The 72,089-nt window shown below is 35.8% G+C and overlaps 3 protein-coding genes and 1 pseudogene across 3 annotated transcripts in view; 2 read left to right on the forward strand and 2 right to left on the reverse strand.

Annotated features, from left to right (window-relative positions):
- Positions 1–18,498: 18,498 nt before the first annotated feature.
- Positions 18,499–20,484, reverse strand: LOC109167340. The gene is made up of 4 exons (XM_019316363.1): positions 20,421–20,484; positions 19,234–19,985; positions 18,889–19,140; positions 18,499–18,621 (listed from the first exon to the last, which is right to left on the reverse strand). The coding sequence occupies exons 1-4, from the start codon at positions 20,482–20,484 to the stop codon at positions 18,499–18,501; spliced, it is 1,191 nt and encodes a 396-aa protein (XP_019171908.1).
- A 12,663-nt stretch (positions 20,485–33,147) lies between these two features.
- Positions 33,148–35,700, reverse strand: LOC109167341 (protein FAR1-RELATED SEQUENCE 5-like). The gene is made up of 4 exons (XM_019316364.1): positions 34,973–35,700; positions 34,644–34,653; positions 33,951–34,526; positions 33,148–33,897 (listed from the first exon to the last, which is right to left on the reverse strand). The coding sequence occupies exons 1-4, from the start codon at positions 35,698–35,700 to the stop codon at positions 33,148–33,150; spliced, it is 2,064 nt and encodes a 687-aa protein (XP_019171909.1).
- Positions 35,701–58,417: 22,717 nt separating this feature from the next.
- On the forward strand, positions 58,418–60,276 carry LOC109167342 (annotated as a pseudogene).
- An 11,307-nt stretch (positions 60,277–71,583) lies between these two features.
- LOC109167343 (zinc finger BED domain-containing protein RICESLEEPER 1-like) overlaps positions 71,584–72,089 on the forward strand; it is a 1,663-nt gene continuing 1,157 nt past the window's right edge. Inside the window, exons 1-2 of the mRNA XM_019316365.1 lie at positions 71,584–71,853; positions 71,944–72,089. The exon at positions 71,944–72,089 is cut by the window's right edge and continues 551 nt beyond it. Coding sequence (XP_019171910.1) covers positions 71,584–71,853; positions 71,944–72,089 — 416 coding nt within the window. The remainder of the gene's footprint in view (positions 71,854–71,943) is intronic.

Raw genomic sequence — 72,089 nt, forward strand, 5'->3', positions numbered from 1 at the left:
ACTTATACCAAAGACTTGGAGGAGATATGGATTCCATTGAATACCAATGAAATATACAAATTGAGAACATGCACAAAAATTCACTTTGTGTGGGACAGCTAGCCTTATATATATATATATATATATATATATATATATATATATATATATATATATATATATATATATATATATATATACGGTGCGGATCCCATGAGACGTCCATATTAAATGAGATGATGAGATGTCATCCCATTCATTTGTACATTTGTAATGGATGAATGAGATTGAATGATGAATATAATGTAAATATGAGCATATTTTAAATAGGAGGGTTTAAAGGTAATTGTATTAATGTGTTAATTTTGGTTAGAATTAGATTGGAATCTTTGCAATAATGAAAGACCACAAATATAATGGAAATGAGTAGTAATAAACTCTGGTTAATAGCTGTAGGAGTCCAACCTTGAGCACTTGGTGTGGGATCCGCATGAAATTTCAGAGGTTGAACATGGCGACTACCACAGGTATGAGAGGTGCAGACTTAAGTTTTAAATTAATTTTGTACATTGGTCTGTGCAACGAGGTCCTACGGCGTGTGCGTAGAAAAACTTTACGTTGTTGTTATTGTGTTTTGTTGGTGGCTGTATTTAAATTAATATGCAAGGGGAACACAAAGCATTTGGGGGTTTTTGTGTGTTTTTTTAGTAAAAAGAAGATTGCACAAGCATGTATGTAGTTGGTGGGCGGACGGTGTGTGCATTTTTTCAGTTGGCGTTGGCATGACGTGCATTACGAGAGTTTTGATGCGGTGTGACATTCATCGTGGAGTCGAAAATATTATTATAATGGATGTGCGTGGAATGAAAATGTGTGCTCATTTTGTATGAATTAGACTGTATAGGTGTTATTTGGTTAGTGCATGAATTCTGGTGCGTGCGTTTGTTTACGACGGAGTGTGCATCATGGGCATTAGTATTATAATGGGTTTGTTCACGCCGGCGTGTGCGTTTGTGTATTACAGTATAATGCACAAACCTCACCCTAAGAACGCACACACTAATTTCTACTCCAATATGCTACACAATATGTAATGTGGAATATACAGATGTAATTCAATATAAGCTAAGGTGGATTCGATGAATAGGATACGAATTAGAAGGTGAATACTAAGTTTATAAAAATACAATAAAATAAAATATATGAATTCAAGCATTCAAAAAAATAACAACAATTTTTCAAATATCTCATTAAAAGAATTACAGTTATCTAATCATCCGCATCTAGCCCATCATCCGAGCTATCAGAATCCGTGTCTGGTTGCGGAACAGTGGGTCTTCAACATTCTCGGACGGCATCAAATGTACAGCCTCTACCGCATCTACCGTCTCTACAGCCGTGAGACCTAGTCATACCGAAATTAATGCATAGTTACCAACAAAAGTTACCACAAAGTAGTAAAAATAATTATCATACTCCTGAGCACCCACTCCTCCCCCCCCCCCCCCCCCGCGCAGGCCAGAATCGGGATCCCACCAACCCAATATTACGCACTAGCAAATTACTTAGAATGCACCAACCAATTAGCAATTACAGGATTACGCACAAACGTCACCCCAAGAACGCACATAATAATTGCCACTACAATGTGATCTAAAATATTATAATAAATGAAAACATGAAAAACCAATGACGATTAAAGCTACCTTACATACACAAAAATAAATAAATAAATAAAAACAAAAAGAAAACAAAATATATTCCGGATACTTAAGACAAAACCAACATTATTGAACCCCAACGTTCAAATATGACCAACAAGCGCACACACTTCCCCACACCAACGCACACACGTAAATTTGGATCTTAAAAATACAACATTACGCACAAGCCTAAAACGTAGAACGCCTCAACGAATTACTAATTACAATATTACGCACAAACCTCATGCCAACAACACACACACCAATTACTACTCACATATGCTACACAATATTTAATGTGGAATATACAGATGTAAATCAATATAAGCTAAGGTGAATTTGATGAATGAGATACAAATTAGATGGGGAATATTAAGTTTATAAAAATAAAATATAATATAATATATGAATTCAAGTATTCAAAAAAAATAACACCAATTTTTCAAATATCTCTTTAAAAGAAATACAATTATCTAATCATCCATTTTTGTAATACACATGATTAGTTTAGGGACTTAACGCACAAGCCTAAAACGTAGAATGCATCAACAAATTACTAATTAGAATATTATGCACAAGCTTAAAACGTAGAACACACCAACCAATTAGTAATCAAAGTATTACGCTCCACACCCCAAAAACCAATGTAAAAGCATTTAAAAATAAATAAATAAATCTCATAGTTACAAAGATCACCGTCAAGATAGAGACCTAAGTGGAAGGACCAAAACTGAAAAGCAAAATGTTATATGTACTCCTATTTTCTACTCTCAATTTTTATTTCCACGCACAAAATTTTGATGTAGACATTTTTATTGAATTCACATAAAAAACATAACTTATCAGACTCCGTCACTTCAGAAAATAAGATTTGAGAGTACATGTAGTAAAACTCAAATCGAAAATAATATACACTAACAAATATGAGATACTGGTCATGATATGTTTTGTGGTTAAAAGAAATAGTAGGCATAGGAAAAACAAAACTAGTGATGAGGATGGCCTCATCATCATCATCTTCATTTTTCTTCTCTCTCTTGTTCATCATCATCTTTGCTATTTTCTCATCAGCAGTGGGAGAATCAAAGACAACTTATTTCCCAGTTGGAGGCTACATGCAAGCTTCATTGAAGAAACAATCCAAGATTATTGGGAGGAAGCCAAGGCTGCCATATGAAGTTCAATATTTCCCACAAGTTGTTAACCACTTCAGTTTTATACCCAGTGGCTACAAAATCTTCTACCAGAAGTACCTCATCAACAAGGACCATTGGCAGAAGGGAGGCCTAATGTTCGATCAAATTAATCTTAAGTTCAATTCTGAACGAATAAAAACCCTTAGCTTTTCACTGTACTGTATAGTACTAGCAGCAGCTGAGCTGATCGAGTTCCCATGGATGATGAGACGATGCTAATTATCAGTACTGTTCAGAAGCAGAAGAAGAGATGGTGAGACGGTGACCCATAATTTGATGATGGATGATGAGACGATCCCTATTAACCCACTGGAATCCAACAATAAACAACCCTCAACACTCCCGACACTACACCCCTCCCCCCATCGCACAAAAACAACCCAACATAATACCCAAGAAAAAAAATGAGAATCGAAATACCGAACGGGAAAAGGTCACCGGAAAAGAAGATACCTTACTGCACACCTATGGACACCGTTTTCCTTTGCCGTTTTCACCGTCAGACCTGAATCGGAGAGGAGCGCGCTCGCCAAAAACAGAAGAGCCCGCCTAAAACCTTGCGTTGCAGCGATGGAGAACACTGATAGGAGAGGAACTGAAGAGACGTTGGTGAGGTGAAGAGTCAAGGCAGTGAAATCAAAATAATATTGATATTAATTTGATCCCAAAAATAATGCCCAACCTCATACACACGCGCATCAATAATTAAGGGAAAGAAATAAATATGGAGACAAAAGACCACAATGACCCTAGCTCCTTTAAAACTCATCAGCACATGGGATCTAAATACAACAAATCTGAACCGTTAAAAACTAAAAATAAATGAACCAGATGACGTCTAACCATCTCATCAAATTATGGGTCTCATTGGATCCAATATATATATATATATATATATATATATATATATATATATATATAGTCAAGGGTTCTGGTGCGGGTGGCACTGTTAGGTGCGGTTGTGCGGTTGCGTTGATGCCGTTCGTTTTTAATGAGCGCAAATATCCTGACCGTTGATCTGAAAGTTTGAAATTCGCGTACTTTTAATTGAATTCGCGTACTGAGGGACAAATTAGTAATTTTGATTAAATTAACTTTCATCGCTGTTATATATCGTCGTTCGCATTCCCGTCGCCGTTGTTTTTGCTTTTCAAAGAATCTCCCAGTTGTCTATCGTTTCTCGATCGTTTAGCATTGCGATGTCCATTGTTTTTGCTTCCAAATCTTTTTTCAATTTTCTGTTGTTATATAGTATGTAGTTATCTGGATATAGATTTTATTTCAGAAATTTGATCTACTTTATCTGGTTATGAAAATGGAGAACGATAAGTTATATTTTTGAAGCACATTGTGTATTATATCTACGCATAGTAAGAGTTAGACGGACGGATGTTAATTAATGAGATATGAGACGCATAGTAAAGATATAAGAGATGCATTTTAAAGAAATAGTAGACGCATATTAAGGATATATGAGACGCATATTAAGGAGTTTTGCGAAATGATTTATTTTAATTGGTACTCAAACGTACGGAAATCAAGAACTGAGATCCCGCACGTTGTATTTTAATAACTCGCACATAATGGTGTTTTTAAACGCACATTAATTTATTTGAATTTATATTCTTTTTTTTTATAGCTATTTTTAATAATAATTATTTTCCATGTTATTTTAGTATGGAAACGAACGCTCATTAATATATGAACTTAAGCAATGTGTAATGTAATTTTTTATTTCAAATTTTTATTTGTCATGAAAATTAATGCACATTAAAGTTTTTTTCAAAGCACGTTAAAGGTTGAGTGGATGCATATTAAGAATATAAATTGTATGAATTAATAAGTTGATTTTTAATATGCATTTATGCAACATACAAGATGCGTGGAAATATATATTAATGTGTTTCAATTATCTTACAAAGTAGTTTACATCAAGAATGAAATAATCTATATATATATAAAAGTAAAATCCTCCTAACAAATTTTCCCCCCAAAACTTTTGTAGTAAAACTTATTTGGTAAGTAAATGTCAAATGGAAATTAAATAAATAATAATAATAATAATAATAATAATAATAATAATGTTATTACCTTAAATAAATAAATTATTATACTTTCCCTTAAATAAATAAATTATTATACTTTCCTTTTGAATTAGTATTTTCTACCTATAAATACAAGAGCTTATTCAATCAAAGAATCTCACACTCATCTTTCTGCTTTCTTTTTGTATGAATTTTTTACATTTTTATAACTATATTCTCACGTACTTCAATATGTTTTGCAGTTTGGACATCATGAATAGCTTCATCAACGATATCTTCTTGAAGCTCGCCCAAGAGGTGACTCGCTTGGCCCACTACAACAAGAAACCAATAATCACTTTCCGCGAGATCCAGGCCGGCATGAGATTGGTTCTTCCTGGCGAATTGGTAAAGCACGTTGTCTCTCTAAAAACACTAAAGCAGTCACCATATTTACAAGCTCTTAGATGAAATCATTTAAATCTATGTTTCGTTTTTATATAATATCAATTAGGGATTAATAGATGTAAAGTAACTTGGATTTGAGTTTAATTTCATATTATTCTTCCAAAAGGTTTAATTTCATATTATAAGTATTGTTATCTACCTTCAACTATCAGTGAATCGATTAGCATTCTCAAAATAAATAAATAAATAAATAAATTGAATGTCTATATCTACGTGCATTTAAGATGCAACATGTGTATGATTCATTAAGCTTTGAGGCAGGAGAACACATCTGGGTACATTGGTGGATCTGTATCTCATTGCAAAAAAATATCCATACAATTAATTAATTAATATAATTACAATTATCATTATTCTAATTCAAAAAAAAAACTAAAGAATTAATTTTAATAATAAATTTTTTTATTAATATTCTGTTACTAATTGACACAGAAATCAGACTAAAAGAAAAACGAAATTAATATTAAAAATGGACTCGAATTAAAAAAAAATGTGCTTAATAAGTAAATAACTAATTTGCTAGACAGAAAATTAAGGTAAAGGAAAAAGAAAATGATTAATAAACATTGTACCAGATTGTTTTTATGATTGAAAATGAATATTACAAACGTACCAGATTGTTTTTATGACCAGAAATAAGAATGAATTTTACACACGAGAATCTATTATTAATATTCTGTTATACTAATAGGCATGGGAATCATGCCAAATGAAAAAAGGATTTAATATTAAAAATTTATTGAAAATATAACACAGTTTTCCCTACGAAAAAATTAGTAACCACCAAATGAAATATTAGGAAAAAATTATGAAGAAAAAAAAAATGGAAACAAATATTAACTCTTTCTATGAATGAAAATAAGAATTGAATATATCCATATTTCACTTAAAATATAATCAGTAATTATATTATATTATTATAATTATATTAATTATTTATGAAGAAAAAAGGAAATGAATATGAAAGGAAAAAAATAAAATTTAGACACGAAAATCTATTATTAATATTCTATTATACTAATAGACACGGGAATTAGGCCAAATGAAAAAAAAAATTTAATATTAAAAATTTATTGAAAATATAACACCGCTTTCCCTACGAAAAAATTAGTAACCACCACGTGAAATATTAGAAAAAATTATGAGGGAAAAAGAAATGGAAATGAATATTAACTCTTTCTATGAGTAAAAAAGGAAATGAATATATTCATATTTCACTTAAAATATAATAAGCAATTATATGATTATAATTATTATAATTATATTAATTATTTATGAAGGAAAAATGAAATGAATATATTAATAGTTTACTGGAAATATAATCAGTAATTATATTTTTTATAATTATATTACTTTTTAATTATGTGGAAATGAATATTAATTCTTTTTATGAACGAGAAAGGAAATGAATATTTCACAAAGAAATCTGTTATTAATATCATGTTACTAATCGACATGGAAATCCGGCCAATTAATCGACAATTATTAGAAAAATGAATAAAAATCAATATTAATTCTTTTTATGAAGGAAAAAAAAAGAAATATATATATTCAAAAGGAAATGAAATATGAAGAAAAACGAATGAATATGTTTATATTTCACTAAAAATCAGTGTTGCAAAAATCGCGCCTAGGCGCTAGGCGGTCGGCCACCTAGGCGCCCGCCTAGGCGCTCTAGGCGCCGATTAATCGCTCTAGGCTCCCTAGGCGGTCCCCAGGCGCCTAGAGGGCGCCTAGCAATTTTTGCAACCTTGCTAAAAATATAACACAGCTTTTGGCACAGAAATCAGACCAAAAGAAAAAAGAAATTAATATTAAAAATGGACTCGAATTAAAAAAAAAATGTGCTTAATAAGTAAATAACTAATTTGCTACACAGAAAATTAGGGTAAAGGAAAAAGGAAATGATTATTAAACACGTACCAAATTGTTTTTGTGATTGAAAATGAATATTACAAACGTACCAGATTGTTTTTATGACCAGAAATAGGAATGAATTTTACACATGAAAATCTATTATTGATATTATGTTACTAATAGGCATGAGAATCATGCCAAATAAAAAAAGGATTTAATATTAAAAATTTATTGGAAATATAACACAATTTTCCCTACAAAAAAAAAAAATTAGTAACCACCAAATGAAATATTAGGAAAAAATTATGAAGGAAAAAGAAATGGAAACAAATATTAACTCTTCTATGAATGAAAAAGGAAATGAATATATCCATAATCCACTTAAAATATAATCAGTAATTATATTATTATAATTATATTAATTATTTATGAAGGAAAAAGGAAATGAATATGAACAGAAAAAAATGAATTTTACACACGAGAATCTATTATTAATATTTTGTTACTAATAGACATAGGAATCGGGCCAAATAAAAAAAAAGATTTTATATTAAAAATTTATTGAAAATATAACACCGCTTTCCCTACGAAAAAATTAATAACCACCACATGAAATATTAGGAAAAAATTATGAAGGAAAAAGAAATGGAAATGAATATTAACTTTTTCTATGAGTGAAAAAGGAAATGAATATTACTCATAATGAATAAATATATGAATTATTATACATAGTAGCATGGAATTAATTAGTAGGACAATTATATTAAGTAATCTAATTAATAATTTACTTTTTAAATTATATTCCCTTTTTAATAATGAATATTTTCTTAAAGTATATACACAGATTATGCTTATCAATATAGAATTAAAAGTGTATAGATGTATAATATTATTAGTACAAAATCAATTATACTTGCCTTAATAATTAATTATTAATATTATTGCCTAATAATTATGTGTTGTCACCTTTTTTGGGGTAATTATTATGGTAATTGATATACATATATATTTTTATACTTAATGTATAATGTTATTGGGCACAAAATAAATATACTTACCTTAATATATATAGATTATTTTTAATATAATTTCCTAATTTATTAAAAGTAATTATTCTCATAATTTTTCTTTCCTTCTTTTGTGCAATTATTATGGTAATGTATTTAAATTTTGGAAGAGAAAAAATATTATAATTAATGAAATTATTATTGTAATTGCCACAATATTTGGTAATTATAAATAATATAATTAAGAAATTTGAGAAATATAAGATTTATTTCATAGAAATATTTGTGACAATTTCATTAAATTATAATTAATAAAATATGAAATATAATTAAAGAAATGAAATTATAAAATTAACAAAACATGAATATTTATAATTTTTTTTAAATATACATACATACACTTTTTAAATTTCTAAATATAATTTTTTAAGTATAAATTTATCAATATAAATTAAAATTAATGAAATTATATTATAATTTTCGTATATACATATTAATAAATATTATGTGTATATACAATGTATTATACAATCATACAAGGATATGCGTCCGATTAGAGTTTATATTTGTTCATACAAAATTTAGAATTTTACATTTTTATTGATTTCTAAGTACAATTCTCTTAGTTATTATTATTCATATTTTTAGAATTAATAATATATATATATATATATATATATATATATATATATATATATATATATATATAATACAATTTGGAATAAATCAACTTAATTATATGAATGTTTTCTATAAATTTATCTAAATATGTACATGATTAGAGATTATATTAACCATACAAAATTTAAATTTAAATTTTGTATATTATGAAAATAGATACTTGACCAAATATATAAAAGTCCAACTATATTATTATATTGTACATTTTAAAATTTTTTTATTTTTTATTTTAATTTTAAATTCATAAAAACAAAAAAAAAACAAAAAAAAATTCCGTGCAACACAAGGGTAAAACACTACATTTAAAAAAAATACAATTTTATAAATATCATAAATTAATTAGTACAATATCATTTATATTTATAACAATTAAAGAAAAAAATAAATAATTTCAAATATATGAACCAATGATTTCAAAATGAAACTAATATACAGTTACAAATAAATATAGCATGATTAGATTTACTTTAATTAGTTTTAATTCCCTTAATGATATGATTTTTCTTTATTAGCTTTTTGTGGGAGACTAAGGGAGTGTTTGAGTTGCTGGAAATTATTATTATTTTTTGAATACTTACTAATAAAAAAAATTAAAATATTTTTTACCTCCCTCCCCCCCCCCCCCATAACATGTGTAAATCTTATATTTTTAAAAATTACAATTTGATAAATATTATAAATTAATTAGTAGAATATCATTTCTGTTTATAAATTATAATAATTAAAAAAAATTTCATATATGTGAATCAATGATTTCAAAATGAAATTAATATACAGTTACAAATAAATATAGCATGATTTGATTTACTTTAATTAATTTTAATTTCCTTAATGAAATGGCTTTTCTTTTATCAGTTTTTTATGGGAGGCTAATGGAGTGTTTGGATTGCTATAAAATATTTTAAAATAAAAATTCATACTAATAAAAAATCATTTTAAAATATTTTTTTAACCCCTCATAACATGTGTAAATCTTATATTTAAAAAAAAAATACAATTTGATAAATATCATAAATTAATTAGTACAATATCATTTCTGTTTATAATAATTAAAGAAAAAATAAATAATTGAAATATGTGAACCAATTATATCACAATAAATCTTTAAAAATTTAAAACAAAAGAACGGACATTAAAAATAGAACGAAAATATTTCAATAATAATATTCTACATCATCAAGTAAAAGTAAATTAAAAATGAAAAGATAATATTTCAATAATAATATTCTACATCATCAAAATTACTAAACAATGATAAATAAAAGCTTCAAAGTTACAACAGTGCATGCGTATATCTACACATTAGCTTGAGCAATTATTTGTTTAAATTCAAACAACGATAACATCAAAACATATAAACGATCCAAACTATATCTTCAATTGCACTATATAATATTTAATGTTCTAATTTAAATAATTATATATCAATCCAGATATTCTTAATATATTACAACAAATTCACGGGCGAAACCATATCTTTAATTGCACTATATAATATTTGAGTTATTACTGAAAAAATCAGTCTTTAATCACAGTTAATTGTATGTTACTTTTTTCCGAGTCACCCATCCTGATAGTCTGATAGTTTTAACTTTAGACGATGATGGATAAAATTCCGTTATTACTACCAATGTCGTCTAGCTATAAAGAGATTTTCAATAATGTATAATTTAAGCCATTGATATTATGTTTTTTTTTTATATACAAAAATGACAAAATTGCTATATAGCTGATCTACATAGAAAATATATCTTCCATATAAATAATTTATATAACTGAGTTGCTAGACAACGAGCTAATTAGCCCAATTAATACAAATTATAAACACTGATATATAAAATCTCTAAAGTTGCAACACCGAATGCGTATATCTACACGTTAGCTATTAATTGGGCAATTATTTATTCGAATTCAAGCATTGATAACATCAGAAAACATAATCGGTGCAACTCAATTCTTCAATTATATTATATAATATTCGATTTTATAATTTATACAATTGTATATCGATATAAATATTTTTAAAATTTTATAACAAATTCATTCCGTGCAACGCACGGGCGCAAATACTAGTGTAAATTAATAAATCATTTAACAATCAAAAATATTCATTATTTTTCATACTTAATACCAGTATTTTCCATGTTTTTTACAGACAATTCATTGATTTCAGCAGTCAAAATTGCTGTAATGTATTTGACCCTGAGGTCTGCAATATCTGTTGGTTTAATTTCACTGCTGTTAGTTTGAAAACCAATAACTCCACCCCCAACATATGTTTGCATGTGGCACATTGTAAGTACTCCACAATCAGCTTTCTTCTCGGGGCCACTACATTGGATTAGCATTCTTTCAGGTGTAGCTTTTCTAAGTCTGTTTGCAGCACTGTATGAATTCCTTTCATTCAAATATCTTACAAAGTAGTCTTTCTGCAAATAGATAGAAAAGCATTAAATACAGGAAAAAATAGATTTCATAAAATATTTTATAATGTGTTAATTAGTACTCACCAAAAGAAATGGTATTTGACCATATTTGGCAATACCAGCAACATTAGCAGAAGAACTGTCAAGTATGTGTATGCATGTATGATAGACATCCATATCAATGCATATGACATATATTTGATCAGCTGCAATCACTGGAAAAAAGAACTGCATTTTGTACAGTTTTAGTTCAGAGAAATTATAAATACAAATGTAATTTAAGTATGTAGAATTTAATTTACCAAACGACACTTCATAGGATCACCAGTAGCAGTGTCAATGTCATTATTAAGCTTTCTCGAAACTTTTCATATAGCTGATTTGTACTGTATCCAGGCGGTTTATACACAATAGAAGATGCCTAACAGGAGTATGATAATGCTGTTAGCATTGCAGTATGTGCTTCAAGACAGTTGTTAATGTGCATGAAATCATAAATCAATAATAAAATAACTTACAACTGGTGTCGTTGAGAAAAAGAATTGTCTTTTGTTACAATACTTAAAGGTGTAGATTTTATTTAGAATTAAGCTCCAAGTGTCCAAAACACCTGCTTCCACATTTTCACCCTTTCTCAATGATCTCAACTCAATCATGAGTAAACGTTTGTCTCTATGTTTAAAAACAAATTCACACCTACAAAAATTTTCAGATATGAAGTAAAAAAATCAGTAATTAAATACACTCGCACATTAAGCATTATATAGACGCACACTAAGCTCTACATAGACGCACATTAAGCATTACATAGACGCACATTTAGCATTACATAGACGCACATTAAGCACTACATAGACGCACACTAAGCATTACATAAACGCACATTAAGCATTACATAGACGCACATTAAGCACTACATAGACGCACATTAAGTATAAAAGTCACACACATCAGTAACATTTAATAGCATACAGGAAACACTAAATTGTTATGAAACTAATTATACATATTGGAATTTGAAATGTAACTTACTTATTTGTATTATTGGCGGTATAAACCCAGCTGTTGAGCATGATTTCATTGGGAGTGTGCGGTGCCGTGAAGTTCAGGTTCATTGTAAAGCATGGATAGTCCATCGAATATATCTTTTTGATTTGGGCACAGTGTGTTGGTAGTCTGTCCTCAACTGGTGTTGATGCTTCTTTTGCAGCTTCTTTAACAATTGTCTTATTTGTAGTCTGAGTGTTATGTGTTTCAACATGTTTGTTATTTGGACTGTCAGCATTTTGTTATTCATCACAAGACTTAAACTGGTCATTATTGTTCGCATTCGAAGTATTCTGCTGAAGATCATCAACAACGTAGCAAGCAGCAATATTTAAAACATCATCTGAGATGCTGGTTTCTGTCTGTGCCTCCTTTGGATTGGAAGTGGCAACGGAGGTCACTGTAGCAGTATCAGTATTGTTGCAAGTGGGGCTTGGGGTTGGTGTTCTTAAAAGGTTGAAACTAGGAATTTCATAGAGTTGTTCTTCCAAATATTCTTTCCTTTTTTTGTATTGCAAGGTCGATTGCAATATATGTTTCTGGATCGCCCCAAAAGGAGTCTTGGCTGATAAATGCTTCCCTCTCTTCCTAGGAGAGACATGACTGCACGCCTTGAACTACAGGACTTAGTGCCTTCATAACCATTGAATGCAGGGTTTTTAGATTCTCATTGTTTTCAAACATGGGTGGTGAATTTTTTGAGTAGTCAATCAGGGTTACCATCTCACCAGTAAACCTCTGCATAGGCTGTACATAACCAGTGCAGAATTCCTGTTGCAAGAATTAATGTGCGTATGATTATGTCATAATGTGCGTGGAATAGGATCTTTAAATTTGCAAGCACATGAATTATTGTGTGTGTTATGGTAAAACATAATGTGCTTTACAATTATATAGTAATATAAGTGAAAGTAGTTTGAATAAAAATAATCAAAAAACGTCATAGAATGAAGAACACACCTTCACTCTTTCAACTGGCACAGGTTGTACTTCAGTCTGTTGTTGACCATTGACAGCAGGAAAAGCTTCCACTTCTGGTTGATTATTGCAATCAAATTCTTCTGAATACGTTTGAGTGGCACAAACTGGGGATTACGTTTATGAATTTTGCCTCTTCCAAAAGCGCCAGACTTAAACTCTTCCAACTCTCGGTCTTTTAAATGTTTAGTTGTCCATCCTATTAAAGCTGGAATAGCTCTTTTAACAGGTCTATGGAATTGTAACAGAACACGATCAACATAGTGTACCTGAATACAAATGACAAATGTTAGCAAGAGAAGGTTCTATGGTTTGTATTTTGAATAGAACAAATGCATATGTAAGACTTATAAGCATGAACAAGAGGGACCCGGGGAAATAACCAGTCGGGGTTGGTTGCCAAGCAAGTACTGCAGTATTCAATCGCTGCAACAGGAAGCGGCACCAATTGAATTCATGGATTTTGGAGATATCATTTAATGCATCTAAGATGCGTGGACCAACGCAGCCACTCTTAGGGCCATCAATGTACATAGAGCTTAGTATCACCATGAAGTGGATCTTGAACCAGTCTCATCCATCAGTGCACTCCATCATTGCTTTAATAGCCTCACCATACAGGACTTTGGTTGGGTTTTTTGGTTGAATCTTGGCTTTCCAATCCAAGAACAGTGGTAGAGTTGGAGACAACCTGTCTTTCTCATATGCAATTTCAATTGGTCCCCTTGGGAAGCCCAAGGCAGATTCAACGTCATCTTCTGTCACATCAAGCTTGGAACCAGAATGCAATGTTAAGGTTCCGTCCATTGGATCGTAGTTATGGAGTATCCAATAGCTCAGCCGTATTGGGAATTCAGTAATCTGTAGGCTAAGGATACTCCCAAAACCTATATCATTGACTGCAGCTCGTTGCTCAGCATTAAAATCTTTCATTGCGTCAACCAACTTAGCTGATGATCCCCTGTTTTTAACTTCAGGCACACCGTCATAAATTCCTTGGTTTTTATTTTTTTGATCGATGTCTTTGTTTTCCAACCTGTACAGCCCCCCCAGATGATGTAGCAATAACCATATCTAATTTCTGCTGGCTTTTCCGTTTTTTACCTATTGTTTTTTTTTTGAAAAAAATAAATAAGTGCAAGGAAGGGTAAATGCATGATCAATGTGCAGTAAGTTGAATGTAGTTTGCACAGGGAAAACTACATAAGTTATGTAACATAAAGATATGGGAGTTTTGAAAGTTAATGTGCGTTAGGATAGTTCTTTATATGCGTGTTAGTATAACATATTCAGTGAGTCTGAATTTTAATGTGCGTCAGGTGAGTACAGGTTATGCGCTATTGTAGTACTTATTATGCGTTAGTTCGTAAAGTAAATTGAATAGAAACATTACTTAAGGTGTGTGTTTAATAAAAACCTAATGTATGAATTTGAAGTTCATTCCGTTGAAAAAATATGTTTGTACAATTAGATACTAGTATGCGTCAGTGAGTATATATATATATATATATATATATATATATATATATATATATATATATATATATATATATATATATATATATATATATATATATATATATATATATATTGCAACAATTCAGCTCATAGCATGGTTGAAGTAGCATGACGTTGTGTTTGCATCTAAACTTTATTTTTTTGTATCATTCTAAGATAAACATAGATATCATACCGTGCGTGAAATTAATCAGTAAACGATATTATTGGGATGAACAGGGGTCGAATTTACCTTGCGGAGTAGCTGCTATTTGAGTAGATTTATCAGATTGTGAAGCATTCCCCGGCGACGCCATGCTTGCGATGTTGTTAAAAACAGTTTGGAATGGAGAATGACGGCTGTAATCTGTAAAACTTTTGAAAAATGAAATTGGAATGTGAAGAAGGCGAATGTAGGAAGATTTATGTGGAGTACTCGTGGAGTACTAATCCAGTTGTCTTAGACCCGGAGTGCGCGAAATTTGTTTGAAATGACAGAACAGTGATATTTTTAATTTGACTGCGCGAAATAAACTAACACAAATGCATACCGAAGTTTTATTCTAACGGCCGCACATCAAAGCGATATGATACGCACATTAAGGATATACGAGACGCATATTAAAGATATACGAGACACTTATTAAAGATATCCGAGACGCATATTAAATAGATATGATACGCATATTAAAAGAGTAATGAGAGAAATGATTTATCTCAATTGGTACTCAAACGAACGCACATTAAGATATGAGGTGTCGCACGTTGTCCGTTAGTAAGTCGCACGTAATGATGAATATGAACGCACATTAATTACTTGATTTTTTTTTCTTTGTTTTTAATAATTATTATTTTCAATGTTTTTTTTTTTTTGTATGCAAATGAACGCACATTAAGATATGCAGTCACGCAAGTTGTAATGTGCGCTAAAATATAACCTAATTTGCTTAACGTATCAAAAGGATTTTTATATAACAAAAATATATTAATGTTTGCTAATTACATAAACTAATACTAAGTGAGCTATTTTTTCAAGACCAGCGTTTTTGTTGTTCTCAGTGGACAATTCGTTATTTTCAGCATTTAAAATCGCTGCAATGTACTTGATCCTGAGATCATCAAGATCTTTTGTCTTTCCCTTCCTGATGCCACACTCCCAATCGCTCGATCCAGTCCCCATGTATGTTTCCATGTGGCGCATTGTAAATACACCACAGTCATGCTTGTTTGTTGTATCTCGACATCTCATCTCCATTCTTGTTATTAAAGCTTTTTTAAGTGTCTTTGAAGAAGTGCGCAGCATCCTACTGTTCAAATATCGCGCAAAATATTGTTGCTGCAATAAAATAGATAATTATTTTTTTAAAAAAAAATTATAATAAAATGTTAAAGTTTGTATAATGACTTAAAATGTGTGAGTCAATACTTACCAATGTACGAGGTAGATTGCCATATTTCTCTGTGCTAGTACCACCAACGGAGGAATTGTCAAGTATATCAATCCGTGTATACCCAGTGAATATATCAATGCATATTACATAAATGTGATCAGATTTGATGACTGGAAAAAAAAAACTGCAAGTTGGAATTTGTTTTAAATGTGTTAGCACAGAGAAACAATAAATACAAATCTTAAATAAAGAATTTGGAATATAATATACCAAACGTCGGGTCAAAGGATTATCATAAGCTTCAAGCTCCCCATCGACTTCTTTTTCGAACTTATAGTAGAATTTATCAGTGATCTCTTCTGTTGGTGCATTCACAATACAATTTGCCTACAAAATCATGTCGTTTAGATATTAATTATACATTTCATTAATAAGTGATGTTATTTTATATTATCTTTTTCTGAAATCAAAGCCTGCGAAAACATATGTTATCATGTGCATGCCTAAATGAAAAAGTTTACAATTACAGTTTCAATCCTATAGATGCTTCAATATGTTATTAAATGTGCATGAAACTATAACTGGTTCAAAGAATAACTTACCACTGGATTTGTCGTAAAAAAGAATCTCTTAACTGAGTCTTTGGAACTGTAGTTATACTACAAGTAGTTTAGGATCAAACTCCATGTGTCTAACACTGCCGACTCTACATGATTTTTCTTTAGCAGTGATTTCATATTGATCAAGAATAGGAGTTTTTCACCATCCTTAAACACAGTATCAAAGCTACAAATATGCAGATAAAAATATTTAACATAAAGATTAGAAAAAACAAATAAATAATTAAATAAAAAATTCAAGATATTAGCAAGATCAATTAGCAAAAAAACAAAAAAAAAAAAAAAAAAAAAAAAAAAAACAAAACAAAATAGGTATCTTATGTATAACTTACTCAATCGATGCATCTGCCTTTTCAATCCAAACTTTAAGTGCTTTTTCAGCAGTAGTGATTGGTGATGAGAGTTGCACCTGTCTTAAAAAAAAATGGGAATTTCATTGTTTCTGACCGTTTTCGTGTTCTCCTTACTCTCTGCTGATGTTCTTCAGCAGGCTCTGATATAGCCTTTCCAGCTTTCTTTGAAGCTGCTGCTTCTAGGACTATGTCTGCTTGAACACCAGGAGTCACTGCATCGGGAGGAAGATGAGCTTCTTGAACACTAGGACACGGCGTTGGTATGCTTACAAGTTCAGCGTTCTTCGCATTCGCCCAGGCATCAATAGGTGACACTGTAAGATTTATTTCAATCTCACCTTGCCCTGTGTCTGCTTGAACACCAGGAGTCACTGCATCGGGAGGAAGATGAGCTTCTTGAACACTAGAACACGACATTGGTATGCTTACAAGTTCAGCGTCCTTTGCATTCGCCCCGACACCAATAGGTGACACTGGAAGATTTATTTCAATCTCACCTTGCTCTATGTCAGATACTGGAATGTCTGGTGTGACTGTTAGGTGTTCTTCATTTATAGCAGTCATAATTTTCTGACACTCACCATCAGCATGTGTAACACTGTCCAGCAGTGAAACTTGTTCTGGAAGCTCAGCTTGCTCAACCTCCCTAAGTCCAGTGTTTTCTGCAACGTCTGCACAAGCTGCAGTGGCAACAGCCTTAATGTGCTCACTATCAACTTCATCGGTTCTAGTTTGTTGTGCAACGTTTGATATAGCTTCACTGGCAACAACAGTAAACTGTTCGCTCTGAACCTCATCAACTCCAGTTTGTTCTTCAACGCCCACATTAGCCTCTCTGGCAAGAGATGTAACCTGCTCACTCACAACCTGATGAACTATAGTTTGTTCTGTGACATGTGCAACAGCTTCTGTGGCAACAGCCTCAACGTGCTCATCCACTTTTTCAGCACAGTCTGGCTGTTGTTCTGAATCCTCATGCTCCTCTTCTGAAACGTCGTCTTCTTGTTGTTCATGGTAGAAAGAGGCAACATGTGCAATATCATACAGATTATTTCTATGTGGTTGTGTTGGAATTGGTGTTGTTTGAAGGGGGCTAATTGCAGAGTCTGAAGCAGGGATATCACAAGTTTCCCTAATATATTTCAACTTATTCTGTATTGCAAGTTCAATTGCAGTACATGTTTCAGGGTCAAATGCACTTCTTTCCTCTTGGGAGAGGGTTGATTCCACCCCTAGAATTGCAGCAGCAAGTGCTTTGTGTGCAAGCATTTTCAGATTCCTGACCCTATCTCTGTTGTGGATGATGCAGGATGATCTGCTGTTGTATATTTAATAAGATTGTTCACCTCATCATAGAAGTTTTTTAAACTCTGTTCATATGCATTGCAGTATTCCTGTGTGGGAAATGAACTTTTGTATGATTATTACATGATGTGTATCAATGTTAATTACATCTAACAGACCTTAATGTGCGTCCTGTATTGTGTTAATGTGCTTTCAACTGATATGTATATAACCGTGGTAATATGCAAAGGGTTATCAACTAGTGTGCGCCACAGTAAATCCTAATGTGCGTGATAAAAATACTAAATGTGAGTATGGTTATAACTTTATATGCGTTTAAAAAAAAAAAAAAAAAACAAAACAAAAAATGAACATACCTCCTCAGCATCAATCCTAGCATTCTGTACCTCAGGGATACTCTGAGCAGTAACAGCAGGAATGTGAGAAGCTGGTTGGGTTGGTATATATTCTGGATTGCGTGGCTCGACTCTTCCTCGTCCAAATCCACCAGCCACAGCTTCTGCTCTCTGCCGCTGCTTTAGAAGTCGAGTTGTCCACCCCACAAATGCCGGAATAGACCTCTGGACAGGTCGGTCAAAGTGGAGGATCACCCTATCAACATAATGCACCTGAATACAAATGAAAAGATCGTTAAAATAAATATCTTCTACATTTTGCCTTTTTAATTTTTTTGCAGAAATTTAATATGCTTCAAAACTTACAAGCATAAACAGCATGCAACCGGGGAAATATCCATTTTCGTTTTCCTTCCAATTGACAGCTGCAGTACTCAAGGTTCGGAGGATGAATCTGCACCAATTGAAATTGGGAATTTTGTCTACATTGTCCACAACTTCCAGAATATGTGGCACAATATAACCATTTTTTGTACTTTCGATGTACATGGAGTTGAATAGAAGAATAAAATGGAATTTGAACCATTTCCCTCCATCAGTGCAGGCAAGCATTGCTCTTACAGTTTCCGAATACTTAACGGACGACAGTTTTTCTGCAACAATATTATTCTTCCACTCGTTGAACAATGCATTAGTAGAGGAGATCCTCTTTCCCTTGTATTTAATCTCAAGGGGTCCCCTAGGCAAGCCTAAAACAGCTTCCACATCATCTTCGGTTACGTCCAAAGTTTCATTTGTATGTAGAGTCAGCTTGCCTGCCATGCCATCATAGTGTGTTAGGATCCAGTAGCATAGGTAGTTCGGGAACTGTTTGATTTTCAGATTTAAAATGCTTCCAAATCCCATCTCCCGAACTGCAGCTTGTTGTTCTGGACTAAATTTTGCAATGGCATCAACCAACATTGGTGATGACCCCCTGTTATGAGCTTCTTCAAATTTGCTAAGAATGTCATCAGGTTTAGGCTTTCGTGATCGTTTCTTTTTTGAAGATCGTATAGGTCCATCATCCATGGGAGCCACAACAATCTGCATATTAGCTTCCCTCTTGCGTTTGGAACCTATATTTGCAAACAAATACAAACTTTTGCTATTTTAAACTGCAAAAGAGACTAAATGCAGAATGTGTGTTCATTGTTCGAAGGTGTGCGAGTTTATAATTTATGTGCGTCAGTCTACAGGTTAGTGTGCGGTAAAGATGAAAACAAAATGCGTACAACAATTTCATAATTTTTGGGGCTAATCACAAAACATAGAAATAGAATATGCGTATAAATAGTAAACAATGTGCGGCAAAAAAAAAAAAAAACACTAAGATGAATCCACGCGAAGTATACATTCAACGAAATAATATTCCTAAATTCGAATTTATTAGGGATTGTCAACTAAAATCACAATGCGTGAGAAACTGAAATCTTAAAATTATACATACAAGAGCTAACGTGCGTGAAATTAATATGTAAGATGCGCATGTGATATGAATGTATGAAATTTACCTTTTCTAGAAGGTCGCTGTTTGCTGGATTCGGCCGTGTGGGTTGGATGCTCTTCAGACGCCATATTTGCTTCACGCAAGGTGTTTGTAGTTAAGCACCGTCGAAGTAGTAAAAGCTTTTAAAGGTTGTGCAGTGGGACTGTGAAACAAACTGGAAAATCGCGTTGTTAAAGGTAAGAAGCTCTGATAATGAGTTTCTAACCGGTCGTGGGGAAGAAGAAATGTTTGCGTATTTTGTTTCCTTTTTTTTTTTTTAGTTAATACCCGGGGTGGTATTTTAGTTAATTTCAGTTGACATTGTACGAAGTTGATTTGAATTGATCGGAATTCTAATCGACGTCTTTGAACACTCCGACTCCACCCAGGATCGAATCCCCCCATCCATCCCCTAAAAGACTTAAAATGTTTTTGGCCTTTTGTTCGCATATAAGCATATTAAAGTATTCATATACGCATATTAAAGATAAATTTCATGCACATTCGTTGAATTAATCGCGCACGTTATATTAAGCTATATACAATTAAACAAATTATATTATATTATTGATTCAAATCAGTATGTTGTCGTTTAATTAACAAATTTCACATTGTAATGATCTTTTTTTTTTATTATTAATTTGTTATTAGTTGTTAATGAAGGTTATGTATTAGTTGTTATTAGTTGTTTTTAGATTTGTGAACAGTTGGCAGGCAACATATATTTTGGTATACAAGGAATAAACGGATGAGCCCACTGACGAAATGGTAGAAGTCTTTGAACACATTGACTCCGCCCAGGATTGAATCTCCTCAAAAGACTTAAAAATTTTTCTGGCTGTTTGTTCGCACAGCAAGAACAGAATATAAGCTTAATAAAGTATCAGTGTGCGCATATTAAAGATTAAATTCACGCACACTAGTTGAAGTAATCGCGCACGTTCAATGGTGTGTGGACTTGCGCATGTAATGCATGTGTACACGCACATTAAGCTATTTTGACACGCGAAGTGTGACGCATGTTAATCCATGTGGATACGCTCATTAAGTTATACGTAAGGGCACATTTTACGATTGAGATAATTGGATGAATATAAATTGAAGTAACCGAATTTTTTAATGATTTTGTTAAAAGGCATTGATAGAAAAATGTAACGCATATAAACAATAAAATTCAGGCATATAGTTTTGTTTTCAATTTGTCAAAGTATCAAGGCGCATATAAAGTTGTATAATGATTGGATGGTGATTTTGGAAATCATTGTAATTCAATACATGGTGGAACGACAGTGTGGGACATTCTTCCTATGGGGAATAAAGGAACAGTGTATCTTCATCCGGTAATCATAGCCCCTCGATGCATGCTTCATACCTGGGAAGCTGAATTCCGAAAATGGGATGTGGATATTCCCTTTCACAACTTGAACAATCCAGCGTTGTCGGGTAGGGAAAACTGTCACCTGGGCTTCTTTGTCCAGGTCGGTTGTTTCAGGTTTAGAATGTGTCGCTTTAGCGTGGTTAATATGAGCAGGATAAAGATTTCGAAGAATAAGAAGGAGATGAAGGATCCAGTGTGGGTGAGAAAGAGTCACCATACGGCATTGTGTACATATGCAAAGAAACCAATAGGAGTATTAAACAATTTAGACAATACATAAGTAATGAATTTTGATGTTGGATTGTTGCATCTTATCACCCTTTTATAGGGCAATAATAACATGGTACGGGGTGTGGGTTGGGGACATTTAATTTCGTTGTTATAGATCATTATATTTTAATATGCGCTTACTCAGTTGTTTATGTGCGTTTCAAAATAATACAGCGTGCGTCAACGAATAAGTTTACTATACGCATGGTATTGTATTCATGAGCCGATATTAAGTAAACAATAAAAGCATTTTAAAGTATTTTGTCACGCACATTAAGCGTGTATCCAACGCACATATATAATTGTCATGCATAGGCAAATTCACCACCTCACCCCTATAAATCCTCCCTCACCACACACCCATACGGTGGGGTTGCGTGGTCAGGCGACAAGACTAATCGTTGTCAGTAATTTATCTATTTCCCATAAAAGAAATGTTGGTAATTGTAACTTTTTTGATATCATATCACATTATAAATTATTATCAACACGCACATTGTATTGTTTTTTCGCGCATATTAAAGTGGAAATTAAAGCACATTAAAAATTGGTGGACACTGTCACTATTCAATTACTAGTCGTATGGGTAAGGTAGGTGAAAAGACTATTCGTTGTCAGTAATTTACCTTTTCCCTATAAAGGGAGTCTTCCAACATTGAGTTGTCATTTATGACTATTATTAACTATGCATGTGTAGTTGGCGAAACGTACAGTATTTTTGTAGTGGATCAATGCTTTAAAGGACTAAAAAAACGGACATTATTTTTTTCACGCACGCAGTGCTAATGTTTGCCGCGTTTTATAAATATATGTGAAGCACATTAAATGTGTGAGCTCCATTTCATTTTAATGTTTGTGAAATGTGAAAATAATAATAATAATAATAATAATAATAATAATAATAATAATAATAATAATAATAATAATAATAATAATAATAATAATAATAATATATAATGTGCCAAGTCAGGGAATGTGAACAAGTTTTTCGCCTATAGAAAGGAATGAACACCCAACGACCGAGTATCAAGTGTCTTCTTTACATTTTTATATGTTGAAATGGCATCAATTGAGTTACCCACTCCATCTCAACAACAAGCATCATTTCTTTCTCGTCGCGTTCTTCATGTTGTTCATAATATTTACCATCATGTTCTTCATACTCGCTCCCCTTCTTCTGGTTGTGATTGTAATTAGTTACAAAAACAACACATTCTAGACCTGAGAATAAATATCCCATTAATGAAATACAGCACCACAATAATTCAGCCGTCCCCAGATGCCCCCCATCTTTCCCCACACTGGACCCGGAGCGGGAAGGTAGCATACTCAGCCACTCCTCCACGTTGCTGAGCAGTTATTGCTACGCTTCGACATCCTTTGAGTAGAGCTCGGCGGTGGTGGCCATGGGGGACCGTGTGGTTATCGACTAAGACGGCACAGTCTAAACCTGAGAAGATTCTTTTATGGGTTTAAACCATAACAAATCCCAATCTTGTGGTTCTCCACTAAGTTGCACATAACAGATGGAGCAATTTAACACTTCTGGATTAGTTGGGGTTTACATTCGTTGAAGTCAATCTTCTCAGGTTTAGAATGTGTCATTTTAGCCCAGTCATACGGCAAGATCCTCTATTCCTCGTGGAGATATATCCTTTGGTACCTTAATGCAGGCTTAACCAAAAGAAATATCTCCAAAAGGTGTAGACGGATCCTGCCGTTTGTCTGGGATTCTCTATCAATTAAATAAGTTATCTTCGGGCATTTGATGTGAATTGTTGTGTTGGTTGGTGTTGATTTAGATCATTAGGGGGATGTTGTTTATTATTATTTTTATTACGTGAGTGGTAGTGGGAGATCAATGTATAAATTAGTTCAATGTAAATAATAAATCTTTGTTTGGATGTTATATATTTTTTCTGTTTATTTACTTGATAGTCATTAAATAAACAAACAAAAATCAAACACGCAGTTTGGGATGTTCTCTGCCACCGATTCCAGTCTGAAAGACGTGGTCTGCCTGCCTATTCAGAGCAGATCCAAGAAACTTACAAGCTCGCAGAGGACATGAACGTGGTGTTTTTTTTAATGTTTTTTTTTTTTTTTTGTGTTTTTGATTAAGAACGGGGAGAATATTGTATCTTGGCAGTTTGCGCATGTTAGATGTTATGTAACGCATGTATTTTCGTTGGATAAATTTATTAATAAAGTAAAATTTTAATACACAAGCCAACTAGCATATTGTTTATTTGTTACACATATTAGTCATTAATGTTCCGGCAATTAAATATATACAGATATATACGCGCGTTATACAATTCAACGCGTATAAAGAGTTTAATATATGCATATTGTCTTCCTTTTTTAACGCAGATAATGTTTAATGTTGCGCAAGTTTTATGGTTTGTCAACGCATTTTTTATTTTTATTCGATCTAAGTCAGTTAGTATACAGTCTAACGCATACTTTGTTTGAAATACACGAATAATAAAGTATAGAAGTGCGCATATTAACGAATAAATTGACAAATATGATTTTAAGATCACTCCAAATCAAAGTGTAATATTAATAGACACATTTTATTTTTTTTTTCTCAAAAATATATGTTAAGTTATATATAAACCACACGCATGTTAAGTGTATATGTAACGCATATTAGGGTAATAAGTCCTGTCAGAGGTGTTCCCATAATGGGAATCTTTTAAAGTTGTCTAGTCATTCAATCGTTGAAAAAACGTACTAATTGTTTTTTTGTTTTTTTTAATCTTTATTTTTATTTTGACCAAGTCAACGAGTATATAATCTCTCGCACATTAAGTATTAGAGACACGCACAATAACGTGCATACGCCATATAATAATGGATAATGGAAAGGTATTTAAAAATGGAAGAAAAATATTTCAAATTGCGAAATAATATAAATTGAAAACGGAAAAAAATAAAAATATATTTGAATAATAATACCATTTATTATAATAGGAAACAGATTCTTCAATGGGTGCGTGTTATTAGGCTTCGTATAAGCAATCCACTAGTTAATAACCGTACGGATCCAAGCTATTCGCCTATAAGAGTGGAGTATCTCATTACAATACTGTAGTTATATTGAAACTAGTATGTAATCTCTCTCGCACATTAAGTATGAAAGACACGCACAATAGCTCTCATGTCCTCTTTATTTTGTTTGTTTTGGTTGATAATAAGTGGGATGTTTCTTTTATTATTTATGTTGTTTTTGTTGTTATTATTAATATTATTATATTTGTAAAAGTAGCAGTTCAAAGTGTAAGTTATTGCAATGTGAATAATAAATCCCATTGCAATTTATTCATTGTTGGTCAATTGGTTATTTTTCATACTGGTTAAATGAACATGCAAATCCGAGTACCATTAGACAAAATTCAATCAAATGCTACGCATATTAATATCCGGAAAAAAAAAACACTCAGACGTATGTATTTTTTTAATGTTCATTATGTTACTGTATTGCGCATGTTAAGCTTTTTATGTATTTCCAACCGAATAAACTTTTAAAACATAAACCAACGCACATTATATTGCAGTGTTACGCATCCTAAGCTTTCGTATCGCATTTCAAGTAAATGTAATCATTTTTTCCTTCTTTTTTTTTTTTGATTTTCTAGAATTGTTCTTTAATATATTCTATTTTATCGCATTTGTTGGTTTAATGCTGCGCAAGTTAAAGGGTTTATCAACGCATATGTAAGCACCGTGAAAACAACGAAGTTAATCATAATAAATATAAAATTTATATTATTAAAATATTAAATAGTGGACACTTATTACATCAAAACGTAATACTAATAACTTGTGTCCACCATAACATGCATGATCAAGCTTAACCTGTCCTTTATTTCTTCACGAAGACTGACCCGTTTTTTGAGTCGACTTCTTCCTCTTCAGCAGCTTCTTCAGCTGCCAGGTAGGCAAGAGCCTCCGTTTTCCAGGTGTTGTAAGACACCTCTGTTCCTGTGGAACCATCAGAGGTGTCCTCACCGGGGAAGTCGTCAATAAAAGCCTCGAACCTTTCTTTGAAATTTGGATCGTTTAGATCCTTTTTCAGGTCGGGTAGATGGTGTTTTAGTATTTTGGAAAGTGGTTTACGGGGTTGCCTGGACGGGCTGTCTTTCTCAGCATTTTTTGTTTTTTCCATCTTTGATTTGAGATGATAAGGTATGATGGACTGATGGATGATCCATTCTTTATATAGGCTCTTCAAAGGTGTGATGTAGAATGGAAATGAACCGGTGCATGTTAAAATAAGTGACAACTGTATTTCATTGTCAGCAGTTTTTTCATTTCCCATAAAGGCAACCTGTTAAAGTTGAATGGTCATTCAACTTCTAAAAAAACGCACCTATTAATGGTAATCTTTTTGAAGTTGAATGGTCATTCAATATTTGAAAAGACGCACCCATTTGATATATATATATATATATATATATATATATATATATATATATATATATATATATATATATATATATATATTGGGACTAAGTGAGTTAGTAGTCAATGTATAAATAAATAAATTGACTCATATTCTTTAAAGGATATATCCCAACGCACAGTGTAATAGTAATAGACGCATTTTAAATATATATTTGTTCCGTGAAGTTTATGTTATCCATACACGTACACGCACGTTAAGTGTAAATGTAACGCATATTAAAATATAAACGTGCGCATATTAATAAATAAATTGACTCATATCCTTTTTACAATATCCCAACGCACATTGTAATAGTAATAGACGCATTTTAAATATACATTTGTTTCGTGAAGTTTATGTTGTCCATACACGTTAAGTGTAAATGTAACGCATATTAAAGCAATAATCTCAGATAGATTTGTACTCTTGCACTGGAAATAAGTGAGAAGTCAATTTCTTTGTCAGCGATTTTTATATTTCCCATAATGGTAATCTTTCGAAGTTGAATGGTGACTCAATATTTTAAAAAGACGCAACCATTGAATTTTTGTTTTTTTTTTATTGCGTCTACGTTAGCGAGCGTACAATATCACGCACATTAAGGATGAAAGACACGCATATTAACGTGTTTCCGTGCGCGTATGAGTGAATGAATCGACGCATTTTGCTATTTAAACCCACCATTCTGCTAGCCTCAAATCTCTCACTTACAAACACATTTTGCATTTGTATTTTCCCTTTTAGGCAAATTTTCAATGGCCGCTGAACTTCATTCTCAAATTGTTGGCAACCAACTTAGGATAGATCTGCGGTGGAATTACATGAAGGTCCGGGTGGTTCGTGTTGTTAGGCTGCCAGAATCAAGAGGTTCTGAAAACATAAAGTCTATTGAGTGTGTGTTGCATGATTTCGAGGTATTTTTTTTATTTACCGTATTATAAATTTTAATTTTTTATATTTCTAAAATTTAGTGTTTATGCATTTTTTTTAACAATTGCAGGGAACTGTTATACACATGCACATCCCACAAGCGCATGTTCAAAGGTGCCTCAACAAATTTGAAGTAGGCAAAGCCTATTTAATGCATAGGTTTGACGTGGCGGATAACACCTATAGAAACAAAACTTCGCCTCTCAGGTATATGTTGGTGTTTTGCGATAGAACTCGCGCAGGACGGCTGAATGATGATGAGTTGCCAACGTATGTTTATGATGGAGAAGAATACAACTTCGACGAAGAGGTGACCTATTGCATACTTACAATTTTTTTTAATATAATTTTATTGATGTATTTACAGTTTCATAACTTTCACGATTTTATGGATCAACAGGTGCCGGAAGCCACAGTTGCAAATTTGCCTAATGAGGACAAAAATAACGAGGAGGCTGCATGAGGATGAATAACGATGAATGTGTGAACATTTTATGTTTTTTCATGTTATTTTGTTATTCCGTATTAATGTACTCCAACAATTTTTATTTGAATGATATATTATGGTGATATATTATGTCATTATTGACGAATCTTCTTTTAAGAACACCCCATTGCACATTGTTATATTAATAGATGATGATAGATACGCATAATAAAGTAAGTGAGTGTACAATCTCATGCACATTAAGAATTTTAGATACACACTATAAAGTGTTAACATGAGCAAATTAATGAACAATAAAGTTTTCTAAAGTTGACTGGTCATTCAATACGTTAAAAATAATAATAATAATAATAATAATAATAATAAAATGCACATTATGTTACTGTATTGCGCATGTTAATTAAGTTTTTTTTTTATTTGCCATGGACTATAGTTTAAGTAGATAACGAAATGCAAATTTTGTTGCAGTATTACGCATATTGAGCGTACGTATTGCGCATGTCAAGCTTTTTTCTTTGTTTTTAATTTTCAAGAATTGGCTCTTTAAGAATTGTTTAATATAATTAATTCATCGGATGAGCTTACTGGCGAAATGGTAGAAGTCTTTGATCAAACCGATTTCGCGCAAGATCAAACCCCTAAAGGCTTAACCTTTTTATTATATTTTATTTGTTTTTGGTTTAACAAAATACAATAAACGCATGTTAAAGTGATATTTCGCGCTCTTAAATTGGTTTCCCCACGCACTCTAAACTTTTGGGTTCAAAAATATCGTTTTTCGATAAAAGTTAATTAAAGTATTAAACGTATATTTGAACGCATATTGTATCTGTCCTCAACGCATGTAACAGAGCAAAGCAAAGCACATTAAGTGTTTTATAACAATCCACGCAATATTCGAAGTAAATTTATGTCAGAATTTTAAGGCATTGGTAGTTGGAGAGACGGATAACATTGAACGGTTATTCAATGCCTTAAAAAACGCCCCCATTAACGCAACATTGAAATTTTCAAATCAGTTCATTGGACCAAGTTATTCGCCTATAAATTGGAAAGAACAACACACAATCGAGCATCAGTTTTCATTGAAATGGTCACCTCTCACGTCTCCCTACGTTCAGTAGAACCATCTCCTTTTATTCCTCATCTTGCATGCCCTCTTCACCCTCCTCGCCCTCCAGATTGTAGTGATTGTAAAGAAATACAAAGACAACACATTCTAAACCTGAGAGAAAACTCGTCGTCCTCAGCTGCAAGCTCGCCATGCTGCAACGAAACATCATTCAAGGCTGAGAGAGTTGAGGACATCCGACATCCCAAATAACACCTACGGCTGTCAGGAATCTATCATACACAGCAAGCTTAGAGACCACGAGCCTACATGCATCCACACTCCTTGCTCATGTCCAAATCGAGGTTTTCAAGGCTTGTGGTAGGCTGGCAGCATGTCGGATGATGCCAGAACTAGAAGAAATGCCTTCAAAGCACTAGGAAAGATGCACTGAATGTTATTGGTGTTGTTTCAATGTGTATTTACATTTACAAATACTAATGTATTAGAGTGTAAATTATTATTTTTATTAATATAGAAACCAACTCTCATTGTGTTACAATATCACGCATTTTAAATTGATATGTCGCGCATGTTAAATTCAAAGCATGTATGTTCATTTTAAATGCAAATTATTTCATAATCAAACAAACGCACTTTAAGTTTTGCAATCGCGCATTCTAGGCTAATTTTCAACGCAATCTCTGAGTAATTACGTTTTTATACATAGACCAACGCACATTACGTTTACGTGTTACGCATATATAAGCCGCAATGTAGTGCACCTTTAAAGTGTAAATCAACGCATATTAAGAATTAAATAGAGGTTTATTGCTTCCTTTTAAATTCTTGATTAGTAAGTAGGCAACATATATTTTGGTATACAAGGAATAAACGGGTGAGCCTACTAGCGAAATGGTAGAAGTCTTTGAATATATCGAATCCCCCCCCAAAAGACTTAAAATATTTTTGGCCGGTAATCAACGCATCTAAAGACTTTGGTGTTTACGACGGACCAAAGATTTTATAAATAAACCAACGCACATTACGTATACGCGTTACGCATATTAAAAACAAGCTATCATGTCTGCCTCTGTTGTTGTTATTAATAATGTATTGTAATCAAAGTAACGGATGAGCTCATTGGTGAAATGGTGGGAGTTTTTGATTAAAATGATTTCGCCCAGGATCGAACCCCTGTAAAGACTTGAAGTTTTTATTATATTTTTACTCCGTACTTGTTTTTTGTTTAATAAAATATAACACACGCATATTAGACTGATATTTCGCGCACTTTAATTGGTCTCCCAACGCCCATTAAACTTTTGGCTCTAAAAAATCATTTATTTCGATGCAAATTGATTAAATTTATATATTTCGCGCACTTTAACTGATATTTCACGCATGTTGTTCTTGTAGGTCGCGCATGTAACAGATCAAAGCAAAGCATATTAAGTCTTTTATACTAACCCACGTAATATTCAAAGATATTTGATGTCAGAACTTTAAGGCATTTGTAGTTGGTTGGGGGAAACGGATAAGATTGAATGGTCATTCAATGTCTTAAAAAACGCACTCATTAAAGCAAATCTTGAAAAATCTAATGTGTCTGTAAATCACGCAACATTCAAATCTCAAATCAGTGCATGTGACCAAGTTATTCACCTATATATAAATTATTACAAGGAACAACACACAACCGAGCATCAGGTCATTGAAATGGCTATCTCTCACTTTTCCGCAAGTAGAGAAGAATCCTCTTCATTTATTCTTCATCTTCTCTGGCATTTTCATCTTCATCGCTCTCCAGCTTGCAGTGACTTTAACTAAATACAAAAACAACACATTCTAAACCTGAAGCGTCATTTGTCATTCTCAGCTTCGAGCTCATCATCTAGTTTCCAAACAACACCAAAAGGCTTAGAGTTGAGCAATTGTGGGTGGCTGGTGATGTGTGGGATGCTGCTGGAACGAGAAGAAATGTCTTCAAAGTACTAGAAGAAATAAATATGTGCAATCGTTTATGTATGTATCATTTTGCCTGCAAATTATTTCATAATTCAACGAACACACTTTAAGTTTTGCAGTCGCGCATATTATACTTATCTTTAACGCACATTATATTAACTAATAATTAAACGCATATTAGAGAAAGAAAGAGTTAAATATTGTCTTTGTACGCATATTAACCTTTAATGTCGCGCAAGTTAAATGTTAATCGACGCATTTGAAGACGTTGGCATTTACCACGGACCAAAGTTTCTATACATAAACCAACGCACATTCTGTTTCTGTATTACGCATATTAAGGTTTAATGTAGCTCACTTTAAAAGTGTAATCAACGCATATTAAGAATTAACTTCACGTAGGTAAAGTAGCAATAACACTCATAATAACGGGCTTAAGTTGCGCATATTAGTGAATAAATTGACGCACTTCCGTTTAATAATACCCGGTCGAACATTTTCATATCAACAGTCGCATTTTGCTAGACCTAAAGTTGTCACATACGAACAGTCGCATTCGTTTAAGAACTTGCTATTTAAATCCAAAATTATTCTCGACTCAAACCTGTCTCCTTCAAACATATTTTTGCTTTTCTACTCTACCTTGTAAAGAGAGTTTCAATGGCAGTCGAACCCCACACCGAAGTAGTTGGAAACCAAATCCGAATAGGACTGCGCTGGAATTCAATTAGGGTTCGAGTGCTACGAGTCGTTCGTTTGCCAGAAACCAAAGGTTCTGAAAGAATCTGATCTATAGAGTGTGTACTTCACGATGTAGAGGTATTATTTTTGTTTAGTGTAATATAAATCTTACGGAGTAATATTTTATATTTATAAAATTTACTGTTGATGCATATGTTTTTTTTTTAATAATTTCAGGGGACTTTTATTCATATGCACATTCCACAACCGTTTGCGGAAAGGCGCGGCAACAGATTCGTGGAAGGAAAAGCTTATATACTCATTAGATTTGAGGTGGCCTATAGTACCTACAGAAACAAGACCTCTAGTCTCTGGTATATGCTGATGTTCTGTGAGAGAACTGGTGCTATATTACTGAAAGACGATGCTGAGTTCCCAACATATGCTTATGACCGAGAAGATTATGATTTCGATCAAGAGGTGATCTACTGCATACTTACATTGTTTTTCCCTTTTTTTTTTAATATAATTTTATTTATGTATTTACAGTTTAGTAACTTTTCACGATTTGATGGATGAACAGGTTCCTGACGCTCCTGTTGGAAACTTGGCTAATGAGGATGTAATCAATGAGGAGGCTGCGTAATAAGGATGAATATTGACGAAAATATCAAGATTTTTATGCGTATTATGTGATTACTTGTTGTTATTTTCGTCATACAATTTATGAATTAATAAAATTTATATATTATCATTTTATGTCTATTATGTGATCTATTATGTTATCATTAACGCATATTCTACTTGTTTTTTTTTTAATAAAATATAATAAACGCATCTTAGAATGGTATTTCACGCACTTTAATTGGTTTCGCGACGCACATTAAATTTTTTGTATTTATTAATAAAATATAATAAATGCATCTTATAAATATATTTCGCGCACTTTAATTTGTTTCCCGACGCACATTAAACTGTTGGATTTATTAATAATATATAATAATCGCATATTTAATTGATATTTCGCGCACTTTAATTGGTTTCGCGACGCACATTAAACTTTTGGCTTTAAAAAATCATTTATTTCGATGCAAATTAATTAAATTTATATTTACACGCATGTTTATTTCGTAATCAAATAAACGCACTTTAAGTTTTCTAGTCGCGCATATTAGAATTATCTTTAACGCATTATTTATTAACTAATAAATAAACGCATATTATAGAAAGAAAGTGTTAAATACTGCCTTTGTACGCATATTAAGCTTTAATTTTGCGCAAGTTAAATGGTAATCGACGCATGTAAAGACGTTTACCACAGATCAAAGTTTCTATACATAAACCAACGCATATTCTGTTTCTGTACTACGCACATTAAGGTTTAATGTAGCTCACTTTAAAAATGTAATCAACGCATATTAAGAATTAACTGCACGCAGGTAAAGTAGTAATAACACGCACATTAAGCTATTAGCAGTGATTGTTAAACACAAATCAGTCATAAAAACAAAAACTAGTAATAGCTGGACATTAAATTCAAGTATCTCAACTGTAAAAAGCCTTCTGAAATGAGTTAACTAAGTAGTTGTGTTTCATATTTGCTATCCATTTTCGTTCTCGACTTTAAAGGCATTGAAAAAATAGTCTGCTGTGCCTTTTTCTTACCCTTTTGCTTGTCCTTATTTTTAGGGTTAAGTGGGCAAGTCCTGGTGTCATGGTGATCTCCTCTAACACCACAAAAATTGCACTTCCTGCCCTCTTGTTTTTCCATTGCCAACTCCTTGCTGCTTTTGATACGTTTGCCGCTGCCCTTGTTCTTTGCATGTTTCGGTGGAAGTATGTTGATCTCTGAAATTTCTGTTGATCCACAATATGATTCTATAACAGTCCTCCTGCTGTGCTGAGGGGACAATTTCTCCTTTCCTGACAGTAGCAGCTGTTTCTGTTCATCAATCACTTGGGAAAATGCAGTCAATTGCTCCATGTTTGATCCTGCCAGATCCATACAACAGTGTATATCAGACCACACTTTGTTCAGCAACATCTTCTTTTCATCCTTTGGTCCATTCTGATCGTAAATCACACCATCTATTTCAAACGTAGATTTTAAAGATGCATCCTTAGTCCACCGATTAACCACGTACTTCAGAGGGATCCTTTCAAGGTCTCTAAAGACCACAAATATGTGTCGACACAACAGTCCAACCATCTCAAACATCTTGCAACTGCATTTGGCCTCATGGTCATTTACATTGTGCACCACAGTAAATCTTTTGTTCTTTCCATCCATAATATCATAGTGCAACATTCCACCGTCCTTTCTCTAACACTCAACACCATACATTTGAAACAGGAGGCACATATTTCTTCCTGAACTTGATAGAAAACAGTAATGGTGTAGACGATTGAAGCGTGCTTTTCAATTCCCAGAGGCGTCTTCATATCCGGATTGTAGCCTTCGTTGTCACTGTTGAGCTTTGCGTTTGTGTTACGTTGTGATCTAAGAGCACTGTCAAAGTTCATCATGAATTCAACTAGGCTTGATTGGGGACCAGTAAAACGGCTGTACGTGTAGTTCTCACTTTCGGAACGAGAAGTTGTCCTGAGTAGTCCTCCCATAAAGACATCTCTAAAATACGCTGGGATCCAATGCTTTCTAGCCTCAAACATAGTTTTAAACCAGTTGTGTTCGACTAAGTTGTACTTTTCCATCAGCTCTCTCCACTGCTTCTCAAAATCAGGAGGTTCCAAAGATGACGTCCAAACGATTGAGTTCAGTTTGTTCCTGAATTCCTCATCCTTATTCAGCGTAGGACCCACCTTTTCCCCAACTTTACACATGATGTGCCACATGCAATAACGATGCCTGGCTTGCTTGAAAACTGTTGGAATCGCCACTTTCATAGCTGGATCTTGATCGGTGACAATTATTCTTGGTTCCATACCCATTGCCTTTTTAAATTTTTCAAAGAGCCAAACATAAGACTCAATGTCTTCTTTCAACAGTAGTCCAGCACCGAATTTTATACATTTTTTATGGTTATCAACTCCGGTGAATGGTGTAAAAACCAGATCGTACCTACAGGACAAAAAGCGTCATCACAGTATGCAGGTGTCAAACTGCCGCACTTAGAGAATTAGAGTAACGCACATTAAGTTTTAAAATAGCACGCATATGTAATTGAGGTCTAATTCTGGAAATTCCGCATTAATATGCGAGACAGAAGCGTTTAAGATGCGTGGTATAAAACAACAATGTGCGTTTATTTGTATTTCAAATCTTTTTCAATAAAATAGTGAACGTGTGTAAATCTTAACATGTCTCAACAGATCAGGCAATGCTAAATGTGTATTAATTAATGAAACGCACACAAGAATGTGAATAGAATAGTATATACCTATTTGTTGAGTATGTGGCATCAAAAGAGACAACATCTCCAAATGCAGCAAAATTCTTTTTTGACATTGGATCTGCCCAAAGCAGTCTGCTCATCTGCTCATCTTCATCAACCTCGTAGTCAAAAGCAAATGCAGGGCACATCTCTTGTTTCTTAATAAGATTGTGCACCAGTATTTGTGCATCAGCTCCCAATATGTATGCTCTGAGATCCCTTCTGACATTTTTAAAGTCCACTACAGTTGCTCCAACTTCAGAGTAATCCCCCACAATATGACTGTATAAACCATGAGATTTTGATGCTCCGATATTTGCTTTAGCGCAGTCAAGTATAAACTTCTGGTGAACACTGGAGATGTTTCTATTTCCCTTTAGAAACTGCCTTGCCAGAACCGAAGACATGTTGTGATTATGTTTTTCAATAAAAGTGGTAACTTGGTACCCAGCTGCTCCAATGTACTTAAACATAATCCTAGCTCTGCAACCAGTTCTGTTTGAAACCCTTCGCCGCTTTGGACGGGAAGGACCTTCCCCTGCATCTGCACTTGACTGCGACTGACAATGTTGAGATCCTGTATTCTTAAATCCTTCTCTGTTGCAAAGGATTAGCTTTTGAGTTTTTGTCCCGTCACGTGCTGTAACGACGGAACTAGACCTCGTGTCAAACCCGACTTTCGCATCATAACGAGTGTAGAATTCAATACCAGCATCCAATGTTTTAAAAATCATGTCTACTGCTGGTCTGATTTCGTCTTCACAGTGAGGAGTCTAATACTGTGTCATTCCAGGAGATATGGTCAATGTATGACCATTGCTGCTGCTGCTGGGACTCAAACAGGGGTTGTTTGTAGATTGAATGTCAATGAGAACTGTAACATATAAGCATGAAGTTATGATTGTGTTGTTGCAAGCCCCTACGTGCGTAATGTGAACACTTAATATGTGTTAAGTTAATCAGATCATTGTTAATATGGCAGATTTATAAAATACAAGAGTATGTGCGGCAAGTGAGAAATTAACGTGCGTCAGGGTAATAGTTAAAGTGCGCATGTTAAACAGTTAATATGCGTGAGTGTTTGTTAAAATATTATGTCATTACTTAACGTGCGTCAGAGAGTCCAGTAACATAACATGCGTCTGGAAAGGCATTAATGTGCGTGTGCTCAACAGATAACATGTGCAAGGAAAACAGTAATATGTGCATTTTTAAAAATTATCATGCGGCTACCTGATCATCTACGTGCGTAAGGATCTAGGCTCGGATTAATTAAAGTTACTCAGTAATTCGATGGTTAAGTTGCATGCTTAATGTGCGTGTAATTAAGACAAGAATGATAACAATACAAATGTAGATAAAATTAATTCCAGAAAAGCGATAGAATTTGGGTAATACCTCGATTGAATTCTTCCATTGTTCTTCGGTTGACGTTTTTGATGTGTTTAGGGTTTATTTTGACGAATATGATATTGAACGACGAAGAGAGAGAATAGATCTTATTGCCAATTCCGTAGAGATCGTAAATTCGTCTGAGATTAGGAAATATAGAAGATTAGGAATCAATGGTGAATTTGAAAACGCGGCAAGAAGAAGAACATATATATATATATATATATATATATATATATATATATATATATATATATATATATATATATTTTAATATAATCAAAAGGACAAAAATGCCCTTAATGAGCAATTCGCGCTTAATTTTTGCTATTAATCTGATTCGTTCGATCAAGAGCTACGTGGGGCTTAGATTTAACCTCATTATACACGAGAAGCAGTAAATGCACGGGAGCCCTTCCCTATATATATATATATATATATATATATATATATATATATATATATATATATATATATATATATATTTGGTATACCCAGGGTTTCTACCGTCGAACATAGTGACTAATCCCCAATCCCCTTGCTGGATTGTAGTCACCTCTTTTGGGTGGGACAACTGGCTTGGAGATTTAAGGCGGCTCCATACCCAAAGCCAAGGATCGAATCCTTGACCCTTGGTTAAGGATGGATGAGTCTCTTCTACTCAACCACAACCCCACACTACAAAAAAACGCGGAAATAGCTACCGATTTAGCGACGGATGCATTTCGTTGCTAATTTAGTGACGGAATAGCGACAACTTAGTGACCGATTTTATTTTTTTGTGAAATAGAACTATAGCGACAGATTGGCGACAGGTATTGCGACGGAAAATTATTCTCGTTAAATACGTAGCTATTATTAGCGGAAATTTTTGGCGCAAAACTTAGAGAGAGATTAGCGACGGAAATTTCGCGGGTTAATTTCTTATTTTTAATAGCTACAGAGTAGCGACAACAATTAAGATCCGTCGCCAATCATTTGAGGGGCATGTATCCTAGTTCAAGTCTAGCGACGGATATCCGTATCCGTCGCTAAAATTTGTACGGGTTTAGACATCCTAGCGACGGATGGTTAAATCCGTCGCTAAGCTTTCTAATATAGTTTTTGGATATCATTTATTTAGCGACGGACCGACAAATTCGTCGCTAAGTTGCCTACATGGTTTTTCGGAATATGTCCTTAGCGACGGACTGTTATGTCCATCGTTAAAGTTTTAAACTAATTTTTTTTAAAGAGTTCTTAGCGACGGATTTGTTAATCCGTCGTTAGGAGTAGGAGACTTGTAAATATAAGACCTTATTTTTAATAAAATATAGCGAGGGAAATTATTATCCGTCGCTGGGTTTCATAAAGTTTAGTCCTAACTCCTAAGGGGTCGTTTGGTTCACGGAATGTCAGATTACCTTAGGGAATATTAGATTGCTGGGAATGTTAGATTACTGGGAATGTTAGATTCCTGTGTTTGGTTAAAATTGGGATATGTAATATAATCATGTTTGGTTTAGGGTTATCTTTTATTCACACACTATAATATCCTTAACATATTTTCATATATTTTAATAAATTTAAAATTAAAATAAATAAATAAGATAACGGTATCATATATAATTACATGATTTTAAAATATTAACTAAAATATTGAACTTGAGAAATAAAATTATTTTATATGCTAACCTAACATAATAAAAATAAAAAATATATAATTACAAAAATAGTTATATATATATATATATATATATATATGTGTGTGTGTGTGTGTGTGTGTGTGTGTGTGTGTGTGTGTGTGTGTGTGTGTGTGTGTGTGTGTGTGTGTGTGTGTAATAAACTAACATAACCAAGGTTATCTTACATAACCTTAGAAATTGATTCCCTTCAAAATCTTATGTGGAGGGAATGTGATATTCCTAAAAAATGTTAGATTCGTTGAGATAATGTGAACCAAACATAGGAATGTGAGCTTTGAAATGTCACATTCCCTTGATTATGTTACCTGAACCAAACGCCTCCTAATGGTTTTGGAATCTCTTACTCACGCTTAGACCTATTCTCTCACAGTCTCACGCTCCTAAGGCTTGCTCTCGAACGTCGACCTTTCAGCAGTGCAAGCACGTCGACCCTCCGGCGACTGGTATCTATTTCCAGAACATCGACCCTCCGGCGAACAGCAGGTATCTATTTCCAGTCCTATTCGTCCAGATTGTGTTATGCAATTATCTATTTCTAGATTGTAGATATTGATATTGATGATCTTATCAGGAATTTTATAGGGACAAGAAAAGGGTTAACAAAAATCGACTGCTTTATTATCTTATCCATTCACTTCTTCCTGTTCTGGAAAAGATTAACCAAGAACAGCGCATTGAGTTGGAGATAGAAGCTAACATATCAGGTGAAAACTCCCGCATTTACCTTGTGCATATTTGTTTTTGAATCTAGTCTTAAGCTCTATGTTAAATAGGAAAAGAGAACTCGGGGGAAGTCCAGATAAAGCAGGCTGCAGTGGGCCCCAAGAAGTTATATTGCTGGTAAATTGACCATTACTCTCTTTGTGGTCCATGGTCTAAATTGACCAGTTATATTGCTGCAGTGCATATTTGTTTTTGAATCTTTTGTTGTAGTCTACTGTCTAAATTGCTCTCTTTGTGGTCCATGGAATTGAACGTGGAGCAGCAGTAGCTGCTTAAACTGTTCTAATTGCCAATTTTGAAGTTAATTGATCTCTCCTAATTGTGTGTGCGTGTATATATATTGAAGTTAATTGTGTGTGTGCGTATTTCCAGATTGTAGTTGCCAATTTTGATGTTAATTGAAGTTAATTATTCCTAAACATTTGTAGTTGCCAATTTTCTTCCTCCCTAGAGGGCAGCAATAATGGCAGAAGAAGTGCAACTAGGTCTAGAAGAAGCCCCTTAAATCAACCAATGAATGATATTCCACCTGACTAACAACCTTGCATTCAGAGATATTGAACTCTTTAAAGTCAAAAGAATGGTTAATTTCTTTCTTTCCACAGATCCAGCATTCTAGCATCTTAAATCAAGGTCAAGCAAACAACAATTTTGGTCATTTTGATGTCTTTAATGACTTCTTTTAAGGAACAAGTGTAATCAGGGCCAATCAAATAAATAAAAAGTAAAAGTTTAAAAACATAAGACTTTAGAGTTAAGAAGATTAGAGCTATACTTGGATCAAAATATTCATCCTTGATCCAATCGTCTGTCGTCTCCCCCACTTCTATTGCTAATCTATCTACTGCTTTTACAGACAACCCTTTTCTTTCTTATCTTCAGCTATGATCATTTATCAATGTGAAAAACCAGGTAAGAAATAGGGCAACGTACACCAGATTATATAATAGGGTGGTTCATTTCTTGGTTTGTATATATATGTTTTTTTTGCGTAAAAATGAACAATGGCTACTCTGATCTTTTATTTACGGACTACTACTGTCTATTTTTATAGGTTTGCTTTAAACGCATGATGCTACTATCCTGCATACTTTCCCTTGGTTTTAAATGTTTTTTTTTCTTTTTTTTTTAAATATGAGGATGTTTTAGTTAAGATGTGATCCACCCAAATTCTTTTATTTGTTAAGATGTGATCATTTGGCTGTTGAGCAGGAAATGCCTTTTAGGTTGTTTAACTCAAACACGTTTCAGATATGCATTTGAGCTTGAGTTCAAAATTTTTGATTTATAACTCAAATATTAAACTCAAAATTTATTTTTATTTTATTTTACATTTTTTGAGGTGGGGGTGTACCAAAACGCACAATTGAATTAATTTTGGAAAATCAATATAGTCGGAGGACCATTGTTAAGTACAATCTGTCGTTGTTTGCTTGTGTTATGGATTAACGAGAAGGGTGTAAGGAGCTGATACTTTCTTTGTAGAGTAACTAACAAAAGGAGCAGCTTTTTTAGGGCAGGAGTAGTTTACTGTTTATTTTTCTGCTTGATGAATTCTACTTATTTCTAAGCAATTGCTTTACTATCTTTATCTATGCTTGATGTTGTTTTGCATCACCAAAAAATATATTGCATTTTGGGATGCAAAGGCCGGCCAAAAAGAAAATATGAAATTTCTAAACGTCCATCCCACTGTTCCACGGTTCAGGATCCATCTAATGTGATACATTCGAGAATTCGACCGTTCTAAGCCAGGCTGTTGTCACATGTAGCGGAATACAATTAAACTCACCTCGTTGATTAAGAGTACGTTGTTGATATTGGTTTTAGACTTTCAAGTGCAGGCATTATTTTGCATAGAAAATTCAACTTTTTGTGTAGTGTAAAGTCGTTTACTTCTGTTAACCTGATGCTATGTTAACACAGAAATCAGGGTTTGGCTCACTTGATTAATTCATGCCTGGCCTATAAAATAGTGGGAGGCAAATCCTACATGCTCTTTACATGTTTCCAATTTGGCTTTTTAGTGTGATTTCTGCCTTCCTTCTTTGCTCTGTATATGGTTTTGTTTTGCATAATGTTTCTTTTCATCCACTCTTAATATCTAGTCATTGCAATCTCTTATGTTTATGGCTACAAAACAGATTGAAAAGAAATGGAGGCTTGTTTAAAATTAAACAATTAGAATTTGTGATTAAGATCTACAGTTGCATTTTAGAATTCTTTACTTCTGGAATGTATAAATCCTCCACCACCTGCTCAATGGAATTAAAGAAACAGAAAACATAGAGTCCTCTTTATATGATTGTTAAGATTGTCTACTGTCTACATCCTAGCAAATTTGGGAGTACAATTTTTATGATGTTTATTTCTAGACTAAGATGTGTCCAAATTGAAAACTCATTCTTTAGAAATTGTGTCTAATATACTATCATTGTATAATTGCAGTTTCAAGTCGAGAATCAAAATTCGTCAAGCTCTTCTACGATTGATAAGGTATGAACAATTTCAATTTTTTCATTTGTTCTTTATTTGCCGGCTAAACCGCCTGTGGGTACCGGAGTTTTATGACGATATGCATGATTTTTTATTTAAATCTCTTTATTTGCCGGATAAACCGCCTGTGGGTACCGGCATTTGTGTTTTCTCCGGCTAAACCGCCTGTGGGTACCGGATGTTTATGAAAATATGCATGATTATTTATTTTAAGGCAGCGTTGGACACCTCCTAGGCGAGATATAATCTGCTTCTTGTTATGGTTAGTGCTTCCAAAAATCTCCTTGTTCCAAGTGGTGAGAACACGAACTAGCGTTGCTTGGTATATTTCCAAGCTAGCATTCTTTTCCCAGTGTTGGTGAATGAATGGTAGGAAGGACTTATGTGTGAACCAGGCTAGGTTTGTTTTGAAATACCTGCATCTAGTAACAAGGGGTGACTTACAAGTATTGATCAGTAAGGGCGAGTGATCAGAACAGAAGGTTGGTAGGTGCACGACATCGGCGTTCGGAAACCTGGACTTCCACGCAATATTGCAGAGCCTGCGGTCGTATCTGGCTGCTCTAAAAGAGGATTGATTAACACCCCTCATCCATGTGAACTTGGGGCCTGAATATCCTAAGTCGATAAGGCCTTCGTGAAATATCCAATTCGTGAAGTCTGCACATCGTGTTTGCTGCCAGTTGTCGGGGTTGCTAACCTCTTCCCAGTTGATCACCGAGTTGAAGTTGCCTGCAGATAACCATGGGCAGATGTTCATTTGGGAGTGCGTTAGATCAGCAAAGAGCTTTCTTCGGAGCATCATTGATGGGCTGCCGTAGACTGCTGCGAAGAGCCAAGGCTCGTTTGTACCTTCAAAGACCTGCATTAGAACAAACTGGGGATGGGTGTAACAGATATCAACAGAACATGAGGAATTCCATAGGATCCAAATCCCGCCTGAAAATCCCACCGTCTCTACTCTTAGCCAATCCTTAAAGCCAAAACTCGAACATAATTTGTCAGCTTGGATACCTGACACTTTGGGTTCAAGAAGGCACAAAATCGACGGGGAGTGTTCCCGGGTTAGTTGCTTAGGAGAGCGGAAAAACGACTTGGATGCCGCTCCCTGACAATTCCAAGTTAATAATTTCATGAAAATAACAGAGGAAGGAAGAGGAGCGCCTCAAGAGCGCATGGGGTGGTACCCCCTTGGTGAGCAAATGCTGTTGTATCCACAGAGTCGTGCATGGTTGCATCCGGAGGTTCAGGCAGAATTGCAGAGTCAACGACCTTGTCCGGAGGAACTTTCAGGAATGTGTCCTCTAGTCCAGTCAGGATGGTGTCATCTGGACGCGGGATTACAGTGGTAGAAATGGTCGCCCCTCCGTCCGTGCTGAAGACGACGACATGTTTAGATTCGGCCGCCGCTTGCCTCGAAGTGCCTGGCCTACCTCTTTCCCGGGGAGATTGAGAAGTGAGGGCACGGGGAGGCGGTGGATTCAAACTAACCTGGGAGGTGCCTCTGATGTTTGGAGCTCGCGCAGGGATGCCGCGAGGAGACTGGGCCAATGCCGGGGAGTTTCTTATACGCACTGGACCTGGTGGCGTAAGATAAGACGTGGAGGGCATTTGCGCAGCTGTCATCGGATCATCATCTCCGCCTTCAGTGTTGGCTAATGAGGAAAAACGAGACTGGGAGTAGATGGCGAGTTCTTTGCCTGCTTCAGTTCTTGGGGAATCTTGGTTTTTATCTGGTCTTGTAGGTCTTTCGCGGTTGGAATGCGGTGGAGGTTTCCTTGGTGCTCTTCTCCGCGTCACCACCATCCATGAGCCATAGTTCTTAGTGAGATCGGGACCTTTTATCGGTTGACTGGTGTCTTGCATCATGTCCGTTGGGACGTCGCCATTGGTAGACGATTCTGGGTTGGTCGTTGAGTTGCCGCATTGATCAAGTCTATGGCCATACATGCCACAAGAGAAACAGATGAGATGAAGCCCTTCGTACTCGATCGGCCGATCTTTATCCTCGATAGTAAATTTGGAGTGTAGTGGCTTCGTGATATCGACTTCTAGGCATACACGCGCAAACTTGCCTTTAGATACGAGACTTGTTGTAAAATCGACTTGTACCGGACGGCCAACTTTCCGACTTATTTTCTTCAAGATACTTTCATCAAAGACTTCTACTAATAGGGAAGGAAATCGCGCCCAAATTAGCAGCTTCTATGTTTTTTCATCTAAGGGATCGAAGTTGGGTTTCCACTCCTGTACCGTGGCCTCCGAACTTCGCCGCATCATAATCCCAGAGCGTCTCAAACTTGGCAATGAAATAGTCGTGGTCTAGAGCGATAAGGTCTATGGGGCCCTCTGGTTTCCACATCGCCCGGAGGCGCTGGAGCAGATAGGAGTAGCCTATTCTTCGGCCGAGTAGTCTGATGATGAGGGAACGGCGCCATGGGCGTCTGATTCGCTCTCTTTCCTCGTCTGTAAGTTCTACCACAGGTGATTCCTCAACCTCAAAGGGTTCGTCCATGGGGACCTCAAAAGAATCAGCGTTGATTTGTGTCCGGTCGACGGGTTGCCGTGTCCATGCCTGAGGCGTAAACGAGGAGGGTGGTATGCCCCAAGATTTGGTTTCATGCAGATTCCTAGTCGGGTGATTCAGAGGTGGAAGGTTCGTACGTGGTGAGTCCAGGGCTGGCTGCAAGGAAGGCGAAGGTTCAAGAACAGAGGCATCTCGTTTAGATTTTTTGGCACAACGGCCTTGGGATTCTTGGAACTCCGGCGGCCAATTTTGAAAAATATCTTGGCCTACCATCATTTATTGGGAGAAATAAGAAGGTAGTGTTTTCATATGTGGAGGATAAGATCAAACAAAGGATTGGGTCGTGGAACAAAAAACTGCCCTCTCAGGCAGGTAAGGAGGAATTTTTGAAAAGTGTGGCTCAATCTATGCCTACCTTTTCAATGAGTGTTTTTTTGTTACCCGAGACAGTTTGTTTATCAATTGAAAGAGTAATGAATAAATATTGGTGGGGGAAAGGCACAGATAGGGGAATTCATTGGAAAGCCTGGGATAAGCTATGTATTCCTAAGAAATATGGAGGATTGGGGTTTAAAGATCTCCGTGCTTTTAACCTGGCTATGTTAGGGAAACAGGCTTGGAGATTCCTTACTAACCCAAGTAATCTAGCTGCGAGAGTATACAAGACTCGGTACTACCCAACGACCTCCTTTATTGATGCAACTATAGGAAATTGCCCAAGTTATTGCTGGCGGAGTATTATGGCCACGCATGGTATGGTCTGCTCTGGTGTTAGGAGGAGGATTGGAAATGGCGCAACGACACTAATCTGGGGCCACCCATAGTTACCTGATGATCATAGCCCCTTGGTGCAAACTAATATGCCTGAGGAGTTACTAGAGGCTTTAGTGGTAGGCTTGATTGATCAACATACTAATACATGGGTTCCTCATATTTTATCAGATTTGTTTAATCCGGATGATGTGGCTCGTATATCTATGATCCCGGTTAGCCCAGAGTATGAGGACTCGTGGTATTGGCTTGGTGACCCAAAAGGATTATATACGGTTAAAAATGCTTACAGGCAGATTGTTGGAGATTTTGGTCTTAACCCTGGGGTTTTTGATAAATGGGTTACATTGTGGAAGTTGAAAGTTCCCCCCAAATGGAATTTTTTTTTTTTTTTTTTTTATGGAGAGCTCTGTGTGATATCCTTCCTACCACAAACAATTTACTTATAAAGAGAGTAGAAGTAGAGCCAACATGTCCAATGTGTGGTTTAATTCATGAAGATGTTATGCATTCACTTATTTCTTGTGATTATTCTAAACTTGTTTGGAATGTTACGGAGTTACCCATCACAAACATTGTAGCTGATTCTTTTCCTGTATGGATCATGGGTGCGATGATCATTTTAACAGACGAGCAATTTTGCATGGTAGCTGCGGTGCTTTATCATTTATGGAGTGCCCGGAATGGAGCTGTGTGGAAAAGGATGTTGTCACGGCCGGAGCGCATTTGGAGGCGGGCAGTCGCAGCCTTGCATGCCTACACGCAGGTCCATCGGCGCATCCCCCGGCAACAACAGGAAGAGGCAATAATGGCGCCCCCATACGCTCGGCCACGTTGCCATTTCAATGCGGGCTTCCGACCAGCCCAAGGGGAAGGACATATGGCATGGTCCTATTGAATCCGTATGGTTCATTCAGAGCGACAACGAACGGCAAACTCCCGGGCTGTTTTTCACCCCTAATGGCAGAAAAGGCACTCGCTTGCAAAGAGGCCTTATCCTGGCTTAAAAATCGTAACGAGCTCGATGTGGATCTCCTCACAGACTGCTCAGAGTTACAAAGTTCCTTACGTTCAAGTCCTGCGACTATTCTATCTTATGTCGGGATGGTTGTGAATCAGTGTTGGGCGGCTTTGGCTTTATTTAATTATTGCTCTTTAAATATTGTCTCTAGATCAATTAATTTACATGCTCATACTTTAGTTTCGGTAGTTTCAATCAGGATAACTCTATGTATTAAGACTTTGTCCCTCCTGACTCTATGCTTCTTTCATTCATTAATATATCCCAACACTGTTGGTTTTCAAAAAAAAAAATAATAATAATACATTCCTATTGAACCATTGTTGACATAAATGATGTCGATATTTAGAGTTAAAAATGTAAAAAATAAAATGTATAATTATTATAATTTTAATATTCTACTAATGACAAATTTAAGTATTATTACATTCGTTTAAAAAAAATTATTACTTTTTTATTTTAGTAGTATTGACAAAAAAGAGCCAATGTCTTCATTCGGGTTCAAATCGTCTTACGACTTTTCATTTCGGAGAGCTACAAAGGTGCCATTGAGCTACATGCTATCGATACTTGGCGAAAAAAAATTGTATTACAAATAGTGTAAACAAATTTTATAAAATACGATAAATTATAAAATTTTGCAAATTTAAAATAATAAATTATTTAAATATTACAAGTCCAAAACAAATTGATTTACATTAATAACATAATTATAGAAAAGCTAGCATAAAAAAATACTAATTGAATTAACTTACATTTACGGAGGTTTAAAAAATATAATGTTATTGGATAATTATTTCACATTTAAATATAATGTTGTTAAATGAATTGATATCCACATGCATATTTAAGAATGATGCCTCCAATCTATCAATTTAAAATGAAGAAGAATAAGAGATAATAGAACTAAAAGAAATAATAGAACTAAAAGAAATATAATTTCAATAAATTAGTTATTAAAACATATCGTAGATTCACAAACGTTGAACCACAAATTCTACTATGAACTTACCAAACATCAACCTACTATTTAAATGATGATTTTGAGTGGTTTTGATTATGCTACATTTACGGGGCATTTGGTTGCAAGGAAGAAATTAGAGGGAAATGAATTGCAATTTCATGGGAAAGGAATATTGTGAGAACAAAGTGAGAATTTAAATTCCAGTGTTTGATTTTCATGAATAAAATTATTGGGAAATTTAATTTCAATGTTTGGTATAAATGAAAATTGAAAGAGAATAATAGAGTATAAAGACCAAAATGTCCATACTTATTATTATTATTATTATTATTATTATTATTATTATTATTATTATTATTATTATTGTTGTTGTTGTTGTTGTTGTTGTTTTATTATTATAAATCTTAAATGATAAGTAAATTTTGCCTAAACTATAATGCAATGCAATTGCTATTTTGAATGTGCACACATTTTTTTTTTTTTGATTGATTGTTCAATTTGGATATAAATTTGAATCACTAGAATATATTTAATAGCTCCTAAAATTTACTTGACCATGCAATTTGAGATAATACCAGAAGGAGACAAGAAATTCTAATTTCATGAAAATGAAACATCAATTTTAGGTTAGAAAAAATAATAATTTTGTCTCAATGGTATTACAGTATCTTACTATATATGGAATTGAAAATGGCAAGGGTGACATGATATTCTAATTTCGTAAAAAATTAGGAAATTGTAATTTTGTGAAATTACAATTTTCTTCAATCAAACGAAGGAATTTACTTTCCTTAGAAATTATGAGCACCTAAAATTCTAATCCCCTCCAACCAAATGGGGTGTTAAGGGTTGGAAAACATTTAGAAACAAAAATAAAGATTTTCGAAACATCTATTTACTATTTATGATAACAGGTGTTTAAAATACCACTAGATTAAATTCTGAAATAAAACTAGAATATCATAATGCAAAATTTTAAAATACAATTATTTTTTATATAAAAAATGATATAATATTTATCTATATCTATATAATAATAAAAGTATTATCAATGTCTCTTTCTATCTATTTATGTAGACACACCTTATATTTATAGTATTTTATACAATATGAAAATATGTACACTTTTTTTTTTTTTTAATAGAGTTCTGATTGTTGCTATAATATACACATGAATTGTTACAATGCTAATTAGTTAAGATTTTTTTTTTTTTTAATAAATATGCCTAAACTCGTACTCTTAATTAAAAAGTTCATAAACATTTATAAATTTATCTAAATACGTAATATAGGGACTACATTAATCTATACAAATTTAAAATTTAATTTCTTTTTAATTTTTAAATGCAAATCCCTTAAATAATTAATGAAGTATGAAATATAATTAAGGGAAAGCGAATACGTACGGGGATGCTGTCGTGGACCAGATTCTGGAGAAGGCGGGTGACGGCGTAGCAATGCAGCCAGGCTTACGAGCTGGGACGTCTGCGGGGCCTGGTAAGAGAAGACCAAATGTGATGGCGGTGGAGAAGCAGATACACAATGAACCAAACGAAACTGCCAGAACTCAGGGAAGGGGGGGGAGGGGATGCGTCTACAAGGATACTACGAGTAAGAAGAGGAGGTTCTAGACGAGCGGCGGAGGAAGATGAGCATATAGTCGTCAGAGGCGAGCAAGGCGGCCTAGTTATCCATTCGTCACGTTTGGCGGTTGGGAACGAGGCAGGCGACCTACCGCCACCGGTCTGGCAACCTTCTGAAGAGCATCACGCTGACCCGCTTGATTGCTTTGATAACGAAGGAGACGCGGTCATGGAGGTAGAAGGAATCCCAGCGTATGAAGAGGCGTACGAGGCCTCCAATGGCTGTTGAGTAATGTTGTTTCTGTCCATGTCTCTTTTGGCTTTCGTTTTGCCTCCTTGTGGAGTCGTGTTTTTTTCCTTTCTTCTTTCCATATTGTTTTTATGGATTTTTTGTTCTGGAATTGCCAAGGGGCGAGTGGACGGGCGGTCCACCGTGCCCTAAAAAATATGCTACAGGTCTACAAGCCATACATTCTGGGGCTTTTTGAACCCAAAGTGTCGGGGGTCCAGGCCAACAAGATTTGTGCGAAGCTCCGGTTTTCAGACTGGGTCCGCGTAGAAGCAGTAGGCTTCAGTGGGGGTATTTGGGTTCTGTGGATGGATCCAGTACAAATCAAAGTTGCGTTTACTCACCCCTAATTTATTCTTTTACAGGTGTAGCAGAGTGGTCAGGTACCATGGGTCCTTGCGGCAGTTTATGGTAGCCCAGCACACCACCTGAGACGCCGGCTTTGGAATGACTTATCCCAATCAAGACGGGGTTTGCAAGGCCCTTGGATGGTGGCTGGGGATTTCAATTCCGTTATCTCGAGGGAGGAAACGCGAAACTACAACTCTTTTTCGGCACAACGAAGCTCGGACTTTGTAAATTGGATACAAGATGAGGGCTTCATTGACATGGGGTTTACGGGGCCCAAACTTACTTGGGTTAAAGATGGAGCCACCGACGACGTTAAGGGAGCCCGTTTAGACCGGGCTATGTGCAACCTCGATTGGCGTGCCCGGTTCCCAGATGCTTTAGTGGAACACCTGCCTCGGGTGGCGTCGGATCATGCTCCGATTCTGGTAAGACTCCACGGGGGACATCGTTCTAATCATGTTAATTTTTTCAATTTTCAGGCTGCATGGACTACCCACCAAGACCTGCCCGAGGTAGTTCGAAGGATATGGAAGGCCGACAATTGTTTGACGGATAACTTACGACTGATAGAGGACAGTCTTCAAATTTGGAACAAAGTAGTGTTTGGCAATATACACAAGCACAAACGCAGTCTCATGGCCAGAATTGGCGATATTCAGAGGATCCTGGCTCAGCGACCCCATTCTGGCTTGCGAAGACTCGAAAAAAAACTGCAGGCTCTTTTGGATGACAGTCTGTATCAAGAGGAGCTGATATGGTACCAAAGATCCAGAGAGGACTGGATAAAGTCGGGGGACAGAAATACAAAGTTCTACCATGCTACAGCTACAGTACGAAAATCGCGCAGTAAGATTTCGGGCCTTCAGGATGATGCAGGGACGTGGTTACCGGAGGGAGATGATCTAAAAAACCATGTCAGGGCCTTCTACATGAATCTGTTCACTGAATCCACGGAGGGGACAGTCGAACGCACCATAGGCACTACCTTCCCAATCATCAGCCACACGGATTGGAGGGTGTTTAATAGGGAGGTGTCAAAAGAAGAAGTTAAAGAGGCCGCTTTTGATATGAAGCTGTTTAAGGCCCCGGACGGCCTCCCAGCAGATTTCTACCAGCATACGTGGGAAGTAACTGGGGATAGCATTTTCAACCTGGTTAGGGACGCTATCCACACCGGTCGGCTCCCGGAGGGCATTAATGATACTTTGGTTGTGCTTATCCCCAAAGTTCAGGTCCCAGAGACTATTAAACAGTTCAGACCTATCAGTTTGTGTAACGTGAGTTATAAGATCCTTACAAAGATGATCACGAATAGACTCAAGCGAGTCCTCCCTCAAGTTATCGGGCCCTATCAAAGCTCTTTTGTCCCAGGGCGTCAGATTTCGGACAATGTGGTTGTGTACCAAGAAGTCATGCACACTATGCGAGAAACTAAAGGAAAAAAAAGGGTTATATGGCCATCAAGTTGGACCTCGAAAAGGCCTACGATAGGCTATCGTGGGCTTTCATTAGAGACACGCTAGTTTGGGTAGGCTTTAATGATATTTGGACTAATATTATAATGTCTTGTATCTCTTCTTCCAAGTTAGCTATCGTTTGGAATGGTGAAAGGCTGGAGCAATTTAGACCAACAAGGGGTATACGTCAAGGCGATGCAATGTCCCCGGCTATTTTTGTCTTGTGCATGGAGAGGCTTAGCCATTTAATTGTTTCAAAGGTGAACGACATGGAGTGGAAAGGTATTAGATTGGCCTCAGCGGGGCCCATTTTATCTCACCTTTGTTTTGCAGATGACATGGTCCTTTTCACCGAGGCGTCCTGTGAGCAAGTGGAAATCGTCCAGGAGTGCCTAAGCTCTTTTTGTCGAGAGTCGGGGCAAAAGATCAACTTGAGCAAATCACAAGTCTTTTCTCGAAGAATACTCACCCTAACCTTGCACAGGAAATAGCAGCTAAGCTGGGCATTGAGGAGACCAAAGATCTAGGGAGATATCTGGGTGTGCCTTCTATACACGGAAGGGTAACTTGCAACACGTACTCGGGTCTCTTGGAGCGAATCTCAGCCAGGTTGGAGGGATGGAAAGCCAAGACGCTTTCGTTAGCCGGGCGAGTTACTCTAGCAAAATCAGTCCTAAATGCCGTACCGATCTATACCATGCAAACGGCAGCGCTCCCAAAAGGTGTCTGCAACGAAATAGAAAAGCGAACCAGACGCTTCTTGTGGGGCCGAAACGAGGTAACGGGGGGAAATAAGATGAGTCTTGTTAACTGGGACACAATTACAACAGGTAAAACTTGTGGAGGCCTAGGTCTGAGAAAGATGCACGCCATGAATATTGTGTGCATGTCAAAAATAAGCTGGAGAATTAAAACGGAACCTAACGCTCTGTGGGTGAGAACTTTGGTGACGAAATACACCCGTAGTTCTAGCTCACACATGACCACTACGGGCAGAAGGAGTACTTCCAATGCATGGAAGGGGATTTTAGCCGCACAAGATATTATGGAAAAAGGCATCTCGCATATTGTTCAGAATGGGAAGTCTACGCGGTTTTGGATGGACTCTTGGCTAAAGCCAGAACCGCTGTACGAGAAGCTTCAGGGCACCCTGAGCCTCCCAGACATCTACGCTAATGTGGAGGAGTATTCGGACCGAACCAGGGGGTGGAAATGGGAGAAGTTAGAGCAGCACCTTCCTTTAAATGATTTGGAAAGGTTGGCAGGTTACGGTTTGGCGGAAGAAGATGTCAACGATGAATGGGGCTGGAGCCCGGATCCCCAGGGGCGGTTCTCGGTGAGATCTGCGTACGGCTTAGCAGACTCATCCGGAGGGCAAGAGCTGGACAAAGATTGGGAGCTCATTTGGGCTTTAAGGGTGCCGGCGAGAATTTCTGTGTTCATTTGGCTTGTCAAACACAAGAGAATTATGACGAATCACGAACGGACTAAACGACATCTTACGACTAATGATAACTGTTATCTTTTGCAGGTCAGCGTGAGGATTTGAACCATCTGTTTCGAAGATATGGTGCATCAAAGCAGATATGGGAGCAGTCTCTTCCACGACGTACGATGGAGGCCATGCGGAATCTTGACTGGACAGAGTGGCTCACAATGAACCTCCAGGGCGATGTTAAGCGTGGTTTCGAGGAAGGATGGCCCGAGCGGTTTGGAACCAGAATCTGGTGGCTATGGAAATGGCGCAACGAGGAGATCTTCAATGGTACTTTCGTGCCCCACGATCAAAAGATGAACTGGCTTCGGCAGTGTGATGGGGAGATGACACGGGCTTTCGAGAGCGTGCGACGGCCTCTGACCAGGTTCAACCGGGAGGTGGATGCGCGTCTGACGTGGTTGAGACCGGAGGAGGGGTGGTTAAAGCTGAATGTTGATGGCAACCGCAAGGGAGATGGACAAGCGAGTTGTGGGGGTGTTCTCCGAGACCATAATGGCGTTTGGCGAAGAGGTTTTTTGTACAGAATTGGCAGATGCTCGGTTGAAGCGGCGGAAGCATGGGGCATTTTACAAGGCATTAAGATGGCATACGAGTATGGAGCCAGACGCATCATTCTTGAATGCGATTCAAAAAACTTGATGGATATCCTCCATTATGGCGAGGGGTGGCGTGGTCTGTCCAACAACATCCTTTGCATGTGTGTTCGAGAAGCAGCAGCCTTCTCCGAGGTGAGATATGTTCACGTGTACAGAGAGCAAAACAGACTTGCGGATAAGTTAGCATCCAAGGCAGCGGTTCACCAAGGCGGACTTCAAATTTTATATATGCCGCCACGGGAGCTGGAGGAGTTGGTCGCTTTAGACCGGATCGGAACCTCGTCAACAAGACGGATCTCTCATCAGTGAATGGTGTAATCTTTTAGTTTTTGTCGGGTATCCCCCTCTCAACTGAAGAAAAAAAAAGAAATTATAAAATTAACTAAATGTGTATTCATAAGTATTTAGAAATTTGCTTAAATACATACATATATTTATGGAGTATATTATTCATACCAAATTAAAATGCTAATTTTGTTAATTTCTAAATTTAATTATCTTAATTATAAATCTAACAGTATAAATTATAATTAGGTAAATTATATTATATAATTTGTCTAAATACATATTAATAAATATTATGTTCAATACAATGCATGTATTATATATTCATATAAATAAATGCGTCCCATGCATTAGAGTTTGAATTTACTCATAAAAAAATTATCTTTTTTTTTTTAATTTCTAAATATAATTTTCTTTAGTTATTATTCATATTGTTGAAATTAATTATAATCTATATGATAATATATAATTAAGAATAAATAAATTTAATTATGTGTCAAGCATAGGGGTGTGCAAAACCCGAGAAATCCACCCGACCCGAAACCCAACGGGCGAGTCCGTGGAGCGAACCGTATCCGAAACCCCTACCCGATCCGATGCTACGCTACAAGACGAATGCAAGGGGTTCGGGTGGGAGGCAATAAACGCCACCCGAACCCGTCCGAACATCCGATAAAACCCTAGGGTTTTTTACCCTATGTAATACGACGTCGTTTGGTTTATATATATATATATATATATATATATATATATATATATATATATATATATATATATATATATATATATATATATATATATATTACTCATTTCATTGAGCGTAGCCGAGCTCCCATTTCACTCTTCTAGACTTCTCTCAATCTCTCATCTCTCATCTCTCGTTCTCTCTTTCGCTCTGGTCTTTGAGACTTTGAGTCTTACTCTCTAAGACTCTGAGTCTCTGTTTGTTAGAGTGTTAGACACTCGCAGAGTCGCAGTTGTAGTCTGGTGGAAGCCCTATTCGGAGACTCGGAGTAGCGACTGGCGGAGTGGTGGAACGGTAGAATAGTGGATTCGAAGCCCTTTGTTCTCGAGGGATTAAATTTGAGAAACGAATTAATTACTAAACCCTATTTACATTTTCGTTATAGATTATTGTGTATTTGTCTTCTTGATTAGGGTTTCTAATTTTTATGATTATGTAGACTGTGATACTTGTAAATCCGTTCAGAAGTTCCGGATTGCATGTCACTAGTCTTTTGAGTTTGAATTTGTGAATTGTGTGATTAGGGTTTCTAATTTGTAACCTAATATGTGGACTCACTGGATTATGATACTTGTAAATCCATTGAGAAGTTTCGGATTGCATGTCACTAGTCCTTTGAGTGTGAATTTGTGAATTGTGTGATTAGGGTTTCTAATTTGTAACCTAATCTGTGGACTCACTGGACTATGATACTTGTAAATCCGTTGAGAAGTTCCGGATTGCATGTCAGTAGTTCTTTGAGTGTGAATTTGTGAATTGTTTGATTAGGATTTCTAATTTGTAACCTAATTTGTGGTGGAAGCCATACTGCCCTAGCCCCTTGCCACTGTGGAAGTGTGGAACTCAGGAACTGTGTGTGAAATACTGAAATCCATATAAATGTTAAGCATGATGGTATTGTTGTGGAAGCCATATAAATGTGGGAGTGTGTCTTGTACTCATGTGTGACTGAAATCCATATAAATGATGAGCAAATAAAGTAGCATACATCTACTTAGCTTGAATGCTTGATTATGGATTTCATTGTAAATTGTAATTTGTAAGTTGTAATTTGTAAATATGAAATTGTAAGTTTATGGATATGTGACCCTTAAATCATTTATGTGCAATTCTGCATACATGATGAAATGTTCAATTGCCTGAATTCTGCCTGTTTAACACTTTAATTAATTGATACATGTGACAAAGCCCATTCTCTGTTGATGATTTTGAATGAGTGATTTCCCATTCTGTGTCACTGATACTTTCCCCTTTTTAGATGGAAAGTGTTAGTGGTGTTACTGGTGTATCTGGAACCCAACCTGAGTTGGAAGCACAAGACGTAGAGACTGTTACTCCTCAGTCTCAGCAGCCTTTGCCTCCACCTGTTCCAAAGAAAAAGAAAGAGGTTGAATCCAGGGCTCCATGTTGGGATCACTTTGAAAAGATCAAAGACAGTGATGGCATTGTCATCAAAGGAAAATGTATATATTGTGCAAAAGTGTATTGCTGTGAGACCAAGAAACATGGGACTTCTTCACTCAGACTTCATGTGGTAAACTGCCTTAAAAATCCTCACTCTAAGGAGACAAGGCAGTCCCTACTTACATTCCAACCTGCACCTTCTTCTGCTGGAACTCAAAGTAGTGAAGGAACTGAAGGGGTGTTGGGTACTTGGGTGTTTGATCAAGACTTGATAAGGAGAGCCTTAGCTGAGATGATTATTTTAGATGAACTTCCTTTTAGGATTGTTGAGGGACATGGTTTTAGAATGTTTGTTTTAGTTTACTGTCCTAGGTTTAAAATCCCTTCAAGATGGACTATCAGTAGGGACATTTTCAAGATATTTTCTGATGAGAGGGTCAACTTGAAGAAGTTTTTTAGGACTAGCAGTCAGAGGGTAAGTATCACAACTGATACTTGGACCTCAGTCCAGAGAATAAACTACATGTGCATAACTGCACATTTCATTGATAGTGAGTGGAAGCTGCAAAAGAAGATTATTTCATTTGTTCATATATATTCCCACAAGGGGGAAAGTATTGCAAAGGCTTTAGAGAGTTGCCTTTTGGACTAGGGTCTAAAATTAGTGTTTAGTGTGACAGTAGATAATGCTTCCAGCAATGACACTGCCCTAGGATTCTTGAAGAAGAGTTTGGGCTCTTGGGGTTGTACTGCTGTTAGGTGTAAGTATTTGCACATGAGGTGCATTGCTCACATTCTTAACTTGGTGGTACAGGATGGGTTGAAAGAATGTGACAGTTCTGTTAAGAAAGTCAGGGATGCTGTTAGGTATGTGAGGAGCTCACCTGTTAGGTTGCAGAAGTTTAAATCACTAGTTGATCTAATTGGGGTGGAAGCTAAGAATTCTCTGTGTCTAGATGTCCCTACAAGGTGGAATTCCACATATATGATGCTTAATACTGCATTATTGTTTCAGAAGGTATTTGAAGCCTATGATGATCATGACAGTTCATTTAAATCTGATTTGGGTGGAAGTGTACCTGATTTCTTAGATTGGGAATCCATTCAATCTTTGGTTATGATTCTGAAATCTTTTTATGAAATGACTGTTAGGATTTCTGGATCATTGTATGTGACTTCTAATACCTTCTTTTATGAGATTTCTGATTTGTCTTGCTTGTTGAAAAATATGGAGGAAGCTACAGAAGATAGTGTTAAACTGATGGGTAAAAATATGAGGGCAAAATTTGATAAGTATTGGGGTGAGCCTGAAAAAATGAATTTTTTGATATTCTATGGCAATATCATAGACCGCAGGGACAAAATTGAGTATATGCCCATTCAGTTCAACCAGTTATATGGTGAGGACAAGGGTAAAACAATGTTTGATAAGGTTATTGTTGGCCTTAAGGAGTTGTTTGAAGATTATGTTGCATGCTTCCCTGTCCAGTCTGTTGAACAATCTGACAAATCTTCTCCCTCAATAACAATATCTGATTCTGTTTCTGTTGGGAGACCTCAATCATTACTGAAATCTCATATTAAGAAGCAAAAATTGGTGAGTGGGGATTTGTCTAGGAAAAAAACTGAGTTGGAAGTGTATCTCTCTGAGGTTATTGTGGATGAGGATGATTCATTTGACCTTCTAAGATGGTGGAAGCAGCAATCTAAAAGGTTCCCTGTCTTATCTAAAATGGCAAGGGATATTCTAGCTGTTCCAATATCAACTGTTGCTTCAGAATCAGCATTCAGTACAAGTGGAAGGGTACTTGATGCCTTTAGGAGTTCCCTAACTCCTAGAATTGTTGAGGCATTGGTGTGTGCACAGGATTGGCTAAGGTTAACCAATCAACCAATCTCAATTGAAGAAAATATTGATGATGTTGAAAGGATTGAGAAAGGTATATACTTCTAACTACCATTTTGTATCTGTTTAAATGTTTAATTGTTTAAGTTTTAATTTCCATTTTGTATTTGTACTGCAGAGTTGTGCAGCACATCCAGCACTGGAACTGGAATGCCTACAATTGTTGTATGTTTACAGTTTCCATTGATTTATTTTGAAATCTGAATTTGTGATTACTTATTTGATTTCATGATAAATTTATGCCTCTGTATCAGTGTATCATGTATGTGTATCAATGATTCAAATCAATGTCCCTCATGAGGTTGGGAAGTTGGAACTGGAACTGGAAAGTGCTCATGGCTAGGTAACATTTTAAATGTTGCTGCCATTGAGCTCAGGTATCAGTATAAGTACTGACTAAATGTCTAAATGTGACTTCTGACTTCTGGCTCACTATAATTATAACTGTATAACTGTTCATTATTGTGCAATGATGATGCTTCCACCATGTTCTCTGAATATATAGTACTGGGTTTGGTATGTTGCCTATGAAGTGTGGTGTATGCCATACTCATTGAGTAGTATGCCCCCAATCCTAACTTGATATGGAAAAAAAAAAAAAAAAAAAAAAGCTATCTGAGCACTCTTTTAGTCTTTTATAGTTTGTGTCAATCCTAACTTGAAATGTTTTGAACTTATTGTGTTTTTATGTGTTCACTTATCAGGAAGAAGAATAGAGTAATAGAGACATAGAGTACTCTATATTATATTAATCATATATTCATATATTACTTTTGGAGTTTGGGTCTTTTGGATTTCTGGCTTTCTTTTGCTCAATGTTGAATGCTAATGTGCTGATTGGAGACTGATGCTGTTGCATGCTTGCCTGCTTGCCTTGGAGTTTGGAGAAGATTGTTATATTTTGCTAATTTTCTATGAAGAATTAAAATTCTCATTACAAGTTTTAAATTTGTAACTTGTAAGTTGTAAGCTAATCTGCTGTAAATTTGTATGTTTTGAAGTTTCAGACTTTCAGTACTAGCTTCTAAGTTCTAACTTGTAATTTTGTTAATTTGATTATATGTTTACAATTTTATAAGTTTACTTATGTTATGTTTGTTGTTAAGTAGTTAATAATTACGAGTTAGTGGCTTTTAGTACTTAAGTAGTTCATTAGTTAGGTGTTCTATGAATTGAATATTTGATTTGTACATTCTTATAAAACCGAATTACCAATCGGATATCCGACCGATCCGATCCCATCCGAAAATAAAAATAACCGAACGGATAAGTCAACAAAAAAAACGGATAGGGTAGTCAAACTTGAAATCCGATATCCGACCGGGGGAGTATTTCCGGCATCCGAACCGTCCGATCCGTCCGACTGCACAGCCCTGGTCAAGCACCTTGTGCTCAAATGGCATGTAGTGACTTCTCCCATGTGGGAGGTCATGAGATTGAGCCTCAATGGGGGTGGAGGTGGGAGTATTGACTCTTTGTGCTTCATCAAGTTGAGAAAGTATGTTTGAACAGATACTACAATGTTATGTAATGGTACATGATTATGGACTATATCAACCAGACAATTTCAATTTTAATTTTGTATGCTATGAAAAATAGATACTTGACCAATAATGCATGGTGTAATGGTACATGATTATGGACTATGTTTGAAAAGATACTACAATGTTTTGTAATGGTACATGATTATGGACTATATCAACTAGACAATTTCAATTTTAATTTTGTATGCTATGAAAAATAGATACTTGACCAATAATGCATGGAAGTCTAACTATAATATTGAAATTCCGGTTCAAGGAGAAGGAGGAGAGGCGGTGGGTGTGTGGCCGTTTCTTGACACACAAGGTAGTGAAACTGGAATATATGAGGCAGTTTATGGCCTCAGTTTGGCAACCGGTGTGGGGTATGCAGGCTACGGAGATTCAACCGGGATTGTTTATGTTTATTTTCTATTATGAGACTGATATGCAAAGGGTTCTCGATGAAGGACCATGGTCGTTTGATAATAACACCCTTGTTTGTAGACAGGTGGAGGCGGGTGTCCGGCCGGCAGCGGTTGAGTTGAGTTCTGTGGATATGTGGGTGCAACTCTATGATTTACCGTTGGGTTATACTTTGGAGGCGGTACTTGAGCAAGCTGCCAATTTTATTGGTTCGTTTGTTAAGGTGGATGACCGCTACCCAGGGGCACCGTGGAAGAAGTTTCACCAGGTCTGGGTCACAATTCCGCTTGACAATCCGTTAAAGCGAAGGATGAAGCTTATTAAACGGGATAAGACAAGCTGTTGGGTGAATTTCCGGTATAAACGACTGCATAACTTTTGCTTTTATTGTGGTTTGTTGGGGCATGCATATAAATTTTGTAAGCTCGCGAGGAAATCCGGTTTAACCGTGGACAAGTTCCCGTACACGGCAGACCTGAAGGCAGGGAGAGGTAGCCCGGGACCGAGACAGGTGGGGGAGCCATGGTTGATACCACTTGAGGGAAAGGGGAAGGGTGTGGCGGGATGGGAAGAGAAGGGGAGGAGTGCGGGAATAGGGGGTGTGGGGGGCGTACGGCTGATTCGCAGGTCTCGGTAAGGGGAAGGGGAAGGGTGTGGGAAAGCCGTTTCGCAGGTCTCGGTAAGGGTATATCTTGATGCAAATAAAAATGCCATCTTTGAGGCTGATTCTGACTTGGTGCTCACAAAGGGCCTTGCAGCTTTGCTGGTTCAAGGGCTGTCAGGCCGCCCTGTTGATGAGATTGTGAGGGTATCACCTAATTTTGTAGTACTTGTTGGGTTGCAACAGAGTTTATTGGGTTGCAACAGAGTTTAACACCATCAAGGAACAATGGTTTCTTGAATATGCTCAAGTTGATGCAGAAGAAGGCTCTGCAGTTGTATGTGGAAGCTGAAAAGACAGGAAGTTTGGGTCATGATGAGGATGCAAGCAATACAACTGAGAGCTCGAATTTTGGAGTGACTAATGATAATGAAAATGAGAATTCAAAAACTGGAATGAGTTCTGAAGAGAGTGGTGGTAATGATAGTAAAGCAGTATCGCCTGATAGTGTTATTTTGGGGAGTCGGGGGATGAGAATTAGGGAGAGATTGGAGAGGGATCTCATGCCTGCTGAATTGGATGTTGAAGATATTTCATATCAGCATGCTGGTCATGCTGGGGTTAGGGGCAGTGATGGTGAGACACATTTCAATGTGAGAGTGGTTTCTGAGAAGTTTGAGGGCAAGAGTTTGGTTAAGAGGCATAGATTGATTTATGATTTGTTGCAAGAGGAGTTGCAGAGTGGACTTCATGCGCTGTCCATCATTGCTAAGACACCATCTGAAGTAAATAGTAGGTGAAAATCTCAGCTTTAAAAAGGTATTAGCATTCTTTCTCATTTAAGTTCTTATTGAAATTGGTTTTTGTCAGTACCAATATTGTGCTATTATAGGCACTTGAAGCAAGAGATTTTGAAAGATGTTTTCTTTTCCTTTTAGAACCATGAGAAGGATATAGGATTTGTACTACCCTGTAAAAAATAGTTCAAAGAACTTGTTTTCCTATGTACTATGTTCTGTTTAGTATGTTACTCAAAAAATTTATAATATAAAATTTTTGCCAGACTTTGAGGAATGATGACAACCAAGCATTGGTATAAATTCCTACCTGCTCTCTTGTTATCTCCCTCAGGCCCCAGTTTCTAGACATTGTTGTGGCTTTCATGGATTGAGGAATTGCCAACACATACAAAACATTGCATTCCTTGGTACTTCCTAGCTCAATAAATTTGTAATTATTGAGATTCTTTCAAGGCTTAGGTGCTCTCAGATAGAGTTTGAAGCCATATAAATGAGGCATGATGTATTCTGGTAAGGATGGAGTTACTAGTGTTCTTGCTGCAGAAGAGTAGCACTAAATAGATTCATGGAGCATTTTTGTCTTCTTGTAAGTCTTCTTAAGCCTTTAGTTAATATATTGAAGTTTTATACAATACTAAGTATTTTTATTACTTTATTCTCTCTTTTCCTGATTTAGTCCTTTAGAATGGTGCTATCTCTTTGCCACCCATGATTCCTAATAATATCATTGACTTTTGTCTGAAGAGTATACATACTTAAGGTACGTTTACGTTTCCTTCTTTGTTTTCAAGCTATAAGTTATTTATTTAATTTTATTTTTTGAAATAAACATAACTCAGACATAGCTTAATCCCAATCTGATTTGATTAGCTGTGTATTTCTGTCTATCAATCTCATTCTTCTAAGTGCTAAATCCTTGGATTAGATCCTTAACATGGTTTTATTACACTGCTCTTCTAAAATATTTCTAGAGTAATAGAAGGACAATAATGGATGATACATTCATACGGAATTACATTGAACATCTTTTGAGAAATGTGAGGACTCACCTCAAGCTCATCAAGCCCTACACAAGGATTCGGATCCCCTTCATATCCAAGGTGATTATATAGGCGTCCAGTGTATCTTTGCAGCAAGGGAGCAAGCTGCAGAGACGCTTGTTCTGTTTTGAATTAATGTTTTTATTTATTTATTGTTTTTCACTTTCCCTATTTACCTTCTATTTTATCTTTTGCTTTTTGTTCACTAAAAGTTGTTGATGTACATGAGCTTAATGTACCAGAAAAGGATGTTGAGGAGTTGTTGGTCTTGCTAATATTGGATAATCGTATACAAGGTCACATTGGTCACATTCAGGTCTGCAGTGGGGATAAACGTGAGTGGTTGGCATAAGGTTTTCCCAGGTTTTGACTTTTGATATATGCATGTTTTTAGTACTGAAACTGCATTCACAGACTACATTGTAAATGTTGATTCTCAATGTTCTTATTGTCAAAGTGACTAGTTAAAATTGATTCTTTTGGGGGATTTGGTTGGAACCGAGCCAATCTAGGCAGATTTGTGAGGGGTGTAAACGAGTTAAATTTGGGATAAATTTTGAACTACACTTGGTATACCAAGTTTATATAGATCTGTAGTTTAATGCAATAAAATCTGTGTGCTGTATATAGGTGTAACTAAAGTCTTTCTTTAGGTATATGAAAAAAAAAAAAAAAAAAAAAAAAGAGCAAATACCAGGACCGACTTTGGTGGCATTGCCACTTTTAGTCCTCAACTTTTAAATCAACCACTCTTAGTCCTCTTACTTTTTGTTTCTAGCCATCTATGGCCCTTCCGTTAAACTTGACCATCTAATTCCGTTTTCTCGAGGATAATTCAATCTTTTCATAATTAATTTATTAATTATTATGTTTGCCGAGTCATACCGAGTCGTTTGGGCACAACCTTCGTAACAGCTTTTGTACGCCATTTTGATTCACGAGCTGGTTTTGTACACATTCATAGCTGGGGAAACCATTGTTTGACTATTATGATGAGGAAATTAAACATAATAATTAATAAATTAATTATGAAAGGACTGAATTATCTTTTAGAAAACGGCATTAGATGGTCAAGTTTAACGAAAGGACCATAGATGGCTAGAAACAAAAAAGTACGAGGACTAGAAGTGGTTGATTTAAAAGTTGAGGACTAAAAGTGGCAGTGCCACCAAAGTCAGAGGACCTCCGCCGGTATTTACTCAAAAAAAAAAAATATTTCTGAGAAGTTGCACCAATAGTTTAAGAGAAACATACAACAATGAAATGTAAAAATACACTACACACCCAAAAAAATACACCATATACCTCCATATGCCTAATGGTGTATTTCTAAACACTATAAGTTGCTTTTAGTTATACCTAATAATGTGTTGTTGGTGATGCGTACCTAATTTGTGTGTGTTTTTGTGGTGCATTTCTTGATGTTGATGGTGTATATCTTGTGCTTAACTATTGATGTATTTTGAAAACCGTCGCACAACTGTACTAGAAGGGGTCGCTACAGTTGAACTCGACTCTCTCTCTCTCTCTCTCTCTCTCTCTCTATATATATATATATATATATATATATATATATATATATATATATTCAATCTCAACTACCTAACCTTAACCCCCAAAATCTCCAATTCTAAATCGTAATTTTATAAATCTCTCTAATCTCAATTTCTCCCTTGTGATTGCGAGACGATGATTCTTGACTAGGGTTGAGCAAAATATCGGTTAACCGCTAACCGATAATCGAACCGACCGAAAAAATCAGTTATCAGTCGGTTACGGTTATCAATTCCAAAAAATTTTTGATTTTTTAATTTTTTGGTTATTTCTCGGTTTAGGGGGGTCCGTTATCGGTCACCGACCGATAACCGATACATTATATTACATATATTAATATATATATATATTAATATATACTCCGTATATAATAAATTGTATCACAGTTATTAAGCCCTTAGCCCATTCAACATTTCAGCCCATAGCGCATAGCCCATAGTCATGCATGATACAAGTATATAACCCTAAATCCCTATTTCCTAAATTCACTTCAGTCTTCACCTTCTCGCAAATCGCAATCTCGCCTTGTCTTCTCCGCTTCGTGGAATCGGTGCATCAGCCATCCACAGTTCCACGACAGACCACGAGACCACGACTTCCACTGTTCCACACTTCCACTCATCTTCTCCAGTTCCACCTACAGCACCCAGAAGCCTTCAAACATTCTACTCTACTCGATGTCTCGCACTATCGCTCTCGTCTTCCACAGACCACAGTACTCCACTTCTCCACACTTGTCTTCCACTGTTCCACTGCTCCAAAGTTCGTCAGTTTCACTCCAATCCTCTATGGACTACGGCTCTACGAGTCTACGTTGCTACGCATCACCGCCCTCAGCCCTCTCGGAGTCTCGGCCTCTCTCCGTCTCCGACACCACCTTACCTCTGCTTCTGCTGAAATTTCTCGCTGGTGACGTCTCAGATCTACGCCCAGTCCGTCGACGCCGAGTCAGTCCACTGCGTTTGATTGTTTGTTCATCACTTGTTAATTTGTTTAAACTTGGTATTAGACTGTTTCTAAATATATGCTGGTTTTGTACTGTGTTACGTTCTGTTTGTTATTGGCCGTGTGTATTAAAGATTTGAAGGACATTTTGTTTGTGAGTGGCAGTATCATTTGACATTTGACATTTGATATTTAGGGTTTAGTTTTGCAGTAAACAACATGTATTAATGAATATGTAATTTGAATTTTGGCACTTATTTTGTTTTGGTCGGTTTTTTGGTAATCGACTGAAACCGACGCATCATCGGTTTTCGGTCGGTTACGATGGTTAAAAATATCCGTCAGTTTTTCAGTTTTTCGATTTTTCGGTCGGTTATGTAACCGATAACCGACCGACCGTTTGCTCACCCCTATTCTTGACTGTTTGTCCAAGTAAATTCGTGAATCTCCTTTTACGATCACTGTTGTCACCAAGGTTGCAAAAAAATGCTAGGTGTTCCTTGGGTGCCTAGTGCCTAAGTACATTTTTTATTTATTATTTATTTTTATGTTTACTTTTTAAGACTTGATAATTATAAACTATTTAATACTTTAATAATTAATACTAAAGTATTAAATATTATCCTAGAAAACATCTAGAATTGTAAATTGTATAAAGATTTAAAGAAGCAAAATACAATTTCACAAAAGCTGATATGAACCTAATCCAAGATTCAAATAAGATGGCGTATTGTCCCAAGATTACTCTCGATGCAAAGATAGAGATGGATCAAAATACCTTAAATCTCACTAGAAACCCTTTGATATGAACCTAGTCCAAGATTCAAATAAAGATAGAATATTGTCCCAAGAATGCTTTCAAAAGTAAAGATAGAGATGTATCAAAATGCCTTAAAACTCACGAGAAACCCTTAGTCCCGAATCCTCAAAGACTTGGAAGAATCCCATGTAGCTTCAAGTACCTTGATGTTGCAATCTTCAATCAACTAGAGTCGGAACTAGTTTCCTTCGATTCAAGAACGAGTCCACGAACCTAAATCTAAAGGTTGAAGAAAGTAAGATTGATTCGAGTCCACGAATCAATTTGCTAGTCGAGTCCACGACTAGCCACTAATTGAGTCCACAATTAGCCATAAGGTTTCTTACACAAGTGTAAAGAAAAACTTAAGAATTTTATTGAATTAAAGTCTCCCTCTAAACTGATATGGATGTGCCCTATTTATAGGTAACCTAATCTGGAAAGCAAGTAAATATAGTTCTATTAGAAAGGGATTTAAGGAATCCTTTCTAAATACAAACTACTGTTTTCTACTTAATACCAAACAATTAAAAATAATGATGACTAAAAATAATAATGCTTATTTGGGTCTAATTTAATCTCCAAAATCAGCACTTAAACAATTATAAAAATCCTTGAATTCTTCTTCATCTTTTGCAAATGGGCTTGACTTGGATTTACACCATCTTTGAATATCATCAATGAAGAGTTGTCTTAATTGTTTGGACTTGGGCCATGTGATTGACCCAATTGGTACTCTTAATGGATCTTCATTATGTTGGGCCGCATCATTCTCCCCTTCTAAGCATTGTCTTCGATCCATGATATCACTTGAAATGGGCCACTATAATACTTTCCTCTATCGTATGGAATTATTATTGGACCTTTATGGGCCTTGTGATGAGCCCACTATAGACCCTTATTGGATTTCATGTGTACTGGTTCCCATTATTCTCCCCTTCTTGAAAAGGATTCGTCCCCGAATCCAAATCTTCAATGAAAGACAAATTAGCACGCTCACTTTGTGTTTTATCACGCTCATTGAACTTTTTCTTGGGATGCTTGACACGAGTTGCTCCAATCATCATCCTACAATCAACAAGTAAGGGAATTAAGTCTAATGACACAACATGGAATTTAAATATTATGAATGGTAATAGTTCAACAAAATGAGACATATTAAATTTAGCCATCTTGTTTGAATTGTCAACAAGCACAACATCTTTCCTCATAGAGCTTAAGGCTAAACCAAACACAAAATCCATGAAAATATCAAGTAATGATTTAGATGCATTGTGGTGGTAAGTAGCACAATTATGAACATAAGATTCTACATCTTTTTTCTTCTTTGGCCAATGAAAATATCCTTGCAAAACATCATCACTCTTTGGAAAATCAAAATGTCCCTTATGTGAATCAACAATTAAATCATTGCCCAGAACAAAGCAAAAAGTGTCAATCCCATTGACTTTGAACCAAAACCCCTTATGCAAGTAGTATTTGCCATAAGAAGTTTTCAAATGTGCCTTATAACTTCCAAGTGATTCCTTATCTCTATCAAATAAAGTTTTAGTAAAATCAAAATTAAGGAATCTTGGATGTGTGGAGGCAAACAAATTTCTAACACATCTAGCAAGTAGGTCATTAATAGAAACATGGCAAACAAATCTAGAGAAATTTAATGCATGCTTTTGAAATAAAAGTGAGTAAATAGTTACTCCCCTTCTTTTCTCTTTCTTATTATCCTTTTTTGTTAGCAAGTGAGGCTGCACTTTGATAGCTCTGGCTGGTTCTTTCCACTGTACCACTGATAGCGGCTCCTTTGTTTGGCTACAAACTAAGTTAGAGGACTGGAGTGGTGACTCCAATTCTAAACGTAGAGGTTCCAGTTTGCTCTCTTTGATTTCTTCTTTCTTCAAGGCTGGTTTGAGAGCTTGCTTCGATCTCAATTGAATTTCTTCTATTTGTTTTGGAAGTAGAGGCTTAAGCACATGTATAAATCTATTATAGGTGACATTGCATGTGTTGTTGAGTGCATTATAATAAAAATGTCTATCATGTTGTCATGACCTTCCAAGTGAAACATGTGCAGTACGCATTGGCACAATATCACATAGAACCTCATCATAATACTTGCCAATACAAAAAGGAATAAAAGCTTGTTTAGTTACTCTCACATCCCCTGAATCAATAAGATTATATGGTTGGGGGTGATTGATAAGAGGTAACTTAAGGTAGTCCACCATGGCTGCACTAGCTAAATTCATACATCGGTCCGAATTGATAACGATAATGCATCCCTTTCCATGAATGTTTCCCCTAGTATAGAGTGGCGGTTGCACTTGCTTAGGGTGTTGCTCTAGATTAGTCATTCGAGTGCTTAAACCTTTCATGGCAAAGGCGCATCTATTTTCTGCTCTAACCTCCTACGTGTGTTTGGAACCTCTTCAGTCATCTGTAGATGAGAAACAAAATCTAAAAACAAGAAGATATGTGAGTATTCATGTTAGTGAAACCAAAAAGTTGGCTCGCTCCCTCACTATTCTCAACTCGCAGGTAAGATGTGGATTATATGGCTCTGGGGGTGCACTACACACTCTTACAAAGACACACTCCACTCGTGTATCGCTCAAGGTGGCAGATACTCTCACAAGCCTTTTTCCGAAAAGGAAAATTCTAGTCCGGATTCAAGTTGATATGGATTCAACCTCAAAGTTCAAGAAAACGTACCTTGGAAAACTTCACACGCCTTTGAGAGTAAGGTGTATTGCGAGGTAGGTAATAAAATTGAGAGTAAGAAGTAAAGAAAAATGACAATACAAGCAAAGAAACTAAGCAAGATTTGAAAGAAAAAGGAAAACAAAAAAGGAAGTATGGCAGAAAGATATGCAAGACCAATATTAAAAGATAGAGACAAATAGAATATAAAAGGGGTTCACGTGTACCACAACCAAATAAGAATATATCGAGAACTCCTTCCAACCTTATACTTTTACCCTTCCTTATCCCTCCAAAATTCTCCTACCAACCAGATTCTTTCCCCAACCTTATTCTCCCTCTTTATTGCTTTCTCTTTTTTTTTTTCAACTTTCTTGATTTTTTTTTGATGAGTAACCTCCAGATTTTTTCAACCTTATTCAACTTTCTGTTTTGAAGGGGTTGTGTGGATCCTACCAACCAGATTCTTTCCCCAACCTTATTCTTCCTCTTTATTGCTTTCTCTTTTTTTTTTCAACTTTCTTGATTTTTTTTGATAAGTAACCTCCAAATAACTACTTTAAATATCAACCAAAATTTCGGACCAAGAGGATCCACACAACCCCTTCAAAACAGAACCAAGAACTTCAAGAATCACCCCTAAAAACAGAAACGCTGCCCTTACTTCATAGATCAATATCTCAATGACCGTAAGGAATTAGCAAGTGTATGATATATCAATAGAACGCTCCAGAAGATATCTAAAACATATCAAAATTTCATATAAAACTAACTAGTGGATCTTGAGATATAGGTCATTCTTTGAAACTGGTCACAGAACGCAAAAATCTGGACAGGGTGTGATTGCGACGTGATTGCGCGAAATGCGCTTTAGATATAGGTAAGGGAGAGATTGGGTTGTTTTCTTGACAGAATATTTGGTAATATGGTGCTTAGGAGGTGTGAGGTCTCGTTGATATTGGACGGGAAAAAGGGAAAACTCTTTCGGAATTGTTTTTCAAGAAACTAGAGAACATGTATCAAGATTCAAGAACACAATCAAGAATGCAAGACACGAAAAAAAAATAGTATGTAAGATAAGAATGAGATAAACCTAGGCTCTGAATACCAAATTGATATGAACCTAATCCAAGATTCAAATAAGATGGAGTATTGTCCCAAGATTACTCTCAATGCAAAGATAGAGATGGATCAAAATACCTTAAACCTCACGATAAACCCTTTATCTCGAATCCTCAAAGACTTGGAAGAATCCCATTGTAGCTTCAAGTACCTCGATGTTGCAATCTTCAATCAACTAGAGTCGGATCTAGTTTCCTTCGATTCAAGAACGAGTCCACGAACCTAAATCTAAAGGTTGAAGAAAGTAAGATTGATTCGAGTCCACGAATCAATTTGCTAGTTGAGTCCACGACTAGTAACTAATTGAGTCCAAAATTAGCCATAAGGTTTCTTACACAAGTGTAAAGAAAAACTTAAGAATTTTATTGAATTAAAGTCTCCCTCCAAACTGATATGGATGTGCCCTATTTATAGGTATAGGGCAGCATTGTAATCCTAAATACAATGGGAATAAGAGTCCTAAACCTAATCTGGAAAGCAAGTAAATATAGTTCTATTAGAAAGAGATTTAAGGAATCCTTTCTAAATACAAACTACTGTTTTCTATTTAATGCCAAACAATTAAAAATAATGATGACTAAAAATAATAATGCTTATTTGGGCCTAATTTAATCTCCAAAATCAGCACTTAAACAATTATAAAAATCCTTGAATTCTTCTTCATCTTTTGCAAATGGGCTTGACTTGGATTTACACCATCTTTGAATATCATCAATGAAGAGTTGTCTTAATTGTTTGGACTTGGGCCATGCGATTGGCCCAATTGGTACTCTTGATGGATCTTCATTATGTTGGGCCGCATCTAGGGCTGTGCAAAACCGACCCCATCCGAAATACCCGCCCGACCCGAGATCCGATGCAACGTTTCCGAACCCGGGCCGAAACCGACATCAGAAATCCGATCCGCGTCCTGAAACGACGCCGGATTACGGGGTCGGATAGGGTAGACAAAAACCACATCCGACCCGCCCGAAATATCCGATCTTTCCTAGGGTTTACTAAAGCTTAGTATGGTACGACGACATATTAGGCTGTTATATATGCATCCCTTTGCGTACTGCGCAGCCATACGCTCCACTCCTTGCTGAGACCCTTCGCCTTAATTCTCTCAACCTCTCATTCTCTCTGACTTCTCTCTACTCCGATGTCTCTGAATCTCCGATTCTCTCTGTGACTCTGTGAGACTCTCATACTCTCAAGTCCCAATCTCTCAATCTCTGAGAATCTCAGTCTCTCAGAGTCCTCTCTTCTTCTCTAATCTCAGATTCTCAGTGACTCACTTACTCATTGAGTCGTTGAGACCTGTGCACTGTCCGGCTGTGTCTGATTCTCCGGTGGCCGTTGGAGGCTTACAGTGGTGGAAGCCCTTCTCTCTGGTGATTACTGGTTAGAGACCCTTGTTCTCCGCGGAGTATTTGGGGAAAACAAGTAAATCGCTAACCCTAGTGTTTATATTTATGATTATTCACTGTATTTGTGTTATATGATGATATATGTGTTATAGTGTGATCTATTTTGGTGAAAGTTGTTTTAAACCCAAACCCTAGTTCTATATTTGTGATTTATGTGATATATGCTGATGTATTTTGGTGAAAGCTGTTTTAAACCCAACCCTTAGTTCTATATTTGTGATTTATGTGATATATGCTGATGTATTTTGGTGAAAGCTGTTTTAAACCCAAACCCTAGTTCTATATTTGTGCTTACAGTGATATATGCTGATGTATTTTGGTGGAAGCTGTTTTAATCCCAAACCCTAGTTCTATATTTGTGATTTATGTGATATATGCTGATGTATTTCGGTGGAAGCTGTTTTAATCCCAAACCCTAGTTCTATATTTGTGCTTACAGTGATATATGCTGATGTATTTTGGTGGAAGTTGTTTTAATCCCAAACCCTAGTTCTATATTTGTGATTTATGTGATATATGCTGATGTATTTTGCTGGAATCTGAATTCTGATGGCCCTTAAACAGTTAAAGGCTTAAATGTGAAAGGTGGAAGCCCTTAACTGAAATCCAGATAGTGATGAACTGGAAGAAGTGTCTGAATCTGGATTTGTTTGTGAATTTGTTTATGGATGTATGACCCTTAAATGTTCTCAACTGTTTGTGCATAATGTAAATATGTAAATGTAATGTTATATAGTTATATATGAAATCTTGATAGATGATGACACAAAGAAGTGTCTGAATCTGGATTTCTTTCAATGCTTGAATGCTTGGTCTTTTAATCTGTATGACAAATAATTGTTTGAAATCTGAATGTTGATGCCCATCTTTTTAGATGGAGAGCATCAGTCAACCTAGTTCTGGACCCCAACCTTCAACTCAAGAGGGACAAGGACAACCCCAAGGCACTGAGATACCTCAGCAGCCTCAGGTGACTCCTGTAGTTCCAAAGAAAAAGAGAAAAGAGGTTGAGTCCAGATCCAGGGTGTGGGAGCACTTTGTAAAGATATATGATGAAGAGCATAATGTGATTGAGGGGAGGTGCAATTATTGTGCTAAGATCTTTTGTGCTGAGCCAAAAAAACATGGCACTTCATCTTTAAGAAATCATATGAAGGCCTGTCTTAAAAATCCTCACTCGAAGGATACAAGGCAGTCACTTCTGACTTTCAATGCTGTCTCATCCTCTGCACCAGGGGGTTCTGAAGGGGTAATGGGGGAATTAGGCACATGGGTGTTTAATCAGGAAGCCATTAGGAGGGCTTTGTGTGAGATGATTATAATAGATGAGTTGCCCTTTAGGTTTGTTGATGGGATAGGGTTTAGGAGATTTATTCTAGTTACCTGCTCAAGGTTCCAAATTCCTTCTAGGTGGACAGTTTCAAGGGATATTTTCCAAAGATACCTAGATGAGAGATCAGTCCTTAAACAAATCTTTAAGGGTTGCTCCCAAAGAGTGAGCTTAACCACTGACACATGGACCTCTGTACAGAGGATAAACTACATGTGCATTACTGCACATTTCATTGATGATCAGTGGAAGCTAAACAAAAAAATCATAGCCTTTGTCCCTGTTTCATCTCATAGGGGAGAGTATATAGCCAAGGCCTTGGAGACTTGTCTGGTTGAGTGGGGTATTAAGAATGTTTTTACTGTAACAGTTGACAATGCCTCTTCCAATGATACTGCCATGGGATTTTTTAAGAGTAAGTTGATGTCTTGGGGTACCACTTCTGTAAGGTCTAAGTACATGCACATGAGGTGTATAGCCCACATTCTGAATCTGGTGGTGCAAGATGGGTTGAAGTTTGCTGATACTTCAGTTAAGAGGGTTAGGGAAGCAGTTAGATGAGTTAGGAACTCCCATGCAAGGCTAAAAAAATTTAGAGATCTTGCTGAACTTATTGGGGTGGAAGCCAAATCAGCTTTGCAGTTGGATGTTCCTACAAGATGGAATAGCACATATATGATGTTGAACACTGCAATCCAGTACCAGGCAGTCTTTGATGCCTATCTGGGAAATGATCCCTCATTTTCTGATGACCTGGGTGCCTCTGTGCCTACTTTTATGGATTGGTTTAATGTGAAAAGTTTGGTAACTCTGCTAAAAACTTTCTATGACATGACTGTGAGAATCTCTGGTTCTTTATATGTTACATCTAACACTTTCTTCAGTGAGATCTCTGATCTTAGTTGCATGTTAGATGACATGACTTGTGATGAAGCTGGTCCTGGAAAGGTAAATTACATCCCTTAAATAAAATGTTTAATGTTTAACAAATGTGTAAATTAAATTATTAACTAATGTTATTTATTTGTTTATTTACAGGTAATGGGCACCCAAATGAAAACTAAGTTTTTGAAATATTGGGGGGACCCTGAAAAAATGAACTGTGTGATCTTCTTTGGCACTATTTTGGATCCTAGAGATAAGGTTGAGTACATGCCTGCCCAGTTAACTCAACTATATGGTGA

The sequence above is a fragment of the Ipomoea nil genome, unplaced genomic scaffold (assembly GCF_001879475.1).
Source record: "Ipomoea nil cultivar Tokyo-kokei standard unplaced genomic scaffold, Asagao_1.1 scaffold3150, whole genome shotgun sequence".
NCBI lineage: Eukaryota > Viridiplantae > Streptophyta > Magnoliopsida > Solanales > Convolvulaceae > Ipomoea > Ipomoea nil.

Coding starts and splice junctions, on each gene's coding strand:
- LOC109167340 (XM_019316363.1), bottom strand. CDS start 20,484: ATGGCGTCTGAAGAGCATCCAACCCACACGGCCGAATCCAGCAAACAG. Junction 19,141..19,233: donor GTTGCATGCTGTTTATGCTT/GTAAGTTTTGAA, acceptor ATTTGTATTCAG/GTGCATTATGTTGATAGGGT. Junction 18,622..18,888: donor CTAGGATTGATGCTGAGGAG/GTATGTTCATTT, acceptor TTTCCCACACAG/GAATACTGCAATGCATATGA.
- LOC109167341 (XM_019316364.1), bottom strand. CDS start 35,700: ATGATTTTTAAAACATTGGATGCTGGTATTGAATTCTACACTCGTTAT. Junction 33,898..33,950: donor CCATTACTGTTTTCTATCAA/GTTCAGGAAGAA, acceptor GTTGAGTGTTAG/AGAAAGGACGGTGGAATGTT.